Source organism: Rousettus aegyptiacus, unplaced genomic scaffold (genome assembly GCF_014176215.1).
Source record: "Rousettus aegyptiacus isolate mRouAeg1 unplaced genomic scaffold, mRouAeg1.p scaffold_m13_p_4, whole genome shotgun sequence".
Lineage (NCBI taxonomy): Eukaryota > Metazoa > Chordata > Mammalia > Chiroptera > Pteropodidae > Rousettus > Rousettus aegyptiacus.
Genome location: NW_023416307.1, coordinates 99,421,320 through 99,493,408, shown reverse-complemented (window position 1 = coordinate 99,493,408; position 72,089 = coordinate 99,421,320).

Genomic DNA, 72,089 nt, shown 5'->3' with positions numbered 1-72,089 from the left:
ATAGTTGCTCACATTGTATAGATCAAAGCAAGCTACAAGGCCAAGCCTCATGACAATGAAACACGGAAGTTATTTTCATCCCTAAAGGGGCAAAGAAGAGAGTGAATATTTTGTTAACCTATGACACAATCTATCACACTACCCCTCCAGCCACATCTCAAGTCCTCTACCCCTGATTTCCTGTTCAGCCATACTAAATGTATCATGTTATCTCCAGCCTCAAGGCCTTTGCACATGATGCTCTTTCTGCCAGGAAGGCTCTTTCTATTTCCAATTCTCTATTATTCTTTCTGACCCTTCAGATTTCTATTTCTCTCCTACTTCCTCAGAGAAGCTGGCCCTAATCCCCAGACTAGGCTGGCTTCTCTGGTTAGGCCTGTACTCTGTACCATGTAGTCACTGCCCTGCTTACAGGAAACCACTTTGTTATTAACACTAACATAGTTTAATATCTCTGTGCTCTTGCTCTTGTCTCTCCCTGCAACACACACATACCTGTGATCTCTCTGTCCTTATCTATCTGGATCCTTCTTGTAACTCATAGCTCAGCCTAAACATCACTCTCCCTGAACACCCAGTTTAAAGCAGTGCATTACACCCAACATAACACTTAAAACTGACAGGTTTTCTTAGTCATTCAATTGTTACACTAACATGTATGTCCCATGGCAGGAACTCAAATACTTTTTTAATGAATTAGCAAATCTGATAATAGTGCTTCAGTGACTCTTGTATCTGTTAGGCTATAACCTCTGTGAGTCTAGGATCAGGCCTGTTTGCTGTCATACCTCCATTTGTAAGACAGAGCCAAACAGGTGCTAGATATTCCATAAATGTGTGTTAATCATCTGAAAGTCCTTCCTAGGTCGGGGTCCCACTGACAAGAATGCCAGTGCAAGTAGTTAATTTGGGTGGTAGCCTAATAGAGAGGGACAGTGATATGGAAAGGAAGGAGTACCATGCAAGAGTACCACGAGATTATCTAATTCTGATTATCTAATTCTTGCAGGGTACCATGCCAGACCCAGTTACATGGTATAGAACATATTTGAGGATTACTCCAATGAAGTGTCAAGGGAGCTGGAGCATTTATCTACTAACTCTCCCCACGTATTTGATGAGGGCTGCTGAGGTCTGCTGGGGGCATTCACACCCTGGAATTTCTCTGTCCTCTATCAGGGGTTGAGCTAGTCTGAGAAGCCCTCAGGCAAGGATAGCAGTAGGAAACCATTTAGTCAGATAAGTTTACCCAGGAATGAGGGGGCGGGGGAGAGACATTGGTAGGAAATTATCAGTATCTATGACAGATTAACTGAATGGATAGATCTGAGATCCAAGTAGAGGACCCGATAGAAGATAGCAGAATGAGAAATAGGATGGTTAGAGCAAGGGGAAAAAAGACAAGAGAAATGCCTATGTAAGCTTTTATGACTATGTCTGAAGTAGTTTAGGGGTCTTAGGAGGGAGAGCCCTTCCTGCTAATGATGACTCATTCTAGGGTAGGCCCAGGGTCCTGGCTCAGAGCCATCAGCAGTTGCTTGGCAATTTGCTTCTGGTTTCTCAGAGGTAATAGACAAAGCTGAAACAGAGTGTTGCTGCTTTTAAAAAGGCTTAGAACATTTGGGAATGAGACCTAAATTTAATAGCAGGAGAGAAGGAAGAGGAGAAGTGGTTGGAAAGTCTGGAGATAATCCAAGAATCCTGCATCTTCTTCCAAGCCTCTGATGATGAGCAGACATATCGGGCAAATATCTTCTGACCAGCAGTAGTCCCCTGTACAATTTTAGGGCGGGGATAAGCCAGGCCCTTTCCTCATCTCAGGGTCTTCTTTGGAGCTATTCCAATACCTCTTAACACCTACAACCAAGAAGGAAAAGAAAAGAAACAAACAGAAAAAGCTCAAAGCCAATCTTTCTGATTCATAAGCAGTTTAGACCAAGGACTGGAGGTTGAGACAATTTCTAATCTAGGCTGACCCACCCTAGTCCTTTTTGCGGGGACCAGTGACAATTAGGAGCTGGGCTCAGGCCTCACAACTCTCATCACTTTTATTTCTGTGATCATCTCTGCTGTGTCCACACCTCCCCTCTCTCTGTCTACAATCAACTTGTGTGCTGAATCCAGACTGATGTTTCTAACAATACTTTATACCTAGACACTATCCTATAAATGGAGGATGCTGGAGGTACTCTTTCCCTAGGGGCCATGTAGAAGAGTGCTTAAGGACCCAGCATCTGGTTCCAGATGGCCGGGGTTAAAATCCTGGCTGTGCCAATGATTAAGTGTTTGTCAGCCCCAGTTGCTCCATGTTTAGTTTCTCTATTTACTTTCATGCACGTTCTCTTTCTCTCTCAGATAGAAAGACTCTCACTGTACTGAGGGTGAGCCTTCTGTCCACCTCCTTCATCTGGGGCTCAGTGAAGACACATGAATCCATCCCAATCATGGAGACATAGCTGTCCTCTCCAATGAGGTCCCTTCGCAAAGAATTTTCAAAAGCAATTTGACTATTAGCAATTTGTTTTAAGCACAACTTTAGACTATTCTCCTCTGTGTATCAAGTGAATAGGACCAGTGTCATTTTTTTCAAAGGGTGGTCCAAGGGACACCTGTTAAGAAATACTGAGAGAAGGGCTTTAAAATGTAGATCTCACCCCCACATAAATACTCTCATTTGTTTCTCTCAAAAAACCTGTGTGGTAGCTGTATGATTGAACCTTTTTCATAATAGATGAAACTGGGGCTCAGATGTTAAAGGATATGCCTAAGAAAACTTAGTTAAATGATTAATAACGAAGTATGTCTTCAAATGCTGCAGCCCATGCCTTTGTCACAGGTTCTCTCTGAGTATCCCAGCTCCTGAAAACACAACAAGCCCCTTTGTAGCATCCCACAACTCAAGCTCCTGGATCCTTTGGGGAGAGTGATTTTTGTCTCTCATCCGGTCAAGCACAGGTGAGAGTTTCATAAACAGTTCTAACAAAGCTTCCCTTCACAGCAGCTAGCCATTCTCCCTGCGAGACCCTCTGATTTCAGAAACCATGTCCCTACGCCTCATCATTTCCCTCATTTCTCAATTCTTTGACATTTTATTTGCAAGGAAACCTTGCTCAATAACTTCATGCATTCATTCAATCATATTTATTGAGCACCTTCTATATGTCAGGTTCTGTTCAAGGCACCAGAATAAACTTCCATGAATAAGACAAAGTCTTTGCCTTTATGAGGACGCTACTCAAAAATCAAAACAGAATAATGTCAGAGGGAGACAAGTGTTAGCAAATGCCTTAGGCAGGTAAGAAGGGTAGAGTTTGAGATGGAGAGCTGTCATTAATTTTAACTCTAGAAGATAAAGACTTTTTACAAAACAATCCCAATGCCATTATCATATTTAAAACATGAACAAGACTTTCTTAATATGCTCTAATAGTCCATCAGTATTCACATATCCCTATTGCCTTACATATCTTGTTTGCTCGAATGGTATAAACTTTATTTAAATTTTGATTCAAACAAATCTTTTAGTCTATAAGTTCCCCACATATTTTTTCTTTGTTTTTGTTTCTTGCAGATTTTTGTTAAAACGACGAGGTGATCTATCTATAGAATTTCACATAGTCTGGATTTTGCTAATTGTATCCCTGTCATTCATTCAACCTGTTGGTAGGTGTCTTTTTAAGTAGGGCATTCCCTCTAAAGATGCGACATTTGAGCAGAGACCCAAATGAAGAAACCCAGAGTGCTAGCCCTGCAGAAATCTGAGGGTAAGAGGGTCCAGTTCAGCTTCTATTTCTCCTTAGCTTGAGACCCCATTTTTTTTTCATGTAAGTGCCCTCCCTTCTATGACAAGTAACCCAGCTGCCTTTGACAATCTGCATTGAAATATTTGAGTTAAAAGCACTTGGACCTAAAAACTGGAAATAACCCAAATGCCTATCAACAAAATGAATCAACAATGGGCCATATATTCATACAATGAGATATGACTGAGCAATAAAAAAATGAATAAACTACTGATTTAAGCAGCATACACATGGGTCAATCTTAAAAACAAGAACCTAGACACAAAATAGCACACATTACATGATGCTCAAGGATAGGCAAAACTAATCTACCATGATAGAAATCAGAATGATACATTCTTTGAGGGCATGAAGAAACCTTCCGGAATGAAGGGAATCAATGTTTTATATTTTGAATGGGTAGTGGTTACATAGTGTAGATATATGTAATAATTCATCAAGCACACTTAAGATGTATATAATTTCCTGTGTGAAAACTATACTTTAATTTTTTAAAATTAAAATTAAAAAGCAAGTGGACTTTGGATTTAAGCAGACCCAGGAACTAGTTACTGTTTAATCTTTATCAATTCTCCTAATCTTTCAGAACTTCAGTTTTTTCAGTATAAAATGGAGTAATACAACCCACATCATTGGTATTGCCTGCAAAGCATTTAGCACAGTCTTGCTCTGAAAAAAATAGCTATTATTCTTTAATATCATTCTAATATTCCCTTTCCAAATCCCTGGCAAATTCAGGGCAAAACCCCAAACCAGCAGACTCCACTTTCATCTCGATTCCATGAGACTTTTCTCTATCAGGCCCCCCAAAAACTTACATTTGTAACTTGTTCATTAATGATATGCACATTACCTCCCACTTCTATTAACATGTTGCTGTATGTGATCTAATGCAGCTATATAGCCTGTTTGATCACAACATTTTGTGGGAAGCTTGAAGATGTTGATGAGTCCCTCATATGTGCTGGGCTGTATTACTGCCAGCCCCTGCTGGGTCTCTACCGAAACTGTGGACAAGGGAGTTACTGGAAAAATATTCTATTCATCTGTCTGGGCAAAGCTGTTGTCAAACCCTCGCCACTGGTTTATTGAGAAAATGAAGCTTATTGGGAAGTATAATGTCAAAATGGACTTCTATTTTCTTTCTTTGTTTCTAATTCTTGAGGTTTTTGTTGAAGTTAAAGGTAATTTGCTGTGTCTGGATCCACAGTCTGGATTTTTTTACTCCATCTCTGCTCAGCTGAATTCCCACTTTCCTTTGGGTAATGGCTCCCTTGGTGACATGTTGGTCCAATTCCAAAAATTTCCAGCCACTTTTTGTTACTAGAAAAGCTCATTCTAAAATATAAGACTTGGTATTTTTGTTTTAAAATTTTTTAAATTTTCATAAATGCATTTAAGTATAAAAGACATATAGAAAAGTATATGAATTACAAATGTACAGTTCAATGAATGTGTATAAAATGGACAAATCTGTGCAAACTCTATTCATATCAAGAAACAAAACAAGATCAAAATCTTAGAAACCTTATTGTATTCCTGTCTTATAATTGCTACCTCTCCCAGGGTAGCCACCATCTTGACTTCTGATGCCATAGATTCATTTTGCTTCTTTTGGAATTTCATGTGATAGGAATCAAATAATGTTATTCTCATATCTGCCTTCACTCACTCAACATTTTGTTGATGAGATTTATCTATGTTGCTATATGTTATTGTAGCTTTTTTACTCTCATTGCCATATGATATTCCATTTTATGGTTATATCATGTTTTATATTTCTACTCTACTCATTCTAGGTTTTAAACAATTATCAGTCTCAAACACAACTCAAAGATTTAGTGTAGGACAGCACTGTGGCCCTCAGCTGTTTAAAGCTGAGAATAGGGAGAAAGTATGGCCTCTTTTAAGAAGACCTCAATCCCATTTACAATAACATTAAAACAATAAAAATACTTAGGAATAAATTTAAGCAAGGATGGGATGATCTCTATACTAAAAACTATAATACATAGATAAAAGAAACTGAAGATTTAAATAAATGTAATTATGTCCCTGTTTATGAATTAGAAAAATTAATATTGTTAAAAATTCATACTACCCAAAGCCATCTTATAGAGTCAATACAATCCCTATCAAAATCCCAGTGACATTTTTTTAAAGAAATAGAAAAAAAAATCTTTAAATTTATATGGAACCACAAAAGACCCCAAATAGTCAAAGCAATCCTGAGAATAAATAACAAGCCTGGAGAGATCACACTTCCTGATACCAAACCACACTATAAAGCTACAATAACCACAACAGTATGGTACTGGTATAAAAACAGACACATAGACCAATAATGGAATAGTATTGAGAGCCCAGAAAAAAGAGTGAGGCATATACAATTAACTATTATTTGACAAGGAAGCCAAGAATACCCAATGGAGGAAAGACAGTCTTTTCAATAAATGGTCCTGAGAAAATTAAATATTTTCATGCAAAAGAATGAAACTAGACCTCTATTCACACCAGTCACCATAATTAACTTGAAATGGATTAAAGATTTAAATATGAGACTGAAACCATAAAACTCCTAGAAGAAAACATAGAAATAATGCTCCTTGATGTGGATCTTGGCAATGATTTTTGAAATATGACACTTAGAGCACAAACAAAAAGATAAAAAATAAACAAGTGGGACTACATCAAACTAACAAGCTTCTGCACAGCAAAAGAAACCATCAACAAAGTGAAAAGGCATTTCCACAGAATGGGAGAAGATATTTGCAAACCACACATCTCATAAAAGGTTAAGATACAAAATACATAATAAGTTCATACAACTCAACAGCAAAATGTAAATAATCCAATTACAAAATGGCAAAAGACCTATATAGACATTTTTCCAAAGAAGATATTCAAATGACTATCAGTACATGAAAAGGTGCTCAACATCACTGATCATTAGGGCAATGAAAATCTAAATTACAATTCTACGCCTGCTAGGATGGCTATCATCAAAATGAAAAGTGATAAGTCCTGGAGAGGATGTGGAAGAAAGGGAACCTTTGTGCACTATTGATGGGGATTGTAAATTGGTGTAGCCAAAACAATACAAAGGTTCCTCAAAAAATTAAAACTAGAACTACCATTTAACTCTGCAATTCCACTTCTGGATATTTATCTGAAGGAAATAAAATCACTATCCTGAAGAGATATCTATATCTGCACTTCCATGTTTACTGTATTATTCACAATAGCTAAGGCATGGACACAGCCTGTGTCCATTTATGGATAAATAAATTTTAAAAAGTGGCATATATATACAGTCCAATAACATTCAGCTATAAAAATAAAAATAAGGAAATCCTACCATTTGCTACAACATGAATGGAACATGAGGGCGTTATGCTAAGTGAAATAAGTCAGACAGAAAAAAATAAATACTGTATGATCTCACTTATATGGAGAATGTAAAATAATTAAATTTATAGAAATAGAGATCAGATTTGTGGTTGCCAGAGTTTGGGGAGTGGAGGTGGGGGAATTGAGTGAAAGTGGTTAAACCTCGAGTTATAAGATAAATTATAAGTCCTGGAAATGTCGTATACAACATAATATCTATAAAAAGCAATAGTATTTTGTATATTTGAAAGTTGCTAAGAGAGTAGATCTCAAAAATTCTCATCAGAAGGAATAAAATTTTTTTAACTAGGTAAGGGAATGGAGGTTAAAAATTTCTGTGATGATCACTTTACAATATATACCTATATAAAATCATTATATCATACACCATAAATCTACACAACTTTATATGTCAATTATATCTTAATAAAACTGGAAAGAAAGAAAGAAAGAAAGAAAGAAAGAAAGAAAGAAAGAAAGAAAGAAAGAAAGAAAGAAAGAAAGAAAGAAAATCTTATCTCTGCCCCTTAGGTGTATGCTTCTTGAATGCTGGGGCTTGAGAGAGGGAAGGGACAGTCAGCAGTCTCCTCCACGTGTCAGCGTTTATGGAATGTCCCTGCCATGGTTGTGCTGAGTTTTTCCTGGTCACTCTCCAAAGAGAATGATTTCTCCTCATCCTGAGGGGCAGTCATGTCTCCTTTTTGGCATCAACAGTAATTTGAGCCACTTTTCCATGTTGGACATCCCATTGCATGGCCCCATGGCCTCCAAGGTAACCCATAAAGCTCCTTCCCAGATTTGGACCTCTGTACTTCTGCATGAGGAGCTGCAGGAACTGTTGGGGGTCCTTGTCTATACCCTCTAACTGTAGTGGAGAATGGGGCTTGTCCTGGGGTTGCCCTAGTTTCCTCAAACCGCAATGCACTATGGTCCCTTCAAACCTTGCTGACATGGGTCATATCTAGACCAGAGGCAGGCACAAAGTTTCTTGTTAAAGTTCACCCCGCACCTTCTGAGTTCTTCCAACAACTTTATTAGCATGCTCCTCTTTAGTGGTGACACCATTGGTGCCTTCAACAGCTCAGCAAGCAAGCCACTGGGGAACATGAGGCCAGTCTTTGCTACGAGTAGGCATTGCTAATGCTCATAAATAGAGTAGAAGCTGTGGTGCCTACGTATCTTTTCAGCTGTTAGTATTTTAGTGCTCACAAGTCCTGACTTCCAATTGCCAGCACCTGAATCTCTTTGCCTGAGGCTTTCTCTGATTGCTGGAGCCCACCCTGCCCAAGCATGCATCAGGCTAAAATTGCTAGGGAATTAACACCCTCCAGGACCAGCCCCTAGTCAATGGCTCTTCAGAGTTGGTAAATAAATTCCCCAGCCCCTTATGTGGAATATTTCTCTGAGGGCATGTTCTCACCCTATGCTCAAAGATACCCAGTGGAATTAAGCTCTTACTGCCCACAGTGATATCTCATCCTACAACACACCCTTTCGGAGGTGCCTTCCTTTCTGAGACTGACTCACTTCTCGTTCTCCTACTAGTCTTCCCTGGAGCCCCTCCCAAATAAACTACTTGCAGTAACATTCTTGTGTTAGGGCCTGCCTCTAGGGTAACTCAACCAAGATAATCCATGATTCTCTTGAAATTCCCCTTGCTTGGTTTCAGAAACCACCCCTCTTCCCAGTAAGGGTAGATAGCTTTCTTAAAAGGAGGAGGTGCAGAAAGAGGAGGAGAAAAAGCAGTAGTGGAAGACAGAAGGAGGAAGAGGAGAAAAAGGAACTACACTCCTTATAAGACTACAACATTCTTCTCTCATTTTGTTCTTGTAAACTGTTGGAGTGGGGTAAGACTGGTCCTAACCTCCAGTCTTTCAGGCTTCTCTCAGAAACCAAAGATTTACATCATTTTTCTTCATCTTCCACCAGGGACCTTTCAGTAGGGCTTAGAATATTCTAGCATGCTCCTTCCCAGTTCTGGATGGCTGCCTCCTTAAAACAGAATAGCTCTTGGCACACCTAGCAAAGCAAGGGTCTGCAAAATTTTCCACTAATGGTCTCTACTGGGATTTCAGAGACAAATTCACATTGTAAGATTTCTTAGTCAGAAACTTCTGCCAAACTCCAAGTATTACTCTTGTTGTCAAGTGGGAGAGACTACAGCTCCAAAATACTCAGCTTTCATTGGGTAGCTAGAAATGAAATTGAGGAACTGGTTACCTTTTAAACTCAAACCATGTTGCCCAAGCATGAGGCAGAGCTATTTGAATTGAAACAGAAAGAAATTTAAGATATAAGAATCAGGGAGAAGATTAGAGCGAGGGCAGCTTAAGGGACACCTGCAGGACCATGAAAGTGAGTGTTCTCTTAAGAGTGAGTTGCTTGGAATGCAAAATTTAAGGAAATGCTCACACTCAGAGTTGGACAAGTGCTGACCTGCTCTGACATGCACCTGAGAATGAGTATCTCTTTGAATTTTGCACTCTGGCTGCCTCATTTTTCTCATGCTAATCTCAGTACTGATATCATAAAGCAGAATTATTCTACATATTTGTAGTATAATCTCATATGTAAACACTATACATGTGCATTAAATAACTAGAAAATCCTAGTGGGATCATGCCAAAACTATCAAGAGTGGTTCGTCCTGGGGAGTGGGATTGGAAGGAGGTGAGAAGACCTTCCCTTGTAACTTTAGCTATTTCTGTACTATTTAAAGTTTCAAAATAACAATCTTATATGGCTTTAGTAATTTTAGACAAACCAGAAAAATAAATAGAATAATAAACCATATTACATGTCAAAGGGCCTACAAAAAATATTAAAACAAAACAGATTTTGAGGGGTTTCTTCTTGTGGTCAGATGCAAATAGTGAAAATTGAGACATGTTGAAAATTCTTTAGGGAATACTTCCAAGTTCAGTTTATGAGGCCAGCAGTTTTTGATACCCAAACCAGAAAAGTATACCACACACACACAAAAGAGAGAGAGAGAGAGAGAGAGAGAGAGAGAGAGAGAGAGAGAGAGAGAAAGAAAGAAAGAAAGAAAGAAAGAAAGAAAGAAAGAAAGAAAGAAAGAAAGAAAGAAAAGAAGAAGGGAGGGAGGGAGGGAGAGAGGGAGAGAATGAAGGAAGAGAAAAAGAAAAGAAAAGGAAAGAAAAGAAAGAAAAGAAAAGAAAAGAAAGAAAATTACAAGTCAATATCTTTGATGAATATAAAGACAAAAATCCTCAACAAAATATTAGCAAACCAATTCAACAGTACATTAAAAGGGTTATATACCATAACTGAGTAAAATTTATCCTGAGGAAACAAGGATGGTTCAACATCTGCAAATCAATCAGTCTAGTAAACCACATTAACAATATGAAGGATAAAAATCATATGATTGTCTTGGTAGGTGTATTAAAATCATATGACAAAATTTACCATCATTTATGATAAAAATTCTCAGCAAAGGGGGTATAGAGGGAACATATATGATATATATGATAAACCCATGGCTAATATCATATCAGTGGGGATGAGAAACAAGATCAGAATAAAACAAGGGTGCCCACTCTCGCCATTGTTATTCAACATATTTTTTTATTTGCCACAAATTTTTTTAATTTAACAAAGCATGTCTGATACAGTTTCTATCCCCTTAGTATTCATTCTGCAGTTGCATTTTCTTTTTTTCTTTTTTCCCTTTTTGAAATTAAGTTTACTGTGGTGATATTAGTTAATACAATTATATAGGTTTCAAATGTACAATTCAATAATAGTCATATGTATATTGCATTGTACGTTTACCACCCAAAGTTAAATTTCCTTCCATCATCATGTATTTGATGCCTTTTACTCTATCTACCTTTTTCCCTTGTCCCTCCCTCTGTTTTTTGTGTCCATGAGTCTCTGTTTGTTGCTTTCAGTTTTATATTAGAAGTCCCAGTCACAGCAATTAGGCAAGAAAAAGAAATAAAAGACATCCAAATTAGAAAGGAAGAAGTAAAACTGTCGCTATGTGCAGATGGCATTATATTATACATAGAAAATCTAAAAGATCTCACCAAAAAAAAAACTGTTAGAATGAATGAATTTAGTAAAGGTGCAGGATACAAAAATTAATATACAGGAAACTGTGGTGTTTCTATACATGCATAATAAATAATCAGAAATAGAAATTAAGAAAACAATCACATGCACGGTTATAGCAAAAAGAATTAAATACCTAGGAATAAATTTAACCAAGTAAAAGATCAGTACACTGAAAATATAAGACATTGTTGAAAGAAATTAAAGACACAGAAAATGAAAAGATATTCTATGTTCATAGATTGAAAGAATTAATGTTGCTAAAATGTCCATACTACCCAAAGCTATCTACAGATTTAGTGCTATCTTTATCAAAATTCTTATGACATTTTTCACAAAACTAGAACAAAAAATCCTAAAATTTGTGTAGAATCACAAAAGACCCCCATAGCCAAAGCAATCTTGAGAAAGAGGACAAAGCTGGAGGTATCACATTCCCTGATTTTAAACTATACTACAAAGCTATAGTAATCAAAAAATGTATGGTTTTGGCACAAAAACGGACACACAGATCAATGGAACAGATTAGGGAGCCCGGAAATACACTAATACATAGACAACTAACATGACTAAGGAGCCAAGAACATATAATGGGGAAAGGACAATCCCTTCAATAAATGGTGTAGAGAAAACTGGACAGTCGCACGCAAAAGAAAGAAGCGAGTCCCCAATTTCAAAGCACCTTCACTTGTGTTGTTTCTTTTCGAGAAGGCACTGCTGCCACCCACCTCTGATTCATCTAGTTTGAGGTTTGTTCTTGCAACAGATGTAAGTCACATTCCCCTGGGACATGCAGTAAGAAGTAGGTGATGTTTTTCTCTTTCTCCCCTTAAAACAGGGGTCAAGTGAAAATGACAATCAGTCCTGCTTTGTACATGTGGTAGGAGAATAGTGGAGGTTGCAGAAGGGGCTAGAATGACCAAACTTCAAATGTCTGGGTGGCAGATACAACTGGCAAGTCTTACAGTCATCAATGAATAAGTCCACAAATTAGGCTTGGTTTTTTTTCGGTTTCTAAACTTTCTCATCAAATTTATCCACCCATTTTAGCCAGGTTTTTAGTGAAATGTTTAAAAAGTCCACATTACTCTAGACAGGGTAGAAAAGTGTAACTTAGTTCACTCTTTTCCTTTCTGGTATCTTCTGTATTTCCCTCATACCTGGCCTAATCTGCCTGAGAGTAGGTCCCCATATTTTGCATCATTTCCATCATTCTAAGGACCAGGTATGCAGAAGGTATATCAACGCTCTTTCCCCAAGAATTGGTGATCAAGACTCCAGCAAACTGTGAGCCTGCTGGACAAACCCTTGACATCCTAGAGCAGTGGATCTCAGCTCAGGGCGATTTGTCCCCAGAGTACATTTGCTAATGTCCGGAGACATTGTTGATTGTCACAACTTAAGTGTAACTATTAACATCTTGTGAATGTAGTCCTGGGGTGATGCTAAACATCCTACAATGCACAAGACAGCCCCGCACAACCCAGAAATACCTAGCCCAAAATAGTCATAGTGCCGAGGTTGAGAAACACTGCCCTAGACCCTTGCCACTCAAAGGTATTCCATGCACCAGCAGCATTACATCCCTAGAGAGCTTATTAGTGATGCAGTCTCTCGAGTCCCACAAAAACCCCAGGTTGAGACACAGCAGAAGATGAATAACCCCCAGGTCAATCAGAATAGGCTTATGTGGGGTCGGAAAACTCTGTTGAGGGCCAGATAGTAAATAGTGCAGACTTTGAGAGCCAGATAATCTCTGACACAACTATTCAGCTGCAACTACTCAACGAGGCCTTTGTAGTATCAAAGAAGCTTTACGCAATGTGTAAAAGAATGGGCAGGGTTGTGTTCCAATTTTGTGGCATTAGTTTGCTGCCACTGGGCAAAGTCATGCTGTGGAAACAACACCCAAAATAACAGAGATTATTTCTCACACATACTGTGCATTCATTGCAGGTTGGTTGAGATTATTTCTCATACATACTCTGCATTCATCACAGGTTGGCTGAGAGTTGGTCCCAGGGTCCTAGCCTCCATCATTACAAACTTTGCTGGTCATGGTGGAGAGAGAAGGACATAGCATGCATTGCACATGCCATGCACAAAGTATGCATTGGCTCCTAAAAGTTCCGTCTGGAAGTGCTGCCCACCTCTCACATTTTATAGGTCAAAGCGAGCCATGTGGCTATGTCTAACTTCAAGCAGGTGGGGTTGTATGCTTAGAAGAATGGTAATTCCTAATGACTACCAAGGTTCCCTCTCACCAGAAATCCCAGCCCTACCCCTTTGCTTGATTTATCCTACCTATGAATTTCATCAAGTATTTGAATAGACATGGAAGAGTTGTATCCCAGGATAGGCAGGGACCATTCAGTGATAAAATCATCTCCTCTTCACATTTTCTGTAAGGAATAATGATACAAAACTACATGGATTCAATTGTCTGCTCTGTGCTAAGCACTGAGCACTTAACACAATTCATACCTTTCCATTCTCACAAGTCATAGGAGGTAGGTACCATCCTCCTTTTTCAGATAAGGAAACTGAGACAGAGAGGTGATATAGCTTATCCAAGGTCACTAGCTGGTAGATGGTAGAGTTGAGACTCAAATTCAGGTCTACTAGATCTCAAAGCCTATGTTTTAACATCATCATGATCAGATAATTTTGAACACTTAGTGGGTATCAGGCATTTTATGTATTTCTTTTGGCTTTTAATCCTCACAACAAGCCTATGAAGTAGGTATCATTAATCCCATTTTACTGATAAGGAAAGGGTGCCAACAAGTTAAGTAATATGTCCAAGGTCACACATTCAGTGATAGAATCAAGATTACAACCCAAATCTATAGTTTCTAGTATTAGGACATTCATTCTGTAACTGAGGCCTTAGAGCACTATGGATACCCTTCTCCTAGCTCTTAGGCCTTACCACAGTAGTGGACACCATCAACTTCCAGCAGTCAGGACCTGCACTTCTTTGCCTGAGGGTTTTCTCAGAAGCCACACCAAGGAGGCTGCTCTGTCTGTGATCATGGAAAGTCAGCAGAGCCAGGAAATCACCTATAAGACCAGCACCCAACTCCACCCCAAGTTCTCAAACAAAGACATCTGGAGTGGACGTACAAATATCCCAGCTCCCTTGCCTTTTGGCTAAAATAACTCTGGGGCTTTTGTTCTGTACTAGTTCCCTGAGTCCCAGGGGCGTAAAGCTCCATCACCTCCAACATAAACTGAATTGATCATGCACCTATTATTGGCTGCCATCTCAGGTTGTCAGATTTAACAAATAAAAATTAAAAGACCCATAGTTAGATTTGAATTTCAGATAAAATAATAATATCAATAATATCAATATATATATATATGTGTGTGTGTGTACACACACATATCAATATCAATATATATATGTGTGTGTGTACACACACATATCAATATCAATATATATATATGTGTGTGTGTGTATATATGTGTGTGTGTGTACACACACACACATATATATATATTGATATTATTGATAGTTTATCCGAAATTCAACTTTAATCAACATCGTGTACTTATCTGGAAACCCTACTGCCATTCTTTTCCTGTGTAATAACCCAACTTCCCTACTTCCATCTTCCATGTAAATGACTTGAACTTGAATCTTTGTCTTGAGGTCTGTACCAGGGGACCTCAAATTAAGATGCCAGGTGACATAATGAGGAGCAAAATATGTCTGCATGAAACAGAGATTTTACTGATGTTTTAAGGCATTCGTTGGGAGCCAGGACAATGGAGTCTCCAGCCAATCTCTACAAGACTATTATGAATGTAGCTTACATGGAAAAGAAAAACCTGTCTTCCCATACTGCTTCTGCAACCACAGCTTGACACATACTGTGCGAGTAGCCCTTTATTTTCTCATAAGCTTTTCCCATAAGCACTGAAAGATGCAGGTATTTCTAGACACCTTCTACTAGGGATTCCCTCCACTGTGTTCAGCATCAATAGGTCAAACAAATATTCAGGTTTCCATGGACGACTTTCTATTGTCAGTGAATAGCCATCCCACTCTTCATCTTCCTTGCTAACATATCCAGATTTCTCTTACCTTCTTCAGAGCAGCTGCATCTTTCAGTAGAAATCAAACTTTCTCCAGAGTGTTACCCTTTTTTAGTCAAAGTCAACCACAGTAACTCTATTGCCTTTACCAATAAGTGGTTTAGAAGTGGACATGGGATGCAATGCTGGCCATGGGGATACGGGGTATCATACAGGAAACATATCTTTGCTCATAAAAAGAAACATATGTAGTGGATACTGGTTGTACTACACAGATTCATTCAGAACAGAAGCATTCATTCCTATACCTCTTAGGAGAGTATTGCCCGAGGTTATGCCCCCTCCTCAGGGTCAACCAGCATCCAACGATTGGTCAACACAGAGTGCCAGTTCCAGAGCGCCCTGTGGGGTCAGCTGAGACTTCTGTTGCAACTTTGTCTCGGCTGACTGCTGCCTCTGGCCAATACTGACTCTCACTCGCCATCAGTTCTCGTTCCTGAGAGCACTTACCAACAATCCCTCTGCATGTAAATTTCTATCTCATGGAACTGTTCTAAGCCAATAGGTGAAGAATAGGTTCCATTTTTTACTAGAAGGCATTGCTTCCTATACATGAAGCTTCAAGCAGCCATAATGGCACCATAAGGGGAACAAGATAAGCCAACACTCTAAGGATTAGGAAGTAAAATTTGGAAAGAGTCTGGGTCTTTAATGATGTCATTGAACCACTTAATCAAGCAACTCCTAGAAATGTCCTGTTTCCAGGCTTCTGGTATGCCAGCTAATATATTTCTTTGTCCTAAGGCCTCTTTTAGTTGTGTTTACTTTACTTGCACCCAAAACAGTTTTAAATTATATACTATATATTATTAGAAGGAAAAAGGAAATATTCCGAGATAAAGAAGAAATGCTGCCCAGAACTCTGTGGGCTCCAAAAACCCAACATTTAGGTGACAAGCCAGGACACTGCTCCAATTCCAGATGAAGTTTCCTTTCCCAACCATGGTGTGACTTTCCCTCTTCTGTTCATGCCACCATTGTGCAGTAAAGCCAGAGACTAAGAATTGGGTAATTCTTGGGCCAACCCTGAGAGAGAAGAAATCTTTAGATAATCCCTTGACACTTTGTAATTCATAGATCATCCAGCCTTCTATTTTGCTTTCTCCTTTTTCTTGTTACTTAGACAAAAGGAGCAGAGAAATGTGTCAGGCCAGGAAAAGCTAAATCATCCCAAGCTTACCTCATAAATACTATGAAATACTATTTGATGATAAAAAAAAATATTTATACAGTTTTTTCCCCCTCTCGTGATGAAATAAACCACTCAGCTGATCCATAGATCATAAGACATCTCGTTAGCACTCTTAAAAGTCAGGGATGCCTTTGGCATACTAGCTGTTGTCAATAAGCTAAAGATCAGAGAATCTGCACATCAGGTAGCTGTTATGAACTACATCTTTGTGTTACCCCCAAATTCATATGTTAAAGCCTTAATTTTCAAGGTGATAATATTTGGAGGCTAGGCTTTTGGGAGGTAATCAGATCATAAAAATGGAGCCCTCATGATGGAATTAGTGCCCTTAGAAGAAGAGACTTGAGAGAGCTTGCTTCTCTCTCTCTCTCTCTCTCTCTCTCTCTCTTTCTCTCCCTCCCTTCCCTCAAATCCCCTCCCCTTCCTCCCTCCTTTCCTCCCTGTCATCCCTTTTGAAAACAAGCAAGAAAGCATTGTTTACAAGCCAGGAAGTGGGCCTTCACCAGACATTGAATCTCCTAGCATACTGATCTTGGACTTTCCAGTCTCCAGAACTGTAAGAAATAAATGTTTATTGTTTAAGCCACCTAGTCTATGGTATTTTTGTCATAGCAGCCCAAACCGATTAAGAATATACAACTCAAGCATGTGGCTTCTCTTGCCAGAGTCTTTATTTTCACCAGTTCTGTAGAATATTGGGAGTTAAGATCAAGGGCTCTGAAACCAAACAAGTTGAGGTTAAGTCCTAGATGTTGGACAAATTATTTGACTATTCTATACTTGTTTTAACATGTTTAAAATGGGGAAACTAATAGTACCGGTCATATTAGGTTAAGTTATGCTGCTGTAAAAAACAACTGCAAAATTTCAGTGGGCTTGCAACAATAAGCTTAGTGCTTGCTTCAGTCACATGACTGTTGCGGGGTGGCTGTGCTTGGTTCCATGTGATCATTATTCTGTGATTCAGGCTGACATGGCAGCCTATATTTGGGAAATTGCCAATCTCCTGGCAGAGGAAAAGAGATCCTGACAAAACCACATAATAATTGTGAAAGCTTCTATTTGGAAGTGGCACACATCACTTCTACTCATGCTTCATGGCCCCCAATTTGTCACGTGCCCAAGACTGAAGGCATATGGTGGGAAGCATAATCCTCCCACATAGAAGAGAGGTCATTGTTTTGAACAATAATTCAATATACTACAGTAACACATATAACTATAATAAGGATTGAAGGTAAGAGGTCCATTGTAGTATTTGAAGTGTTAGCTATTATAAATATTAGTGCTATCATTTTAAGTTCTAAGTTACTCAGCAGGATAAGGGGCTTTTAAAATAGGCCATTTTAGTCAGCAGTTATTTAGATTAAGAATTCGAAGATACTAACTTTATTTAGATAGTGTATAGATTAATAGGTACTGTAAATCAGTGATCAAGTAAATGAAGTTTATTCAACTGTGAAATGAGAATAAAAGTGATGTCTACCTCATATGGATACTGTGAGGGTTACAGGAGGCAATCCACACAGCGATAGATGAAAGATGGCTGCAAACTCCTTGTTACTTTTCCCATTAAAAGTGGAGCCTAATTCCCTCCACCTTTAATCTGGGCTGGCTTTAGTTACCTATTTGACCAATAGAGTAGGGCTAGGTTGTAAGAAGCCTTGCTTTTGCCCAGAATTCTTAGATCAACTTGTTCTTGGAACCCTGAGCTGTCACATAAGTGAGACCTAGATTGTGAGTTGGAAAATTTCAAGATTAAATAAACAAATATGTTTGGGCTAGTGCTATCCTTTTTGTTGTTGATTTGTGTCTTTGTTTTCTTAACATAGGTATGTGGCCATTTGCCATTTCAGATGGAGGTTGAGACAGTAATTTTATGAGTCTACCAATTTCCATCTCCTTTTCCTCCTGAGCACACAACTAGACCTCATATTCCAGTATCCCCTGAAGAGAAATATGACCATGTTATAGATCTTGCCAATGGAATGTGGGCAGCCATGATGGACATCTCTTTCGAGCCTGGCCCCTGGCAGATCTCTTGTGTGACATTTTATCCTTTTCTTTCTTCATCTGGTAGACAACTTAAGGGAGGACTCTGAGACCTCGAGGAATGGTAGAACAAAAGGTGGAAGGAGTCTGGGTCCCTGAAAGACTGAGTAGAACAGATCTCCACTTCCCAGCTCCACCATGGTAATGGCATTGAACTGCAAAAATTAATTCTTTGTTATATTAAGCCACCGAGATGGGGGGTGGAGTATTTGTTGCAATAGTGAACCTTTCTTAACTAACACAAAAGTATGGGGTGAAGATCAAATTGTGACATTCCCCTCTGTCCAAGAAGAGCAAATTGAAGAGTTACCGTGCCTTTGTTGGAGGATTTACTGACAGCAGTTACACTGTATATCACAACTCCCAGAAGAAAGGAAAGAGTGGCTCAGAGAGCCATCTCTGCTCTCCCCTGTCTCCTAAGGGTATGAAGCATGAATCTTCTATTCTCTCTTTCACTATGCAAGGGAACAAGCAGGGAGATATCTAGTACATCATGTTCTGCTGGCTACAGTGACAAGTAGATGAAATTCTATCACTCGTCAGACAGGAGACCTCTGAAGTGACTAATTTAATCCCTGGGGTTTCTCTAGAAAGAGAATCCTCTTTTTTTTTTTTTTTTTTTGTAAACTCCTCCCTTTTTTTCAGCTTGATTTCCATGAACAAGATAGTTACACTCAAATCAGCTCAGCAGGGAGCAGATATTTTTGGAGTAATTCTTCCCCAATTTGGCTGACTGAATTGAATTTATACTGCTGACTTCTTCAGCCTCAGATCTTTGGGTGTCCTCAGCCACCATCCCATAGAGATCCTGGAGGTTAATGCTGTGGTGAGTAACTCAGAAAGGAGAAAGCCCAGATCTGGAGATCACACGGATGTAGGTTTGACTCCCATCTCCAGCAAGTACTACCAGCTTTGTGACCTAGGAACATAACCTCTCTGAGCTTCTGTTTCTATACCTGGAAAATGAGGACTGATGGGACCTAACTCAAAGAGTCCTTTAAAAAGATTAATAAAGTAATGCGTAAATGCCTGGCATTATAGTAGCTCTTCCCCCCAATCCCCTCTTCTATATTTGGAACCACACATTTTGAAATCTTCAAAATCACTACTCTCTAAAACCTTGAAATTGACCTTACCATCTTACTGCTCCTCACTGGCCACTGTGTGAAAACATGCTAGGAAAGTGAGGTTGAGATTTCATAGTAGGAGCCACTTTGGATCTGGTAGCCAGAGCTCCATAATACCTTAGGAAAGAAAAAGAGGATAAGATCTCCATTTAATGCTTAAAAGGGCCCTTATATAACCTCCAATCCAATTACCATCCCAATCTCTGCCCTGCACTAGTGAAACAAGAGAGAAATATCAGAGGCTTGTTGACAGACCATATAACACCCTGTCATATCAGAGCGCAATGACAGATTACCTAGTAAGCCAGGATTGCAAACAGATAGCATGTACCCAACTACTCTGTAGCCCTATACCTGTGGAAGACATTGCTAATCACTCACAGAACTCTTCCCCACTGAGCCCACACAGAATCCTTCCCCATACAGCACCCTGGAAGATACCACCAGTCAGAGAGGCCATGCAAGTGGAAACTTATTAACTAAACTGCAGACATTTGACCTCTGGAGTGACATAGCCATGGAGGGTGTACAGCAAGCTAGAGAGACATAGCAAGGAGGAAACCAAGGTGGATCACTGAGATGCTGAGTGCTCAGAAGAACCCAGTACATGAGTGCTAACAAAATCTGGGTGAAACAATGCAATTAGCCATGAAATCCAGGTTCGAAGGACTATTTCCAAAGCATGATTTCTAAACTTTCTATATATTGCTTTGTTGGCCACTTTTTATGCCCTGGGGCAAGGAGATTTTTCTCAGGAGAATAAATGAAGCATATGGAGAGGGGGGCTATTTTCACACAGTTCCAAGCATCGTTAGCCAGTCCTCTAAGTAAACAGGAGTGTCAGCAAGGCCAGTTAACCAGAGCTCCTCCCACCTCCAAAACAGTTAACAAGACAATGACATATAGTGCAGGGTGTTAAATCTTCCCACAGCAGGAATCCTTGTCTTTGGTGTATGGCCATGAATCAACTAAACAGGATGTGCCAGGATGTTTAAGACAGCCATATATTTATTTATGAATGAATAACCAGCTCAGTATTTCTGCCAGATACCTTTATGGTTTTTATGGAATTTGGATAACGTTCATTTATCACCTGTACCATTTCCCATTCACAACGGAGCTTTGTTCAACATTTAGAGACATTTCTAATGTTTTCTGCTGGTCTCTGTGGCATGAATAAAGGAATCTTTTCCCTTTGGTTTCTGCAAGAAACTCATGCGAAGCTAATTTGGATGATAAAATGATACCATTTCAAACATCTTCATGCACAAATTATATTATTTGAAGATTTTCATAGAAAGAGATTAATCATGTGGTTTGCATCACCAACCTTATAATTTCAATAACAAGGCTGGTCAGATGAAGAACCAAAATATATCTTTTATGACGGAATATGCTACATCACAGAAGCACCTTCTGTTCCTACTTTCTGTTGGACTATGCTTATGTCATTGTCAATCTGAGAAGCGAATTTGTTTCCAGAATGAGCAATATAAAACCAAGACGAAGCTCTGTTATTTCTTACTGTTGTAAACTACAATATTAACAGCTCCCATTTTTCGAAAGTTCATTATGTCTCAACTGTATACACAATCTTTCAAGACAAGAAAGAAAGAGCCATGATCCTATATTCTTAAGATGAAGAAACTGAAGCTCAACATTGGTTAGTAACATCTCCCAAGTCCCCTGGCTGGTACTGATAGAGACAGGACTCACAAGTAACTTGGTCTAATGCCAAAGTCTGTCCTTCTCCAACTATGCTCTCTTGTCCTTGTAGCCAAGAAGCTCTCCTCCTACAAATTATTTAATTGGTCAAATCCATGAGAAAAAAAAAATCAAACTGGAGGCCACATGCCATGTAGACATAACAAAAACCTAATTGACTGCAATTCTTATTTTCTAGCTTACTGTTGTAGTTTAAGGAGATGTAATCTCAGCCATAGAGACTGGTTTGAAGGGGCTCCAGGGCTAGTATTGTTCAACTCAAAGAAGGCAGGCAACAGAGACTCACCTTCTCCCTTCTCTTTGCCAAGGGGTGCTAATCTCCCTATGATGTCTCTCATGTCTGGCTCTCTGCCAAATAAGTAAGTATAGCTTACCTACTAGCCTCATAGTAGACCTCATAATCATCACAGACCACATCAGCAACCTCACAACAGCTTGGTTTATGGCACATAGTATGTGCAGGTAATATAGTGATATATAATATATCACTATACCAGACGTGCATGATCTCATTCTCCCAACATATCTGGAAGTAGGAGAGTATTTGAGTCATTTTACACAGTAGGGAACTGAGGTTTAACTTGAGTCTGTCCAAAGTCACATGTGAAGGTAAAAGAGCTACAAATTAGAATCCAGACTGCTAACTCCAGAGCCCAGGCACTTAAGCTCTTATTTTTAGAGGCTGAGGACCTTTTTCCAAAGGGGCAAAGCAATACTGACCAGAACAAACCCATAGGTAGTTTCAGAGGTGGAATGATAACCAGGGTTTTTTCCTCATTCGAGAACTTCTTCTATCATGCCACACTCCCTCCCTCCATTCTTTATCTCTATTTGTTCCCCAGCAACCAGGCACAGACTGTGGCTACTGTGCCAACAGGCCTACTACATGCCAGGAACTATGCGATATGCTGACAGGAAACAACAAAAACAATAACACAAAAGAGATTAGAAAGAAGTTGTGGTTCCTGTTCTCGGCAACCCCAGACGCAGACTTCCCTGTGTTAGACTCTTGGCTTTGCTGCCAACTAGCTTTTTAAACTTGGGCAGATTATTTCAGTTTCCTTATTTGCAAAATGGGATAATGTTAGTACTTGCTTTATAAGGTTACTGTTAGGATTGAAAAAGAATGACAATTAATGCAAGTTAAAATGAGGTAAGGCATTTAAAAGGCTGTTACATTCTCTTGAATATTTTTTAAGCCCTCAGAAAATGGTGGCAGTTATTTTGTTCTTGCCAGTACATTAAAATATACATATTATTACACTCATAGGTTGGCATGCAAGTGCCAATCTAGATTTACAAAGAGGAATTCTAAAGAAGAAAGTGAGATGGAGATTGGAATAGTCTGGGATGCTCTCTCAGAGGAATATGGATAGAATTCAGATGATGAATAATAATAATAATAAAAATGTAATTCACCATTTTCTATGTATTAGGATCCTGATGTAAGGCATTCTATTTCTTGCAACCCCATATGTGTACACATCCACATTTAATAGGCATGAAGAAACTGAAGCTCAGAGAGGTAAAGTTGCTTGCCCAAGGCCACACAGCCACAAAGTAGTTGAACCAAGAATCAATTCACATCTGTCTAACTCTCTGGTCTGCTCTTCTCTTCTCTGTATAGGTCATTAGGGATAGCCCAGAGAGTAGTTGAGTGAGAAAAATGACCTGTGTGTCTAGTGGAAAATGGAGAGTTCTTACCACTGTGGATAATGCCCATGGTCTCTGGACAGAATTCAGGCCATCTGTTAACTTGGATAGGAATAAAAATTGCATCTTCTTTTTCATTAACATTTTACCCGAAATTTAGCATCACCTTTCATTTCGAATCTAGGTAATAAACAACAGTATTAACAATGCCTGTAGCTTCTTCATCAATAGATCTGTTGGCTAACATTTCATAGTGACAAGGGGCATGATCTGGCTCCAAAACCAGAATTCTCTCTACTGTGCCGTGCTGCACACTTCTATCCATAGATTTACTACAATGTGTCTTACTTGCTAGCTTACTCAATCAGCTCTTCACCTAGAATGGAACATCCCTGAAGCCAGAAACTCTCTTTTGTTTATGTTGAATGACAAATCTTAGCATTTGATCAGAGCAGGAGCTTAATAAACGTTTGTCGTCTGTGGTAGGAGCTTTCCACAATGGCTCCCAAGAGCCCTGTTTCCTGCTGTTCATGTCCTGTGTAATCTCTGCCCCTTGTATGTGATTTCTTTTAGGGATTTGCTTCTAATGAATAGAATATGATGAGATGTCACTTCCGAGAGGTTATAAAACTCTATGACTTCTGTCTGGGACACTCTGGCTCTTCTCACATGCTTGCCTTGATGGAGAGGGCCACCTGGCAAAGAACTGAGAGCAGTCTCTGGCCAAAAGCCAGTGAGGAACTGAGGCTCTCAGTCCTGTAGCCCACAGGGAATTCTATCAAATCCACTGAGTGACTTGAAGTCCAGGTGAGACAACAGACCTGAGCCAATACTTTTATTACAGTGAGAGGTTCTGAGCTAGAGGATCCAGTTAAGCCATGCCTAGGTTCCAGACCCAAAGAAACTATGATATACTAAGTGTGTATTGTTTTCAAACTGTTAAATTTAGAGGGCAGTTTGATATACAGGAATAGATAACCAATACATTTCCTATCAGAAATGAAGAAAGAGGAAAAAAAGAGGAGTACAAAGGGACAGATAATTCCCAAATAATTTCCCCCACCCCACTCCTCTCCCTCTCTGGCCATTATTTGGTGGTCATGCTTAACACCAAAACCCCATACTCTAGACTCTTGTTCCCCTAAACACTAGTAACTGTAACACAACATTGTCTATGCTGGTGCATGCCTTATGGACTAGTTGAACTTTCCTACCATGGTTAAGTCATGCTCAGCGACTCATACCAAAATTTCATTGTAACTAAATGTCTTGCTTCATTAGGACAGAGGCCAAATTGGTTAGCATCCTTTTAATGTTTGTGTAATTATTCTGAGCACAACGAGCGAATCGAACAAAGCGCATTTCATTACCACCCACTTGACTCCAAAGAAATTTCCAAAACTCTTGGCAGTGGGGATATCTGGTCCACAAAATCCCATGGATATGGTCAGTTGCCTCAGCCAGCTGTCCTTATCCAAGCTCTCAGAATCCTACCTGCTAGAAATACTCACCTGCTAGAAATATGGATTTATACTTACCCACCCTCATTCAAGCCTAGCTTTTGTATTGTTCTACTTTAAACTCATGGATGTTAAAGTCATTGTCAGAGACAACTGTTCAGCTTGCAACAGGCTTTTGAATTTAATCTGAAGTAAAAACTAAGATTCCCCCCCAAAATAACTCTCAGATCCCCCACCCCCAAGCTGTAGCATTCTCTGGCTCAGCCATGCCTTCTCTCCAATGAACATAACATCCACCCCAGAGCTGTAGTGGCTTCATTCGTGTTGCTTTATTTCCTCCATTCTAACAATCATGGCAATGTATATTGTGGATTTAATAACAGCTTTTTATTCAGGAAAAATACTATCATATTGAATGTACACATTGAGTTTTTACACAATCAAATTTATTGAGGTATAGTGTGCACACTATAAAATATACCACTCTACTTGCACATTTTGGTTTGACTAATTTATACACCTGTGTAACTATGACCACAATTAAGACATGAAACATGTCCATTATCCCAAAAAGTTCTTTGTGTCTCATCTCAAATAATTTCCTCTACTCCTGTCCCCAAGCAGACAATGATTTGATTTCTGTCCTTATAGGTTAGATTTGCATTATCTAGAGTTTCATATATGTAGAATAATATAACATGTCTGCTTGTGTGTCTGGCTTCTTTCATTCAGCATAGTGAGTCTGAGATTAATCTGGAGCATCAAATAGAAGGTATTCAGTATAACAGTACATCATTCCTTTTGATTGCTAAATAGTATCCCTATCTATTTTTTATATACTTTTTTGCATTTTAAACTTTATAAAAAATAATTGATGCAGACTAAACCCCACATAAAGCATACAATTTGACTAATTTTAACATATGCATACATCTGTGATGTACACATAGATTTCTACAAATCAAAATCGTAAAAAACAACAAACAATTGCAACTTAGAATAGTGATATAACTCCTTTTGTTTGAGTCCTCTCTAGGAACTCTAGGTGAACATTTGCCTCACAACAGAATCTGTGATGCCTTTCCCCAAAATTATCTGCTCTAAGGTGATTTGCTGCTCTGAAAAACTATTTAAAAACAGTCTTTTTGCTGAAAGCAAAACCAATGAGCATCTCACAACATTTAATATTGCTATGATAGGACCTTCAGCTGCAGTGACATGAACCCAACTTGAACGGGCTCAACAACAAAAGAGTGGTGACACGGTGGAATTTACTGGCTAACATATATGAAAAGCCTGGGGCCCTTAGACATAGCTATATGCAAGAGCTCAAACATCATAAAGACTCAGTCTTTCTTCTTCTTTTTTCTCTTTCAACCCTGCTTCCTTCTCTGCTAGCTTCATTCTCAGTCTAACTCTCCACATGGTAGCTTGCTGCAGTTTCCGATTATTTTTCTCTTATATCACTCATAAAAACAAAAACCACTTTGGCTATTTACATTGTAGAAAATTTAATGCAGGGAATTGGTTATATAGGTGATAAAATTGCTTAGAAAACAACCCAGGAATGTTAATTAAGACAGAGATTAACCACAGTAGGAAGGCACTACCTCCTTTATATCAGAGAGACAGAGAGGAAGATGATGTAACCCAGAGGCTGAAGATCAGCCTGGTGGAGGCTGGAGCCACCAAAGATCTGCAGCTGCTGCTGGAGACAGTGCCCAAGACAGGGAGGGAGAACTACCCTGGCCTCTCCCTACTTTTACACTCAGTCTTCACCATTGGCTTCTGTTGACCCAAACCAGCTCTGGAAGCTAGCAGGCAAGGGTGCTTGGGAAAATAGGCTGCAGGGGCCAGCCCTTTTGAATATATACAAGAGTAGAGGAAGAATAAAAATGTAGGAGGCAGGCTTTCAGGACAAAAGACCCAGCACAGTCCCCGTGGAAAGTGATCTTTTTAATACTTTAAATAGAAGCCCTGGAAAGGTTTCTGATTTGTTCAGATGTGGGTGTCAGGCCCATTCCTAGTGGTAAGGCTGGCAGGGGATGCACAGACAATAAGTAAAGCAGGAGGGCCCCCAAGGCAGGGGCAAGGTGCTTTCACCTGACATGGATGCAGAGTTGGCAAACCCAGATATCCACTACATGCTTGGAGGTTGTGTACTAGAAGCTGCACAATTACAAATGGTCCAACTCAGGTTATTTCCACATGGCAGAATTTCAAATTTGCTGTGATGCCAAACTATGGCCAAGGTCAGGACCTTGCTGATATGTCCCCAATCCCTGGGAAGATGGGAAAGGGAAAAAGTAGATAAAGAAGCACTATTTCTGCTCCTCCTAATGAGGCTCCTTCATTCCCAAGACGGGTTTGTAGCATGAGGCTTAGGGTCTGGGTGGGAAGAGTGGTTTAGGGATCCAACCCCAGGAAATGCAAAAACCAAATGTCTAAATGGTCTTCAGTGGCACTTTGCCTTCTGAAGGAAACATTTTGCAACCCAAATGCCAAGGCCAAAGGATTTCCTATGAGTTTTTTATGATCTCTATAAATTTCAAGAGAGAATTGGTGAGCAACTGGGCTCTGTCACTGTCAGGTCGCTGATTGAACGTGTCTTTAATGGAGTCTGCAGCAACCATAAAAATGCATGAAAACAGCCTTCTGGACACAGGCAAACCTGATAGATGGAGCGGTGACACCCAGTAAAAGCCAAATGGTCTGGGCTTGCCCTCATGTCTGTTAAAGAGAATATATCTTGGTCTCTTAGAATACAACTTGTGTTTAGTGAAACATTAAGCATTCTGCATGAAATTTCTCCCCAGGAGAACACACACACACACACACACACACACACACACACACACACACACACACACACACTAAAAAAAAAAAAGCTAAACATTGCGCATCAATGGCTTTTACATAAGACAGTATTCCCCAGAAGTTAAAAACTTGCGCACTCTAGTGGGTTGAATAGCATCCCGCCAAAATTTATGTCCATCCAAGACCTCAGAATGTGACCTTATTTGGAAATAGGGTCTTTGAATAACATATGAAAGTCTTGTTTGCTCCTCTAATATCCTTCAATTGGGGATATTAATAATGACACCTACAGATAAAATGAAGAGAGGATATAGAGCAGATATTAGTACATAATAATGCTCACTAAATGTTGACTACTGTTACTACTTATAAGAAAAATGGATGGGAGAGAAGGAGGAAGGAAGGGAGGGGAATGATTAAAAGCGAGCTAATACTCATGGTAACCCTGAAATACCAGAGCAGTGTTTTAAGGGAGCACAGGACAAAGATCTCACTTAGAGAACTTCCTTCCTTTTCCATAACCCTCCAATTATAGCACTTCAGAGGCCCCTTAACTTAAGTCTTGTAGAAGATGGGGAAATGCTTCTCTTTGAGTACAGATGCTCACAGGTTCTGCTTTGATGAAGCAGTGCACAGGCTGGCCCTGGACCTGCTGTGTCCCAGTCAGATGGTTACCTGATGGTGCAAACTGGCCAGGAAGTTTAGGAGCCCAATTCAACACTCAGATAAGAAAATGCACCGAGCTCCTTTATTCCTGACAGGGGCATATGGTACAAATCATCTGGCATGCACTAAATTATGAGTACTCATTTATTTTGGAATTTATATGAAGTAAGCAGAACAAAAGATGTACCATTTTCTAAAGCACTTATTCCCTCTGTTTGGGGAAAAATACCTCTTGTGGGAAGGTATTCATTGAAAATAAACTGTCTTTGGGAGAAAGCACACGTTTTCTAAAGGGGAATGTTGTTCTCTACAAGTTTCCTAATTAAAGGGATGCACGTACACACATATGTATTAAAAGTAAAATTGGAAAATTATTAACCATATTTATTAAAACCTGAAAAGGCATATGTACCCAAAACATGTCTAAATAAGTTAGAGGTTTTTTTTATACATAAATAAGAGAAATATAGGGCCAGATACATTAGTGATAGTATGATATCTCCATGGTATTATCAAACATACATGCACCTATCTTTCTGCTTTGCTAAACTCAAAGTGGCTGCTGGAACCCCAGCTTTCACATGTGCTAAAGTAAAAGAGAATTCTGTTTATGGCATACTCTCAATGATTTAGGAGAAAGGGAAAGTATACATGTGCATATGTGTGTATACATGTTACATAATACATATATGGAATGAGAAAGGAGAGGAGAATGAGGGAGAGAAAGAAAGAGGGAGAGAGAGACTTTAATTTAGGTCGAAAAGTCTGGATGAAGCATATTAGGTACTTCTTTGTGCTATTCTTACAGCTTTTCTGTAAGTGTGAAACTATGATAATATTAAATGTTAAAAAAAGAAAGCTCTGAGATTCAGAACTGCACCCATCTCCAAACCCCCAGACTAAGTTCTCCTTTCTGCTTCATTCCCTCTTCTATTTCTGCCATGCCAAAAATCTTCCAAATCTCCTCTCTCAAAGGGTTCTGAGCACTCACCTGTTGCTTTTGTATGAGTGACTTGTTACAAATAGATTCTGTCCCCAGAAACTCTGACTCATGACATCTAGGGCAGTAGTTATCTACAGATGCCTGGATCTCACCTCCACAGGTACTGATGTGATTGACTTGGAGTACCCTCTGGACCTCAGAATATTTTAAAGCTTTTCAGATGATTCTAAAGAGTAGCCAAGTGTGAAAGTGAATATGAATTATTTGAGGACCATATTAGAATGCAAATTCTGATTCACTAGATCTGGGGGAGCCAATGCCTGAGATTCTGCACTTCTGAGTAGCAGTGGTCTCTCTCATTTAGAGTAGATTCCAAGTGTTCTTTGCTAACAGATCTTTACTGTCTTAAGTTCTGACAATTCCCAGAGGGCAGACACACTATCTGTTTTATTCCATGTGAATATCTACATTGGGTGTTTCATAAATAGTTGTTGAATGTGTATATGAGTGAATGAATGAAAAGTTCCCTGATACTATGTTAATTTCCCCTTAGTAATTCCCAGGTGCTTAATATTTTTTTTTTAAAAAAAAGATTATATTTTGCATTAGAATCTCCTCCATCAGATTTCAAAAAATCAATGGCTTTGAAACTAAAAACCACTTTGGGGCAAGAAGAGTTGGCAAGATCTTAATCCCCTTCAGGAACTGCCTGGTGCAGGTGCAAATGACTAAAGCAGACTTGAGTCAGCTGCTCCCCTTTCTTCTACTCTTCTCAAATCATTTTCGTATTAGCATATCTCTAAGTGCATATAATTTTCACATCAAAGAGTGTAATTTTTTGCAGAAGTGGAGTAGAGAATAATTTATCCACTGAAGTATCTCAAGCAGCAGTCTAGATAGGATGACATAAAATTACACAAAAGACAGACATTTGGAAAAATATGGTGGCAGAAATTTTATTTTTTAAGTAGATGTACAGAAAATTCACCCATCGAAACTTTAAAAATGTGTTTTGTTTTGTTTTTTAGTTTAAAGTATTTTCTTAGTTTAGCGATGAGAGAGCAGTCTGATCTGACTACCCACCTCCTAACTCTCTGAACAAGGAGAGAATCCATGGTCTATATTTCTTCCTCCAGGGAAGTAGTTGACTACAGGCAGGGCCTGGTCATACCTTCCTCGCATTATATTATTTTGACACCACATGCTTAAGTTATGGGTTTGGTTACTATCATAGTCAGCTCAGCTGCTATAACAAAAATCCCATAGATTAAGGGAGTTAAACAACAGAAATTTATTTTTTCACAGTTGCGGAGGCTGGAAGTCCAAGATCAAGGTGTGAGAGGCTTGGTTTCTCCTGAGGCCTCCCTCCTTGGCTTGTAGATGGCCATTTTTTTTTTTCAGTTTCCTCACATAGACTTTTCTCTAAGTGCATCTCTGGTGTCTGTCTGTGTGTCTAAATTTTCTTTATTATTAGAATATCAGTCAGATTGGACTAGGGCTCACTCTAGGGGCTTCATTTCTAACTTAATCACCTCTTTAAAGGCCCTATCTCTAAATACAGCCATATTCTGAGGTACTGGGGGTTAGGGATTCAACATGTAAATTGGGAGATTCACAATTCAACCCATAACACTCCCTCATTGATTAGTTGTCTTAATTCTATCTGCTCATACAGGAAAAATTCCATGCTGGGGAAAAACACATTTAGGCACAAAATCAGAGCAACACAGGTCCCAGAGGTGGGAAGATGCTGGCAGGGCCAAAATTCTCCTAAGGGTGAATTCAAGGTGGACAGAGGGGAGATGGGAGGGCACCAAGAGTTTCTTCCACATTCTCCAACCATTTTGTCTAACACAGCACCTTTCTGTCACTTTCTGGTTCTTCGCCTTGCTTTATTTGTCTTATCTCTTATTACCTCTTGATATACTGTTTTTATTGAGATTAAATCATATACCATAAAATTGACCCAGTTAAAGTATGCAATTTTAGTATATACATGAGGTTGTGCAACCACTACCACTGTCTAATTCCAGAACGTTTTTATCATCCCAGAAAGAAGAATGTACCCATTAGCAGTCACTGACATACCATGTTTTAACTTATTTTCTTAATGACTAACTTCCTGCCACTAGAACACAAGCTTCTTAAAAACAGAGACTTTGATTTGTTCACTGGTATGTTTCTATCCCCTTAGAAAGGCCTACCTGGTACATGGCCATAACTCAAGTCGGTATCTGCTGATTTAATACAGGAACTAGAAGCACCTTTATGAAACTGACACGAGATTTTAGGACAAGGGCGAAGACCACGTAATGGGTATACTTCAGCCAAAATGAATCTTGTGCTTGCAATATGGCCAGATGCTGATCTTTGGTCTCCAGATGCACAAAGGAATGAGGCCCCTTTTAGGGTGCTAACTCCATAAACTGGGTTAGGAGTCTTTAAGATTTATGGACCTGCGATTGGAAATTTTTCTTTTGCTGTGGGTTACACCGGGGCTGTAATTTAATATTTTTCGGTGTCTTGGTGAATTTTAATACTTCCAGCTTTAAAGTGAGTTGATGAGGTGGTGGTTGTTCAGCCTAGATAGCCAAAGAACAGGCTGCGATCTCAGCTTGGCCATTTAGGAATGGTGTGACCTCAAAGCAAGTTAGATCATCTCTCTCTACTTCAGTATTCCCGTATATAAAATGGGGTGGGTTTAGAGAGATAACAGATTGTACCTTATAGGGTTGTTGTGAAGATAAAATGAGCAAAAGCACATGGTTCTGAATTCACATGTATTAAGTACTCCTCAACCATTAGCTATGAGCTCTGAATGAAACAATGTTTGTATTGCCCAGAATGTAACAGGATAAAGTACAAATAACAAACGCTTTGGATAAATCTGTCTCCTCTCTGTCAGATATTATCAATAGTCACTAAATTTTATTTATCTGGCTAGGAAAACTAAATGTTATGATAATACCTTATCCATCCAAAAGGGAATTCATAAATATTGGCAAATATGTTAGTTGTGTGTCCTTGAGCAAGTCACTTCTCTGAACTTGAGTTTTCTTATCTGATAAATAAGACTAATCTATAAAATGAGTGACCATGAAGATTCAAAGTGACAACACATATAAAGTGCCTGGACACTGTGAAGGTTCAATAAATGATAGTGAATATCATCTTTATTTCAAGTTCATAGTTCCTTCTCTGGGGCCCAGAGCATTTAAGGAGTCAGAGCTTTTCAGATTATAGAAAGGGGCATATGCAGTATATTATGTGATGCCCCTAGTAGGTCTAGGATAGCAGGTGATAATCGAAAACATTAATACTTCTGCAGTGGCACAGAAGCAGGATCAATCATGCGGATTAACCAATGGCACCAGCTGGTACAGGTCAGGTTTAGCCAAAATGATTAGGGCAGGACAGGTTTCTATATCAAATAAATAATTTTCAGTTTTCAGAATTTTTCAGACTTGCAGAGAAGAGATAGTGGATTTGTACTTTCATTTTAGAGACCAAAATCTTTTGTTGTTTTTACTCTCCTCTAAGAAGAAGCAATGGAAACAAACATCTTCATTTCCCAAAGCATGACATGCTTAAATATTTAAAAAGAGAAAAAATATATTACAATATTCCAGTAAGAATACTGTGCAAAAGAAGAAGGGGGAAAAGGTCCAAAAGTGAAATGAATTCTAGTAACACCAATGGATTAAAAAAATTCTCCACTCACAAATTCAAAACCAAAAACTGTCGCACTGACATATCTTCCCAAATTTGGTTGAAACATGCTTCCTGGTTTTGAAGAGGTCTTCTCTTGAGTTGCAGCCAAAAACATAATCTCACAGCCAAGGAAGACTTAAAATTGCAAATACAAATGCAAACACAGAAAGGCCCTTCCAGTAATAGCCAGAACATGACTCTGGTGGTCCAGACGGCTTCTGAGCTATGTAATTAGCTCATTCGTTAAGGTGCTCACCCTGGTGAGGCCACCTTTTATCAGGCCCAGAAAACATTTCAATTGGCAAAAGTGTGCAAATGCCATCAATTTCATTGAATTGTTCTGAGTTCCTTCTCAAAATAATTAATGTGCATCCAAAATATAAACAGAGTTTCCCTCTATTAGGAGCTGAGCATTCACAGAGAGGGAAGGACACTGAGCTGAGGACAGTAGCTGACTGACAGGCCATCTCTGCAATCCTGGGCAGATCACAGCTGTCATGGAAGATGTTGTTTCTGCTTATAGCTCCATGTAGCTGAGTTCTGTCATATAAATTATTAAAGAACGTGCAGAACATTACACAGTTCATGTACTTAATGATTACAGTTCATAGTCTAGGTCAGATATAATTAGATGTTACATTAAAATAGCTTCACAGAGCCATTTATTCTGATTTAATTACTTAACATGATAGCATAATGAACAATGCTTTCAAGAAAAAATACTCTTTTAAATGGGCTCATTTTAAGTTAATATGGAGAAAATTTATCATTTAACTAAATGTAGGAGGACAACTTCATGTCTTAAGCAACAGTATTTCCATGTCATAAAAGTTATTTCCTTTTGATGGCATATTGAAAGTGATAGGGAAATAAAGATTTTTTTTCCCTATGGGAATATAGATTCTCATTTTCACCATTCCCTCCAAATCTTACTCTCTTCCACTTGAGCCCAGCTACAGGTAACGATGACTTCAAACACCAACACTAGACACAAATGGGACCATTTCCACGAATAGTAAGGAGTTACAGATGGTCCACATCAGCTTTACGGGTGGCATTAGAAACTGGTCAGAAGCAGCAATGTGGCACAGTGTTTACATGTACACTTTCTGGAACTGGACAGGGTTCAAGCCCACCTCTGCCATTTATGCTGATGAGACTGTTTTGGAGCTGTTTTGCTTGTCTGGGCCTTCATTTCCTCATCTTGAAACTAGGGATAAAAATAGCACCTATCTCATAGGGTGGTTTTGAAAATCAAACGAGATGCAGCATGCAAAACACTTAGCACAGTACCTAGCATGTAACAGCTGATAAAAAGTCTTAGCTCTTGTTAGTATAAAAGGAGATAACCAATATTTGGCTGGCTCCTGGCTCCTATCCTGCAAGCACTCCTCAGAGTCTTTAGGCCCCTGCTACATTTTTTTAGTAAAAATTGTAAAAGTCTTAAAAAGAAAACTTGGGTTTCCCCTAACCCCAATTGCTTTCTTCTGTTCTTAATAACTATAAATGATAAGGGATCCTCATCTGAAGCTTTTAAGGCAGTATTGGTTCACTAATAATAATGAATAATAATAATAAATAATAATAATAATAATAATAATAATAATAATAATCCAACATGGTTTAAAAACACATGGCAATGTTTATCTGCTGTTTTTCTTTCCTGAGTCAGTCTTTGTTATGAAATATTCAATGCTGGACTCAGGGAAAATGGAGGAAGATATTTAAATCAGGAACCTTCCCATGAATACTTGCCTAAGACAGCTATAATACTACTCAAGGGATGCAGTATTTATTTGAATCTTGGGACCCTTAGCAAAGGTGATGACAGAAAACACTGGCTTGTGGATAGTGGGGGCTGTGGCAGCCAGAATAATGTGTCAAAATTGGCCTTGCATGAGCAAACACCACCCAAGAGAGAGCTCCAAATGTATAACATTTGGGACGAGAAAATCCAATAAGTCACAGGATTTTGAGAACATGGGCTGTCACAGGAATTGCTAGTGTTCAAAATGAGCTTTATTCCCTTGAGGTAGGGACATGCTGCACTGAGTTGAGAAAGAGAGTGGTATAAGGGATATCTTAGTTTGGGTTCTTCCAAAATCTGACTCTAAAGCAAAAATTTAGTTTATTTGGGAGATGTGATAGTCAGTTTTATGTGTTAACTTGGCTAGGCTATAGTCCCCAGTTATTCAATTAAATGTTATGTGTTTAATCTAGGTGTTGCTGCAAAAGTATTTTGTAGACGCGATTAGCATCTACAATCAGTTGACTTTAAGGTAACTAGCCTCCATAATCTGGGCCTGATGTAATCAGTTGAAAGGCCTAAAGAACAGAACTGAACTTTCTCTGAAGAATTAAAAATTCCATCTGTGGGCCATGTGTCCATTTTCTGCCCAAGAATTTCCACACTGCCCTTCCTGACCACCTGCCTTGCAGATTTCAGATTCACTACAATCTTAGCCTGCTGCCTCAACCAAATGAGTTGATTTTTTTCAATAAACTTCTTAATAAATGTAGGAAGCATTATATTTTTTAGTGATTTTTTACTCTTTTTAAAGTTGTTCCCTTAACTTTGCACTCAAGCTTACTACATACATTTTAATTTATCAGGATCAGCTTTAGATTTATGTTAATTTCAATGAGATATAGAAATGTTACTCATATATAGTTCTGTTCTCTTTTTCCCATTTGGGGGAGTTATTATTTTATAAAATTTATATTCATAAATATTACAAACCCAACGATTCAGTTTTATAATTACTTTTTATAATTTTATGCCTTTTAAAGAAGCTAAAGGAAGAAAAGAGAACAAGTATATACTTATAGTTTTGTTATATCAGCCTTCTTTGTTATCATTTGTTCCTGTGGATTTCAGTTAGCATCTAGAGTCATTTCCTTAGCCCAGGACAACTGACAAGCTGCTTCTTTCATGATATTGTTGGCAAATGTTACATTTCTACATATTATATTCCCAATTATACATTATAAGCATATTGTCTTATGCAATTGCTTTTTAAATCAGTTAGGAAAAGAATGAAGAAGAAATTTGTATGTATACTGTTGTTTTTTTTTTTTTAATAAATTACCTTTACTGGGAAATTGTTTTACTTTTTCATGTGGATTTAAATTATCTTCAGTTACTTGCTTTTATCTGGAGAAATTTCTTTAGTATTTATAAAGTGGTTCTGTTAGCAATAATTTCTCTCAATTTTTGTTTATCTAGAAATATCTTTATTTTGCCTTAATTTTTGAAAGATAGCTTTGTTGGATTCTGGTTGACATGTTTTGTTAATTTGTTTGTTTGTTTTGAGCACTTCGAATACATTTTCCCATTGCTTCTGGCCTCCATTGTTTCTGATGAAAAGTTAGCTGTTAATTTTGATTTTCTTGAAAGTGATGAGTCATTTGCCTCTTGCTACTTTCAAGTTTCTCTCCTTGTTTTTGGCTCTCGGCAATTTTACTCTAGTGTGTCTGTTCTTGGATCTCTTTGCATTTATCCTAATAGGTATTTGTTGAGTTTCTTGAATGTGTAAGAAAGTTTTCTTCACATTTGGAAAGTTTCAGCCATTATTTCTTTGAATATTTTTCCTGCCCCTTCTGTTCTTTTGGTATTACCATTCTACATGTGTTGAGGCATTTAATAGTGTCCTACACTTCTTGAGGATGTGTTTATGTTTCTCATTTTTTTCTATTATTTGGATCATGTAATCTCTATTAATCTATCTTTAAGTTTACTAATTCTTTCTTCTGTTAGTTTAAATCTAATATTGAGCTTCTCTAGTTAAAGTTTTGTTTCAGTTATTGTTCTTTTCAAATCTAGAATTTCCATTTCATTTTTTAATATTTTCTATCCCTTTATTAATAATCTCTGCTTGATGACATTTTTTGTCATACCTTCCTTTACTTATTTAATTCCTTTACTTCAATGAACATATGTATAATAAATACTTAAATCTTTGTTAAATCTGTTCACTTTCACAGGCATTTTTGGTTGCGATTTCCCCCCCAGAATATAAACTATACTTTCTTGTTTTTCTGCATGTCTTGTAATTTTTTTTAGAGGCTGGATATTTTAGATCATATTTTAAAAACTGGGTGCTGGTCCGCTTTCCACTGGGATTTGTTACTGTTATTTGCTTGTTTACTTGTTTAGTTGATGATTACATTATTTTACTTAGGTCTATTTCATCCTATAGTGAGAAATCTGATATTTCTTTTCAGGAATCACAGCATGGGGTTTGTCTACAGTCACCCTGGGATGACAGTGGTCAGACTCTTTTTCTCTTTCCCTGACCACACCCAGCTGTTAGGTATCACTAATTGCTGACTCATTGATTGCTCTACAGCATAAATTGCTTCACAACCTAATCCAATCAAATTGTTTCCTTCAAGGGACAGCTGCTAAGGTCAGTGTTTGAGATTTTTTTATCATCCCATGAGGGCTCTTCCCAGCTATCTCTTTCCCTATTTCTCTCTGGCAAACTAGTTGGCCTGTAGTTTAGTCTATATCTCCAATGAATATATCAATTTCCATATTGTCTTTCACAACAATCTCCACTGTTTTTGAGAGGCTTCTTTGGATTGAATTCCTCCACACTTTGTTTCAAATAAAGTCAGTTTCTTTGGGGGTATATTTAGAGCACTCTGTTCCATGGCCTACTTCTCTACCCAGAAAAAATCTCTGGTGGTAGACGCAGGAACAATGGTGTGCTTCTATCTGAGCTAGCATTTGGTGAAGGGAAGGACGGCAGTCCCAAGTCACATTGGCTTGTCCCTCTCAGCATGGAACCCACAACCCATGGGCCAGGTCAAGGGCCCAAGTATTCTCAGTGGTGCTGTGGCCAAGGTAGAGTCTCCATTCCATGAATGGAAGCTAGATAGAAGGGAGTCTCTACCTCTCAGCCTCACTTGCCCAAAACTTCCCCTCAACAACAGGTAGCAGGAAGCATAATGAGAAATGCTGACTTCCCGAGAACTGAAGGGAGAGGAATCCCTATATTCTCGGCTGTATGAATCTAAAATGTAGTTTCCATTTTGCTGAGCTGAGGAGTGGGTCTTGATTCAAATATCACAGACTCTTGCTGTTCTTACTGAATATTAGTAGAATTTCTTCAGTAAATGTTTTTTTTTTTTTTCCATTTGCTGTGTGCCCTCAGGATCATTTTCAGAGATGTAAACTTTTTTTATATATTTTTCACTGGTTTCACAAGGGATGGGTCAGCAAAGGTCTTCACACTGTTATGCCAGAAGTGGAAACTAGCTGAGTGTTTAAATAGTAATTTGGTTCATAATCTTCCTGGAAGAGCAATTAAAAAGGAGAGGGAAATTTATTTGGAGACTTACTTGAAAGTATATTGCATATCCTGTTTTTACTGCTTTGCTAGCTCCATGATTTCGGGCAAATTATTTTATTTTTGTATCTTTTTTTCCTTATCTATTGCAATAAGGAAATTTGATCCCTACATAGCGGAGCTGTTATAAGAAACTGAAGTAATGTATCCAAAGTGTTTGACACATAGTATTTTTTTCAGGAAGAATGAACTGGTTTTTATTATCATTAGAGAAAGCTCAGAGAGGAAATTGGCCCATAGAAGAAATGGACCTTAGGGTTAGGAATATCTAATAGTGGCTCCAACTCACAATTGTTTTTTGATCACAAATGGGTCATTCTCCCATCCTGTTATGCCTACACACACACACACACACACACACACACACACACACACCACACACAGTGTACAATTCATTCAAGCAGAAAAAGAACAACAGCTGACCAATTTTTTTCATTTTTTAAGAATCTAGTTAACATGTCCATGGGAAATCTTCCCACACTCCAAGGAAACTGTTGCAAAGGAGAGAATGGTAGTAATTGAATTATATCCATGGCTTATGAACAAATTGGGAAATTTAGAGGGGAGCAATACCCCCAACACCAGTGCTGACATGACCTTTCAGCAGTGGTTCCCCAATTGCAGGATGTAGAAGGACCACTGTGTTTTGCTGAAAATGTTGATTCCTGGTCTCTTCTCTTCTTTCCTTAGAGATTCCGATTCTAGATCTCTGGGTGGAACCCTGGAATTGGCATGATGAACAGCTCCCAGGGGATTTTGATCCAGGTGATCTTGTTACTTTGAGAAACAACTTTCCACTGAAAGCTGACCCAAGCATCTGTAACACCTTCCAGGATCTTCCTGAATATAGATATACAAAAAGATTCATACACTGGGTCCTCCTTGAGATGCCTTTAGGAACTCTTAGATAACTTCAGTTCTTAAGTCAAGCCTCTTCTCAGAAAATCTGAAAACAGCTTAGGGTTCCCGCGCACAACCAGGATCCCTTCACTTCTTTCTTCTAGCAAAAGAAGTAGGTAGACCATTCCTGGGTCTGTTGTTCTATGATCTATTTCCATTTTTCTTCAGCTTTTCTTTGTATATCATAGGAGCTAACTCTGGAAGCTGCATTTTGCAGATTCCTGGGTCATTTGACTTTTAGCCCAGATGTTTTGCCCAATTGGAGGTTCTGAGAGTATCTCTCCCTCTCCATTCTGTCCATTTTATCAGCATCATCTCCTCCATGTTCCAGTTCTCAATGGACAGGACAAGCATGGTATCCACTTCCTAGATTACCCTGACCACTAGGATCCTATAATCTCCACCTCCTCCCTTTGTCTCCAGAGCCTACAGGTAGAAGTGACTCATAACCTGTCTTCTCAGCTCCTCCAGTTTCCCACATTCAATTAAACTACTGCAAATAGTTGAAGGCATTGCCATCTTTCTGGTTAGACACTGATTGACACAGCAGGTCTGGCAAATAGGGCTAAGGTTTATGGTAGGGAGGGGAAGGTACCATTTGCAGAGAACAGGAAAGAGAAGGGAATAAGCAGAGGTCCTCACCCTGAAGAACCTTCACTGGTCAACCCCTTATCTCCTACTCATAGTAAAATCAGGAAACAATGTGATAGCAAGGAGAGGAGCAGACCCATTCCATCAGCAGCAGTACCATAGACCATAATTTCAGGAAATGTCCTCAACCTTGGCTCTTCTGACATTTTTTGTTAGGCAATCCTTTGGTGTGAGGGCTGCCCTGTATTTTAGGATGTTGAGCAGCATCCCTGCTCTCTACCTACCAGATGCCAGTAGCAGCTCCCCCTGGGTTGTAACAACCCAAAATGTCCCTGGACATTGGCCATTGTCCTATAGGGGACAAAAGGACCCCTAACCCCAATGGAGAACCACTGACCTAGATTCAATGACAGAGTTCATGAGCCCACAGCCATTCTTCTGCTGCATTACCTTGAGTGAAACCAAAGACGTCAACTTAGATGAGGAATAAGCAGTTAATGCCACATGCTCTTTAAAAGAAGCTACAAGTAAGCCGAGCACTCAGACCTGCCACCAGGAAATATGAAGCCCCGACAAATTTCTCTGCCATGCTACTCACCCTCTGCCTCTCTTCTCCCACTAATCCAGATGAAATCAGATTCAAAAACAGCCTGCTTTCAGAGATGGAGTGGGAGGGAAAGCAGGGAGGCACTTACCCTTTGCCTAAATTTCATGAGGTTTCTAGGAGTATTGGCTCTTTGTTCCCAGAGCCTCAAGTCTTTTGGGTACCATGAGGCTAAGGAGTCAAACAGACCTGGATTCCAAAGCTAGCTTCATGCTTGCCACCTAATAACATTGGTCAAGGTATGTAATTCCCCTGAGACTGTTTCCATATCTGTCAAATAGGAATCATAATTTCTCCCTCACTAATGTTCTCTGGGATTAATGAAATGCTTGTAAAGTGCAAAAATTAGGCGCTCACTAGATTAGAAGTTGGCAAACTATAGCCCACTGTCAAATTCAGCTCACATAAGGTTGCCAGATTCAGCAAATTAAATATTTTATCTGGCAACCCTACCTGCTGGCCATGTGTTTATGTAAATGGACACAGCCTTGCCTGCTCTTCGTGACATATCGTCTGTGGCTACTTTTGCTATACAAGGCAGAGCAGAGTAGGAGCAGAGTAGTTGTGACAGACCATGTGGCCTGCACAGGTCAGTGTTGTTTACACCAGCATGTGTCACTGTGCTGTCACAGGCAATAATGAGAAGCAGTAGATAGTTAGGGGACTCTGGAAGCAGTCAGGCATCCTAGATTTAAATCCAGGTTCTACTATGGGTCACTGGACAAGTTAGTGAACCTCTCAGTGCCTCAGTTTATTCCTCTCTAAAATACTGGAACATTGGAGCTATGCCAGGAAATTAGAGTACTTGGGTTGGTGGGTTGTTCTGAGTTTATTCAGAAAGCTCAGAGAACTCTCTCATAGAGTCCTTATAAAGATTCAGCAAGTTAATGCATATAAAGGCAAACAGCACAGTGCTGGGAACATGCTTAAGCACCAAAGGCATCATAATTATTACTGTGGCAGTGCAAGAGCTACAATTTCTGTTACTACTACTATAACTACTACTATAACTACTACCACTATCACTACTATTACTACCATCACTACTACTACTACTGATGCTGGTGTTACTGCCACTACTACTACTGCTACTGCTTTTACTACTACTACTACCACCAGCACCACTAGTACTATTACTGCTATTAATACCACCACTATCCCTACCACTATCACTACTCTAACCACTACCACTACCGCTGCTATTAGTTGTAGTAGTAGTACTACTACCACTACCACAGCACCACCACCGCTCTCACCGCCACAACTACTGCTGATATTTCACAATTCTGTTATGAAGAGTAAATGAGATATGGATGGGAGAGGTCTGTCCATCATAAATGCTCAATAAACACCACTTTTTCTCACTTCTCCTCTACTCATTCCCTCTACCCATTTTCCTGGGTCCCTGCCCATCTGTTCACAGTAGGGTCTTGGACTTTTGTCAGACCTGGCAGCTCCTCTTGAAGAACTATGAAGCCTGGAAGATTTTTTCTCCAAATCCAGCCTGACTCTTGGCACTAACTCCCTGGTTTTTCTCTTCCTGCAGGTCTCTTGTTGTCTTAGTCTATGCAAAATAGCACTGCTTGGTTCAGTCACTATGTTTCCATTTTCTCCCCCAACAGTATCTCAGTCCCCCAAATCACACGCTTTCACAAATTACAGAAATCAAAGGAAGAAGAGCTATTAATTTCTCCATCTTGGTCCGCTTCCTGGGATATAGCTCAGAATCTTGGGCATATGAGGGCCTGGTGGAGCCCCCATAGAATATCAGTGTGCTAATGGCCCCGTAAAAAAGGAAACATTTATGGGAAGTGTTTGACTTCATTTTACCTAAGTTCCATCCTTTTAATGAAGTTGGTTCTATTGCCGAAAGCTTCAGGAAGAGGAGGGCTGACAAACGAGTCTCAAGTTCCAGGCTGTGTTGTAAGTAGCTAGAAAGGGGTTTTGTGCTTCCTGTGGAGGCGATTGTAGGGAAATGGTTGGTTAGGGTTGAGGAGGATATTAGACAGAATGTGGGGACTCCAGAAGGACACGCGCCCCCAGAATTCAAGGAACGCTTCTCAGGGAAGGTACTGAAAAGCCTGAAGCATTGGCAAGTCTGCTAGGCTCAATATTTTCTTCACCAATATTAGGTCCTTTGACCCGCAGTGGACTAGTCTCAGCCAGTAACCAGCATGGCTCTCATCAGCTTCAGCTTCTGACCTTTGGATAAGGTGAGCTGACAGCTTGGCTAGGAAAGCTGGACTAAGTTCTAGCAACACAAGCCTCTTGATAAGGGCACTTCTGTTGAGGGCCGAATCCCTGAATTTGATTTGGGTAGACTGGGTTCAAATCCCATCTATGCCACTTCCTAGCTGCCCAGCCTTAGGTAAGTTCATCATCCTCTCTGTGCCTCATTTCCCTCATCTTTAATATGAAAATGTTGATATTAACAATACTGATGCCATAGGGTGATAAGATTAACTGAAAGAATGGAATATCTGACATCCATGGTAAGCAGTCGATAAACAGAGACTGTTTTATTAGGACGGAAGGAGATGGTTTCAGTGTTGTCTTGACTTTGGACTTAGATGCACTGAGAGCTTAACTGAAGGAGCTGAATGAAGTCCTAGTAACCAGTGGTGCGTCAAGGATATATTCACAGTTCTCTCTACTATATGCCACTTTTCCCCTCCTCTTTGTCTCTTCTTAAGAATTCCTAACAACCACAAACACTAATTGAACACATATTCTAGGAGCTAGGGATTCCAGACCAAAGGAGACTCCATGCTTGCTTCCCAGGCTCTCCCAGGCTCTGTCTCCCAAGGTTCTGAAGAAGATAGGTTATTCCCAAGGACCATTGGCAACAGGGACTTGTTGGTTAAAGCAGGCAAGAGTTCTACCCCTTAAAGCAGAGAATGCTAGTAAGCTGTGCTGTATCTCCTGGAGAGAGGTTTCTTCCTAAGTGGTTGGGTCTAATTGTTTTCAGGGCTGTAGCAGTGCCCCACCCAGCAGTCCTCTGGAAGCAGAAGCCCTGAGGCTTCCCTCATCTCTGCCTCAGGCCTCCTCTGGTGCAAGGGAGTGGCAGGCTTCCTTGCCCCTCAGTGGCGTGTCCTATGCAGTGTCTCAGAGTCCCCCAGGGGAACTAAGACCAGGTGTTTCTAGCAATAGCCTGATCATTAATTCACCTCTATTGACTTTCCTCTCTTGCCTGGCTCACTTCCCCACTCTCTCATTGTGCCCCCTGTGATCAATTCTTAAGTAAATTCCTTGTACCCAAATCCTTGTGTCAGGTCTATGGTAGACCCAGAGATTACCCCTTAATGAAGGGACTTGTGGGAATGTGGTCAGCAATGGCCTCCACTATAGAGAGGCCAGCCTCTGCCAGGCCAGGCCATTTCATCCTAGGCACTCACAAGTGACACTCACTCTAAAGTTCTCTGCCAGACTAGCCAAACCTGAGGCTTTGTCAGGCCTGCACTGCAGCTTGCCTTCTCTCTCTGCCCAGACCTGCTCCTTCCCCATTCCTCTCCCAAAACTTGATTCCTAACAAACATCTGGCACCCCAAACTCCATCTCAGAGTATGCTTTTGGAGAATCCACCTGTAATACTCCCCAAAGGCAAACCTGCCCCTCAGTTCTCACTCCACAACTTGGATGAGAGAGGGGAAAGGGGAGGAGCGGCAGCTAATGCCATTCTTCAGCCAGTACCGGGGATGAAGTTGGCCTGGCCACACACCCTGTTTAGCTGTTAGATGAGAAGAAGGGAGGAAGTAGGATTGAGGAGAGACAGAGATGCCTGGGCCCCTTCCCGTGGGTCCACATTCCGGTCCCACAGCTCCATGGCCACACAGAATGGAGAAGCAGGAGAGATAGAGCACCACCAGCTTGCCCTGACCTTTTAAAACAATGATCCTACCATCTAAGATTCACCAGCCTAGCGCTTGCCCTGAAAGGTAGAGGCACATGGAAATTCTTCCCTCAAAGGCCACCAGTATTTCTGCCTTTCTCCCTTCATCGTGGAAACAATTTCTCTCAGCCTGTGAACAGCTCTCAGAGATCTGCCAAACCCCGCGAACCAGGGTCCGGAGAACCAAATTCTGCCCTGACCCCTGCTCGGTGGCACTCAGCCGTAAGTCAACAGAGAAACTTGCCTCACCTGAATTTGTTCATTCATTGCCTTATTAGCAGAATGACAGGTTTATGAGGGAGAGACAGAGCTCAACAGTGTGTCCTTGAGGACCTTTGGAATCTAGTTGGAGAATTGAGATGGACCCCAATGAATTTAGAGCAAAATGATGATGATATGTGACATGTCAATGGTTTTTGAAAAAGAATGCCTATGGGAAATGTCTCCTTCAGCTGAAGTGGTCGAGAAGCTTCCAGAAAGAGGAAGTCTTTGAGCCAAGTCTCTAAGAACCAGCCCTCTAAGCCAGCACTGTCCAAAGACACAATGTGAAATATAATGCAAACCACACATGTACCTTTAAATGTTTTAGTAGCCACAGTGAAAAAGTTAGAAAAGAACAAGTGGAATTGATGTTTTATTTGATCTCTATATAATTCAAAATATTACTAATTCAACAATAGATTTATTAATTTGATGTTTTATAGTCTTTTTAATACTAATCTTTGAAATTTGGTGTCTTCACTTTCAAAACATCTCGGTTTAGACAAGCCACATTCCAAGTGCTTAACACTTCCATGTGGTTTTTTGACTAACAACCTGGACAGTGGAGCTCTAAGTTCTTGCTACTCAAAGTGTGTTCAGGTGGCCCAGATACACTGGCACCACCTGACAGCTTGCAACAAGTACAGAATCTCAAGCCCTCTCCCAGGCCTAGTCAGAATCTGCATTTCAACAACATCCCTAAGTGATCTCATGTTAGAATTTAAGAAGTGGTGCTCTCAGCCTTTTCCCTCTCCTTTACACCACACAATCCTGTTGACTTCAAATTTAAAATGTCACCATTTGCTCCCTGGCATTTGCCACAGCCTTGATGCAAACAACCACTCTCTCTCACCCTGTTCTGGGTCAGACTCTGCTTCCCCAAAGAGATGCTGAAGTTCTAATTTCCAGTACCTATGAACAGAACCTTGTTTGGAAATAGGGTCTTTGTAAATAATCAAGTTAGGATTAGGTCACTGGGGTGGGTCCTAATCCAATATGAAAAGTATTTTAATAAAAAGGGGTAATTTTGACATATACAAGGAGAACATCATGTGAAGATGAAGGCAGAGATGGGGTGATGCAGCAGAAGCCAAGGAGTATCAACTATTGCCAGTAAAGCATCAGAAGCTAGGCGAGAGGCATGGAAAAAAATCTTCCTCACAGCCCTCAAAAGAAACCAACCCTGTGGACACCTCAACTTTAGATTTCTGGCCTTCAGAACTGTGACAGAATATATTTCTATTGTTTTAAGCCAGCCTGTTTGTGGTACAGTAGCCCTAGCAAACTAATGCACACTCAAATCATTATAATAGCTCCCAACACCTCTTCCCTCTTCCACTAGTCCCATCTCTCACCCTGAAATCCTGACTGTAAAGCATACTTCAGTCACAACCAGAGAGACTTTCTTACAATGAAAATGGAAACAGGTGACTCCCCTTAACCTTGCCCCTTCCATCACTCTGCATTCCATTTCTGACCAACCCCCAGTTCTCAATATCATACACGCACACACACACACACACACACACACACACACACACACACACACACGCAATCTTTCCATTCTTTAATAAACCAATTCTTCCCTTCCTCTGAGCTTTAGCACATGCCGTTCTTTTTCCAGAAACACCGATCCCTTTGTTTTCTCCCTTGGCTATCTCTTTTCATCTTTCAGGTCTCATTTCCTCGCGAGTCTTTTCTGGTCACCCAACCATTTAGGCCTGTTGGTCTTTCTACTAACAACCCCTCTTGTCCTTAATAGAGACCAGTGAAGGGCCACAAGCAGGTTGTTATGCATCCATATCAACATACAGAATTTGAGTGCTTAGAAACTTTTGCAGTTTGACATAGCTGTGACATCCAAGCAAGTGACTTGTGAACTCATTTTATTAAACAGGATTTAGGTAGGCTCAAGTATTGCCCAACTTACATGGTACAAACTATACACAAATCATGCACAGTAGGACCACATTGCTGTCTGTGATGGATGAGAAATGGAAAATAACAGATCCTTGCTCACAGACAGAAGCACTGCAGTATAGAAACCATCACTATTAACCCTATTTTAATTAGTCTGCAGACTGAGTTTCATGATAGTAGTGACTATTTGTTCTGCTCACCACTGACCCCAGGACGTCTGACACAGAGAAGTGTGAATAAATGGGTTGGATTATGACAGGCAGGAGTAAGGAGAAATTTCCAGGGGGACAGAGGGCCTGAGGCTAACAGTGAAAAACCACTGGCAAACCAAAGAGTACCTGCAATATTTTTAAAGCCCGATGACTTCACGTTAAGGAATCCCTCAAATCTTAATATGGGGCCCAGCCAGACTGATGGAGAATTCCAGAGGAATGGATAAAGTCTTTCAATCTTGGGCTGCATTCTGTTTTCAAAATTGTTTCTGGCAGAATCCTAAAGAAAAATGCAAACCAGATGTACAGAGAAATATTTCGTCAGGAAAAAAAAGAATAAGTTGTTTACTCTGCTCTCATATTGCTGCAACTCAAATGCAAGCCAGACTCCCAAACTTTACCTTGAACAGCTTGAGGAGACTCCAGAACCTTCTCCAGCCTCATGTGCTTGGGGTAACTGGGAGGCCAGTGCTGTAGTGGCTGCTCTTCTCTTCCTCAGGGCTCCCCAAGCTGGAGAAGCAGATGGAAATGTGATTTATGCTCCTCCCCATACAAAAGTGAGCACTGGGGCTGCATAATGAGCCTGCAGCTTAATTGAAATAAATAAGAAGTAAGCTCGTGCAAGCAGTTTGGGCAGGCTGCAGGGAATTCATATTTCCCTTGGATTCTCCGGAAGACATCGTTCCTTGGTAGGGCCTTGCTAGTTCTCCTCCTCCAGGATTCAGACTCCCTGCTCCAATTGCTGGTGACATTGACTCAGAAGAGCTGCCTTTTTCCAAAAACAAGAAAGCAAACCAGTGTGCCTTTAGCAGACATGACAAACCCTGAAGTGCCCCCCAGACTTCAAAGTACCTCCTGGTTTATGAGACTGTCCCTACCAGTGCTGCCACTCTCCCTCGCCAACCTTACCAAAATGCATCTGCCTTATAGGTTATAGCCAGCTCATCTGAGAATCTTGTCTGCAAGCACATGTAAAGGGGGTACTATGGGGAGAAGATGCTCCTTCAATGCTTCTCAAAGTCTGGTCCCGCAACCAGCAACATCAGCATCACCTAAGAGCTCAGAAGGATTGCAGGTTCTCAGGCCCAGCCCAGATCTTCTGACTCCCAAACTCTGCAGGTGGGCTCAATAAGCTATTTTAACGAGCCCTCTGGGTGATCCTCATGCACACTCAAGTATGTCCCCAGATTCTTATGCTCAAATCCCTAAGGGACCAGGTGGGTGATCTAAATGAGGAAACTAGAGCTCACCTGGTCATATAAGGGAGGAGCTGCCAACTAGCCCAAACTGATGGAGTCCAGGTAGAAGGCGGGCCTGATTTTGCTAAACCTTTCCATTTTATAAATGTGGCTGAAAATACGATTTTTTTTTTCAAATGTGAAATCTCCCAATTTTTAAACATTAGCTTAATTATTTTTTTTTAGAACCGTGCATACCTAGCCATCTCCATCAATGACAACTTTATTCTCCTAGTTCCATGGATCAAAATTATCTTTGATTCAACTCTCACTCCCCACCTGCTAGCTATAGGGACCTCTGTTGGCTTCTCCTTCAAAATGTATCTAGCACCCAGGTGCTGCTCATAGGCATTCATTCACCTATGGCCCTGGGCCAAGACACCAGCATCTCTTCCCAGAATTGCAGAGCCTCCTCCCAGGTCTCCTGGCTTTCGCCCTTGACCCCTGCACTCAAGTTTCAGCAAGGCAGCCAGAACGATCCTTTACAAAGGTGAGATCGTGTGCTGCTTCTGCTCTCCCCTGGCCATGGCCACTCATTCTGCTCAAGATGAAAGCTGAAGTTCCCCAACCTCTACACAACTTGGCCTCATAGTTACTTTGTCCCGCATCACCTCTTCTCTCCCTTGCTTACTCTGTCCAGCTGCACTGAACACCTTGCTGTTTCTCCAAGAGGCCAAGCATATTTTCACCATGGGGCCCTCACACTGGCATTCCTACTGCCTGGAACATTTCTCATAGCTTTTCTCTCACTTCCTTCAAGTGTCTGTTTGAATATCTCTGTCTCGATGAAGCCCGCCCTGGCAGTCCTATTTAACATCCTTTCTCTGGCACTGTAAACCCCCCTCAGCCAGCTCCATTTATTTAAGCACTTAATCACATGACATACTATCCACATATACATTCTACATCTACATTTACTTGACTGTCTTCCTCCATCTGCTAACATTTAAGCTCCATAGGGGTAAGAATTTTTATCTGATCGACTAATGGAAACTTAGCACCTAGAATAGTACCTGCACACAGCAGGTATCAGTAAATAGGTGCTGAATGAGTAAATGAATGAATGCACACTAGATATTGCTGCCAAGCAGCTCTGTATTTATATGTCAATAGGAATTTTTTGCAGATTTGCTCCAAGCCCAAATCTTACCTCTGTTCATAGGAATTTCAGTCCTGTTGCCAGCAGGTCACATGGGGGATTAAAGAACAGAAAGTATTTCTGGAGTCTTTGAATCAAGAGTGACTCTCCTTTCCTGCATATAACCCTAGTACTGTCCACATCTGGACAAGCACTCATCCTTTTCCCAGCTCTTTCATTCTGGATAGTGGCTTCTCTGAAGCCTGCACAAGTGACCTTTAATCTAACGTTTCCCAAAACATGTTCTACACAACATTGATCCCATGAGATTCTCTAAAAAAATAAGTTCTGGAAACACACACATACACACACATACTCTCCTTGGAGTTCACAATACATGTTAGCATTTAAAAGCTGCAAGAGGTCTTGTGAATTCTTTATCTCTTTATCAGTTCCCATGATTCTCAAATTTGTTGAAGCACACAACCCCTTTCCCAATAAAACACCTATTAACAACCTAGGACACTAATGTTCTAAGTAAACAGTCCCACATTTTTCAATTTTTTTTTTTTTTTTTTGTGTGTGTGGGGCAGGGGAGAGGAGCTCTAAGACAGAATCTCCTGTTTTTTTTGTTTGTTTGTTTGTTTGTTTTGGCCACATGAACCAATAAATTCCATGTGTTTGCTTAAGCCTGTTTAAGTCACTTTTTCTGTCACTTATAATTGTCAGAGTTCTAGCTGATCTAGATAAGATGAGCGTGGGAGGGTAGTGCAAGTTGGTGATAGCAGTACAAAGAGAAACACATTGTTAGCTTGAAAGCATGGGATGAGGAAGTCTCAGGATCTCAGCAAGTTCATGAACTGAAAAGTTTAAAGGTAGGGCTAGCTTTAAGCATGGCTGGATCAAAGATCAGATCATGACATTTGGACTCAATTTCTATCTTCCAGTTTAGCCTTCCACTCCAGACTCTCCCACAGTGCCAGCTTTACCCCTTCTCAGGTTCAAATCCAGCTAGATAGAGCCCAAACTTTTTCTGATAGCTCCTCAAAAGTCTCTAGCTCCACTCTAATTGGATCTGCTTAGGACATGTGCCCATCCTTGAACTGTGGCCAAAAGGTTGGGACTCACTGACTGGCTTAGGATCAGGCTCTATATTCCATTCCTGAAGCTAGCCTTAAAGTCTACCCAGACAGACAACGAAGGCAGAGAACTGGTAAATAATGGATCCCCTACAATAAGGCGTTATTGCAGGAAGCAGGAGGGATGGATGCTGAGAAGGTAGTGCTCAAATGTACATACCCAGCCCTTTGTACACACATCCAAACACTGAGCCTCCTCTGAGACATAGTCCCAGATCCCCAAGCCAGAAAAAACAAAAAAATCCCTCTTTAGGAATGATAGTTTGACATATACAAACCCATAGAACACAGTAGGAAGTTTTCAGGTTTGCAGAGTAAGCAGTAGGCAGTAAGAATACAAAAGATTTGGAGTCAGATAGATGTGAGTTCACAGACTGAGTATATGATCTTAAATGAGTTAGTTAATGTCACTTAGTTTCATTTTCCTCATCTACAAAGGACTTGAAATTTTTAATAACGCCAACTCATGGTGGAGAATATTGATAATAAAGTCTAAAAGAGTAAACTCAAGCCAGCCATTATCCAGGCTCCCTGTGGCGAGATCTTGCCTCCAGTTTCCACTGTTCAAATCAGACCCAAACAACAGGGTCTTCTCTCCCCTGACCTCTCCAGGGACAGCTGCTCCTTCACATCTTGGGGAAACAGTGTCCCTATCAACCACTCCATCAGCAGGGATCTGTTCCTTGTAGTCTAGCCTGGAGCCCTACCCATTACAATTGAAGGCAGCTCCAGTGTTCTCAGCCTATTCTTCCCACACCAAGGCAAGATGGAAGATGAGAAACAGTATTTCTAGCAGCTGTCAGAACTCACATTAAGCAGGCAAGCTCTGGGGATAAAACCAAAGTAAATACTAGTATTCAGCATCATGCCATACAAAAGCCCTACTGACTTAAGATTAAAATGAAAGAAGGATGCCCGGGCACCAAGCATGCTTTACAACTGCCCCCTCCCTGCAACCAGAAGATGACCAATCACACTGAGAGGGCAGCAGCAAAGCTCACTTCCCTTGTGGCAGAGATAAACCATGGAAATAAAGAGGAGAGATGAAAAGGGGAAAGGAAATGTGAAGGAAAATAGGGACCAATGGTTGTCCTGGCCAGGTCTTTTTTTTACAGAGGGATTCAGGGATCAGTGCTCTAGAAGATGATGAAAAACCCTGCATCAGAGCCTCAGAGTACTGAGGGAAATGGACATACTCCTGATTCTCCTTATAGGAGCTTAGATGTACATTCATTCATTCATTCCCTGGTCAATGAATATTTATTAATCACACAACAAGCACTGATTATGCTGGGCTAGTAAGCACAAATCGCCCTGGCCCTGCCCTTGTTGAACTCAATCTAGAAGGAAAGACAGGTGGTAAACAAGCAAATATTTTAAATAAGTATGTAGCTAAAAACTGTAATAAAATAGTTTGTAATAAAAAGGAAATGTAACTGGAGCAATAGTAAAGAGTACCATGTCAACCCATACCAGGGCAGTCAGGGAATGACCCCCGAGAAGGCCATTGTTCCAACATAAGTAGGGAGAATGAAGAGGATGCCCCCCAGTTGCCGAGGCAGAACAGACTCATGTTCAAGGGCAGAAAGAAGTCAGTGGGAACATGCTTATATAACATGCGATGAGGAGAAAAGGGCAAGGTGAAGCTGGAGGAGGAAGGGGGGGCCAGATCAGATAGGGACATGGGTCCTGATAGAGTTTAGAGTTTAGCTAAGGGGAAAAGCCTCATTTCTAAACCACCACCCTCTACTAGTATCCTATTAATGGCACTTGCATACATTTTAAAAATACAATTTGCATGAGGCCTCAATTATTTGGGTAACAGTCAGCACCCACAAGCATACAGGGGCCTCTATAATAAGTTTGTCAGCTCTTTCAGGAGACTATAGCCCACAGACCAGGAAACCCCTTGACTTGGAATATATCAAGAGACACTCAAGAGACCACAAGTATTCTATGCATAGGGAGGAGCAAAGGGACAGAGATAAAATAGGGTAATGAGAAGATGGATGTGACTGAACAGCTTTCTTCCACCTCTGAGTTCTCACCCAGCCCAGATATAAGCCCCACACTTGGGAGACTTTCAGCTTTGCTACTCGACCTGTGGTCTGGGCACCAACAGCATCAGCACCACTTGGGAACTTATCAGATAAGTAGACTGTATTGGTTTTCTCTTGCTGCTGTAACAAATTACTACAAACTACAAACTTAAAGCTACACAAAAGTATTACCTTCCAGTGCTATAGTTCACCGGGCTAAAATCAAGGTGTCAGCAGGGCTGTGTTCCTTCTGGAGGCTTGGCAGGGAGGATCTATCTCCTTCCTTTCTTTAGCTTCTAGAGGCCACCCACATTCCTAGGCTCATGGCTCTTTCCTCTATTTTCAAGGTCTTACCAACAGCAGATTGAGTCCTTCTCACAGTGCATCACCTGCTTTCTCTTCTACCTCCCTCTTTCATATTTAAAGACACTTGTGATTCCACTGAACCCACATGGATAATCCAAGATAATCTTTCTGTTTTAAGGTCAACCTTAATTTCATTTACAAACTTAAGTCTCCTCTGCCGTGTAACCTGTCATATTCAGGATGTGTCTATTTTAGAAAGGATGTTATTCTGCCTACCTCATAGACTCCAGGGGCCTTCTCCAGACTGAATCAGAATCTGCATTTAACAAGATCCACAGATGGTTCAAGTGCACATTCAAATTTGAGAAGCCCTGGCCTCACAGTCCAGCCAGGCAGATGTCTGTCAGCTAGCTTGCTCAGTCAGACCACAAGGACCATTTCTGACATGTGGTTTTCTCGGCTCAGTTGTCACAGCTGCAAACATTTCTTCTCTCTTTATATGAACCCCAGTCCTTCATGAAGAAGAAAGTCTTTTGTCCAAAAAACTTGTTCTTGGAGGCAGCCTCTTGTAGGTGGTTTGAGCATTCTGAAATACTTCCCAAGGGTAAGAAAATGGGATCCACATACGTGTGTGGGAATTGCACACATCAGTGTGGGAGAATAGTTCATTCATTCTCACTGCAGGTCTGAGAATGGCTGGTCCAGGGTAAAGGTTAGCAAAGCCTGGTAAAACTGTAGCAATTCCCTAAGGTTAACTGGAATCACAGGTTTCCTAGTCTTGAGGGAGAGGTCTTGGAGGTTTCATGGATGAAGTGCTGAGGCTCAGAGAGGTTGTGACTTGCTCAAGGTCACAGGTGAGGGGTGGAGAAATATGGAGATCAGGGAGCCAGGACCAGCAGGGTTGGACTACACACACTCTTATTTCTAATTGGTTGTTATTTGGGGGCCATATTTCAGCTGAGGGTCACCCCTCACAGGAATATGAGAGCAGAGATTAAGACTGTCCAACCTCTGGCTCCATCTGTCCTGAAGGAAAGCTGATCCTGACAACTGCCTGAAGTAAGCCTGATACGGCCAGCTCCTCAGGCAGCCAGCCAAACCTGGAATTTTCCAAGCAGCCAGTTCAGCAGTGGAAGAGAAGGCCCCCAGCAGGAGGATGAAGTACATGCCCTCTTGGGAATGCTGACCTGGGCATTTCCACCTTGGAGCAGACCCATCATAGCCCCAGTATGTGCCCATAACCCGCCAGAGCCCAGACAGGTGCTAAAAACTGGAAATTTCTTGGGGGTATTCATTTCCAGGGAGAGCCTTGCCTTTACTTGTCCCGGATCCCCACAAGGAGCTGACATTTGGAAGGTTCCCACCATACCTTAGCAATGCTCAGCTTCCCTACACTGCTGAAAAACATCTGGCTGGCTTGGCACCTAAGCTGGGTAAAAATAGCATGCCATCTTGTGAGCGGGCACCACGCCATCTCAGCAGATGGAGACCAGTGCTGTCAGCCAAGAGACTGCTGAACGATATGAAAGGCATTTGCAAAGGGCAGGATTCGCAGCTGGAGGGGACACAGGGCTGAGTGCCAGGACCTAGATGAGAGGGCCAGGAGGTAAAACAAGAAGGGCAGAGTGGGGGGTGGGACCCCTCTGATCTTACCCGGTGGGACAGGGCAGAGGAAGAGAGAACACATACTTGGACACTGAGAAGCAGCAGGGCACAATGGTGAGGGCCTGGTCTTAAAGCCACATGGACCAGTGATTGAATCCTACCTTCACCTTTACTAGCTCTGTGGCCCCGAGCCAACATTTAACCTCACTGAGCTTCATGTAAAATCTACCTTGCAGGGCTCTAGTAAGGCTATTCAATCACTTTCATTCAATAGGCACTTTACTCAGTGTCTACTATGTGCCAGACTCTGTGCTAGGTGTGGGATATGGTGGTGAGAATGTGATGAGTTCTCTTTCCAGTGTGGGAGATAGACATTAATCAAAAAAAATTACACAAATAAAAGTGTCAGCTGAGATAAGTGCTGCAAAGGGAAGGTTTGTGGTGCAATTAGAAAATATTATGGAGGGGTCGGAGAGCAAAGGAAAATCTAGGAAGATGTCCCTGAGGAAGGAACAATTAAGATCTGAAGGATGAATAGATAATTAAATAGGGAAAAATGAGAGAAGGTATGTTAAGCTCTTAGCACAGTGCCTGGGACCTGATAAATATCAGCAAGTGACACTGATCATTGATGAATATCTACCGAAAATAAGCTGTAACAATAGCGATTTCTTCCATACAGGGCTTCAGCCTGAGTGGACATGCCATAAGAGAGAGGCTGACCTCTTGTCTTCACTTGGAGGAGAGCCAGAGGCCAGTGGACTTTAAAAAAAAAAAAAAAACACCCATAAAAATATCTCAAGCCTCTGATGAGGCCCATTTGGAGTCCCCAGACACTGCAGAGTTTCAGCAACAAAGCTCCCAGGACTCTCCTCTCCTATGAGCTTTGGACAGCTTGGCTGGAATCCAAACTAGGCTCAAACCTAAGCTTTCCTAACTTTCTCTAGGCAGCCTGAGCAAAAGCCAGGAGGCCTACCCACTCAAGCCTCCTCTAACCTGGGTCAGCTTAGCACAGACTCCCTCATTGTCCCCGTGAACTTCAGGCCCTGGCTAGATAGCACTGAACCTCACCCTTGGGGCAGAGCCTGCTTATAGGGTGAACAGCAAGCGAATTTCTTTCTCTGAGTATAATTCTGCAAAAGTGGTACATTTTGAAGAATATAAAGATAAAGGCTCTGAAGAAATGATGTTGGGAAGGCAGTGAGAGATCCCCAGTGTAGCATCGGTTGTCAAACTGTGAGGTATGCTGTGCAGCTAGTCAAAGGTGGCACCTCTCTCACAGTCTTGAGGCCACACCTACCAGTGTGCAAACTCCACTGTGCCTCAAGCTACCCTGATATCAGGCGTGTCATGTGCATGTCTGTCTAAGAGGGATGGGGCAGGAAGGAGTGGCAAAAGAGTTGTTGTATGAGACCCCTCTGGCGCCCTGCCCTCTGTCCTGTGGATATTACAACCGTGATATGTGCCAAGGTGGATCTAACAGTACCTGGCCTCAGCTGCACCTCACATTTCTCATTTTCCACACTGGGGATTCTCAGCTGCCATTTTATGGAGAAAATGCTCAGCCATTCTGCTGCACACCTAGTCCTGGAAGTACAAGTATGCTAACACACCATGGGCAGTCTTGACCAATAGGAGGCAGCAGCTAGTAGATAACTACTTTCCTCCTCTGTCCTGCAGTTAGATGATTCTAGGGACTAGTATAAATGGCTCCACAGAGGATCCTCAGTAGCCCCTGACCCCAGTGGTGATGTCCTCAATAATGCATCCCTGTATTGCTTTCTTTCCTTCCCTGCCCATCTCTCAATGGGGTCATTCTCCAAATTAAATTATCTGCATATGGACCTTCATTATACAGCCCTGCTTTCTTGGAGGACCCAACCAAAGACAGTTGTCTTCCTGCCATATCTCCACCAGCTGTCAGGAGAAGAGGACTTTTAAAGACACGTGTGGCAGTTCTAAGGTCAAAAACCAGAAAGCAGCTGCTTTTTCCTCTCCCAGCTGGATCTAAACAGATAGATAAAATGAATGTCTCTGACTGTCATGCAGGAAGAATCCTCAGCCCAATGCCTTTCAAATGGGTAACAGTGGAACTGTTTTGTAATCAAAATTACATGCATAATTTGGCATTTGAGATTTGTGGTTGTTGAACACCCACTCCATCTTCCTAATTTGCTTTACCTCTTGGAAAACATCTTGTCCCAATTTGACCGGTCTTGGTTGGAAGTACTTTTTAGAGACCACTACTCATTTCAGAATTCTAAGAGACCATGTCTTCTCTTCCTGGTCTAGAGGCAATCTCAGCTAACTGAATGCCTTCTTCCTGGACTCAATCTTGAACAAAAATCCAAAGCCTAAGGGATCGGTTGGAAGGTGGTCTTTGTGATGGATGAATGCCCATCAATGCACTTTTTCAGAACTCTCAGTGTTGTTCCCCTGACCTGAAGCCTGGTCCTCTAGCCTCTTTTTGAATTTTTGAATAATTTTCCTTGGTCCTAGTATCCTTTTAATAAATTTTCTTTCTCTCTGGCCAGGAGAGTCGGTTTCTGTAGCTTGAAACCAATAATGCTTACAGATCCTCACAAAATGCCAATCTTGAAAATGGAATAAAAGTGGAGATGCTCTGTTGAAATAGAGAAGGCTAGGCAGAGCTCCTCCCTCTCAGACCTTCTAACAATGGCTTCATGTGCTATTAGGGCCTAAAAGAGTTCAATCTGAAAACACTTGATCTCATTTCATCTTTTTGTACAAATAAGGAAAGCGAGGCAAGAGAAGTTAACTGATTTTCCAGGATCCCAGCACTGCTTAGTTATGGTCTGAAACTCAGGCCCCCTACCTCTCAGGCCAGTGGCCTTTCTACCACACCATGGTGGTGGCTCACTGGCATTTGAGAGACAAATTTTAGACAACAAAACTGAGATAAGAGGCCAAGTAGAGATCAAGTGCATGACATGGTCTTTACTACACTTCTGCAAGACCACAATCAACAGCAATAGCAGAATAGTCTTATAGGGCTGCAGGCCCATTCCTCATCTCTGCTCTTCCTGTCCTTTGATGAGAGCTGGTCCATGAAGGCACACTTATACCACGACACCTTCAAGTCATAATGACAGGTATACATTGCAAAGCACTCTGCTAGTATTTCCCAAGACACAGCTCCCTTAATTCTAATTCTATAAGATGACCACAAATAGTGAGTTCCATGATTAAATACCTTGTTTTTTAGATCTTATACTGCACTTCCTTATTTTTTTTCACATATTAATATTAAATAAGAGATTATGTAGGGAAGTGGTTACTAGCATGTACTCTGAAGTCTACCTGGGTTTAATAACCATCTCTGCCTGTTCTTAGCAGTGTGACCTTGGGTAAGTTACTTAACCATTCTGGGACTTAATTTTTCCATTTATGAATTAGGAATGAAGTAAAGGATCCAACTGTGTTAGTTCATATTCTGTAAGAAAAAGATGCCAGGATGAGATGATATGTGTAAGACATGTATTGGTGCAAACACCTATGAGAGAGGATGAGGAGAAGCCAGAGGAGGCTAGAAACATTGTAAAAGCTCAATGCAGACCTAATTTCTGCAAACAAAGGAGAGAAAGGGGGAAAAAATGCCTTAGATTGCAATGCAGTTCTAAGAAACTTTTGGTAAAGTGTTGAATAGAGGTAGTTTGTAAGTCACTCAACCATCAGAGGAGTTCTACATCTCCCAGGAAGGTGCCTGTCTCAGTACCCCTGACACACTTCATAATGGGCTGGGAGCAGCCTGTGGGAAGCAAGGCCTCTGCCCAAGGCTGAGATGGATTCAGAACCCAGTAGCTAGGGATCTTGGTCAACCACACTCCTAGCAGTAGATCTTAGAAGCACATTCTGAGTCCCCTCCAGGTCCCACAGGTAGAATTAAGTAAGCCAATTTACAAAAAAACTCTTAAAATTCTGTCTGCCACATGGTAAGTGCTATACATGTGTTGCCTTACAACAAAATATAAAATCAGGATACTTCTTTAAAATCAGTTTGTGCACCTGATTATGATAGTTTTTCTTTTCTTTCTGAATCCTGTAACATTGTTATTAAACTACTGGCACATCTTGGAATTGAAGAAATACCTTCATAAAACTTTGTGAGTTGTATACCCCTCTTGGCATACTAAAGACTTTGATCAATTGTCCAATAGACAGACCTATTTCACTTTGTTCAAATTCTTGTTTCCCAAACTTCTTTGCCCACAGATCTCTGGTTTGCACACACTTCTAATAAAATTTTCTCTTTCATTAGAGAACTTGGTTTATGTTGCTTGCACCCAAATTCCAACCGATACACATACAATCTCATACCAAAGAGATAAAAGCAGAACTATTCTCATGGAAGATGAGGTGGAGACAAGACTAGAATTCTGTGGATTACATTTTGACAAATACCATGCTTTGCAAATGCTTGTTGCTGCTGTTTCAGATGATTCTTAGAAATTAGGTTCAGAATAAGTGGAGCACAGTGATCAACAGAAGGAAAGAAGAAAAAATAATGTTTCCTGATACTTCCAGACCACCCCACCCCTCTCTGCAACTTTTTCACAAGGTCTCGTGGACACAATTGGAAAACTGTTCTCTAACCCATCCCCTTCACTAAGGTTAGCTCAACCCACCTCACTCAGTGAGTAGAATGCCTTCTCAATGCAGGCTCCAGAGAAGCATAAAAGTACACAGAAGAAGAACCTCAGTCCACTGTGACCAGAGGGTGGAAGGGCATGAACAAATTCAACAGGAAAAATTTTCTCCACTCCTCATTTACCATTGGTTTTATGACTGATCTGTGCCAAGCACTGTGCTAGAAAAACGATTCATAGATGACAGAATAGCCTTCGCAACTTTTATGTGCCATCTCAGACTCTTACTATCCACCTTTTTTTGGTCCTGTCCAGAGCTGTGTCAACCAAGGGCGCCTTGCTTCAGCTTCGCTAGATGTCTTCTTTCTACAGGGCTTCTCTGCTGTGGTGTAGGTGTCCCCAGAAGTTCACTCATGTGGTCCTTGGAAAACATCAAAGTGAAAACCCCAGGAGCATCCTTAACCAACACGGGAACAAATACTCCACTCTTTAAGTCTTGAGTAGACCATGTTGAGGTGCGCTCTGCTGCTCCTGACACATGCCTGTGTCCACAGCAGTGTCCTGTCATTGATGCACTCTGGATTGGCCCACCTGCCTTCCCTATTGGTCTCCTCAGTCCCCCCACACCCTTTTCCCAGAATCACTTCCTCAGAATGAACTCTGCATACATCCTCTGCTTTTCGTTTAGAGAAACCCAAACTAAGACTTTTCCAAATAACAATATTGCTTTTCATTTGTAGCAATTAAAACAGAATGCACTTCTATTAATTCATTTAACCATCAGATCAACTGGAAATGACATATAAGCCTGACACTAACCTCATTTTAGAGAAGAGAAAAACTAGGGCTTGGAGAGGTCAGCTGACTTACTAAATGTCACATAGCTATGGAACAGCAAGAACCAGGGCTTACTTCCATATCTGGCCCCAAGCTACTGAACTGATACTAGAGGTATCAGTTCAGGGCCTGAGAGTTTCAACTCAGCTTCAAAGGTAAACCTTCAGAATTCCTTTAGGCATGATTTTGAAGAATGTTTATGAACTAGCTAGATAAGAACAGGCTGGACAGAGGGTGGGGACAGGATTTTTGATAGAGAGAACAACAGAAGCAGAAGCCCAGAAGTGGGAGACATTCATCAGGGTTTCTTCTGGAAATTGCAGGGTTTGGCAGAATGAGGTTTGGCAGAAACATAGGATCAAGGAGGCATGTGGGGCATTGGTAAGAAGTACAGCAAAAAGTCACCTAGGGCCTCGTGGACTAAGCAGTTTGACTGTTGACTGATGAACACTAGGAGGCTATGGGGTGGCATGGTGGGGAGAGGAGGTATGGCTTGCAGGTAATGACTTTGGATTTGTGAATTTTGCTCAAAGTCAACTGGTCCATATTCAGAGCCTCACCACCTGACAACTGAGGGTGGCTTGTTTCCCCACCGTGGAAAACTCCATTCTTGAGTGAGCTGCCCATTCCACTGTTCCTGACTATCTAACAAATACTCATTCTTTTTCTCTTGGGAAGAGGTGCATCTTGAATCTCTAATGAGTAAGTAATTAAGGTCAGTGAGGGACTAGACAGAAAAGCAGTACACTTAGCTAAACTCAGAATCAGCAGCCTGTGAACAGGCTACCATACCCCTCCTTGACATTGCTCTTCAGACTGTGGTCACTTCTGTGGACAGAGGCAGAGAGTAGATCTCTACTCAGACTAGTAATTACTAACAACCACAAGCTTTATCTTTACTAGGCATAAAGACAGATCTCAAGTGATCTGACACACCCATGTACACACAGAGACACCCTAGCAGAAATCAGTGTCTCAACCAACAAGCCCCTCCTTCCTTGCTAGAGAAAGCATAAACTAGTGTGAACTCCCTGCAGAGAAATTTGGCAATATGTATCAGGAACCTCAACAGTGCTCGTACCTTTTATTGATGCAATTTCCCTTCCAGGAATTTGTACTAAGAAAAGATTCAGACATAGGCAGAAAGATGTTCATTCCAGCCTCACATATATAGAGAAAGGTTCCAGCCACAAGAAAATTAAAACCAACCTCAACGTCCAGCAACAGGAGCTGAAGTATATCATAGCACGTCTATTCAATAGAAAACAATGCAGCCATTAAACAAATACAAAGTATGTGATAGATTGAAAAATGGCCAAAATTATTCTTCTCTAAGCATGCCTTTTGCAATACAACAAGGGGTAGGATCTGTTTTTCACCCCATGGCCAAGTGACTCACTTAAGTCAACAGACTTTTATAAGGAAAGTGATAGTGTGCTTGTTCCGAGTTTAGGCCTCAAGAGAACTTGAGTTCTTCTGCTTGTTCTCTCTCTCATTCTCAGTCTTCTCTCTGTCTCTCTCTGTTTCTGTCTCTGTCTCTGTCTCTCTCTCTTTCTCTTCCCCCCTTCCTTCCTCCCTCCCTTCCTCTCTCTCTCTCCTCTCTCTCTCTCTTACTCAGAATCAACCGTCACGTGAACTGCTGAAGCATGTGGGTCCTATGGCACCTGGCAAGCCCATCATTGAGGGGTACATGCAGTCCATCACTCTACATTGCCTTTTTGGAGGGCCTGTGGCCATGGGAGACCAGCTTAACACAGACATGGATTTGGCTGTGTCTTTTCTGTCTGTGAGTAAAGCGTTCTTCTAATAAGCACCTTGTGTGATGAGTCCTTCTTGGTGACTTTGAGCCTCTAGAAGACATGGTGGCCAGGTCTTTGGGCCCTCCTCCCAGTAGCTGGCATTAGAGTCTCTGCCATCCTCCCTGCTGTGGATCCTCCCTTGGGATTGGTAGCTTCATCTCCCTGCTGACCTCTCTCTCAGACTTCTGCCACTGCCATGGACGTAAGACCAAGCTAGCCCATTAGAAGATGAAAGCCCACAGTGGGGAGCACCCAGCTGTCTGAGTTGAGGCCACCCTAGACTAGCATCTAACCAGCTGTGTCTCAAACACATAGAGAGGCTGACCAAAATCAACAGAGACCACAGCTGATTGTGGACACATCGGTGAACCCAGTCAAGCCTTTGGAGAAACAGCCAGCCAACCTGAGGACTTCTAAGCAATAGTAAGTACTAATTTGTAAATTCAGCAGTTCTCAGAGGTTATCTGGGGATGCCAGGGGGGTCCCGGAGATCCTATTAGAAGATCTACGAGGTCAAAACTCTTTTTGTGATACTATGTATTCACCTTCATTCTCTCATAGACGTGCACTTGAACTTTTCGGAGACTACATGACATGTGATGACACCATTGCTTTGATTGCTAGTGGAATATATGCTGATATAATCTTGATTTAAAAATGTTCTCACTTTTAATTTTCAACACAGTAAATATTCGTAGAAAAAGCTAACATAAACAAAAACTCTTTAATAGTTTTAAAAGTGTAAAAAAGTTCTGAAACCAAAAAAGCTTGGGAACCACTGTGTTAAACCGTTGATTTTGGGGTAAGTTGTTTTTTTTTTTTTTTTTTTTTTTTTTTTGCATCAGTACAGATCTGATACAATGTGGATATGTGTGATTGACATAGAAAGAGGTTTATACTATACTGCCTTTCAAAGCAATTTCAGAACAGTGCATGAGTTCCACTTTTGTTTAAAAACTTTTATATATGTGTGTATAACAAAAACCGTTATTAGTGATCACCTCTGGCTGATGAAATTATGAGTAATTTGGGTAGGGTTTTCCCCTCTTCTTTATACTTATCTACATTTTCCAGTTTCTTGTTTATATAAGAAAAAGGACGACATTAAAGTAAAGTTGGCTTGTCTCTACAACAAAAATATTAAATATTTTCTCCTTGATAAAAAGATAAAAATTAGTTAAAAAAAAAGATAAAGTTGGCTTATCCAGATAGTCTTTTTAAATTTTTGTTATTTATTAAAGTGTAGTTAACATACAGTATTATATTAGTTTCAGGTGTACACCATAGTGATTTGACATTTATATACTTGACGATGTTATCACCACGATAAGTCCAATAACCATCTGTCACTATATAGAGTTATTATGGTATTATTGACTATTTTCTCTATGCTGTACATTACATCCCCATGTATTTCATTATTATTTATTTTATAACTGGAAGTTTGTAGAGTCTTTAGAAAGAGAAGAGAACACCCTCTCTTGCTGTGTTGCCACAGTCCCTTCTGTGGGAAGGTTGCGGTGGAAGGGCATCAGCAAATTAGAGTGGCCGTTCTCTGTAGCCCATCTCATACTTACCCAGAGAGGATTGGCAAAGGGACCCTGTTTATGTCTTCCCAAATTTTGGAGGCAGTTGGGTCAATTTTTCTCACTGCCCTCTTTAAAAAAAAAAAAAAAAAGAATAAGTGGGAATGCTAATTCCCAGTTGAAGGACCCTTCTTCGAGACACCCCCAAATAAGACGTGAGCAAGAGCCATTTCACATTCCTGTGTGTGCACGTCCTCAAAAAGTTGACTGCATGCCAGCAGCAGTTGCCTAGGGAACACCAGTGACATCAAGGAGATGTGAGGACACACTAAATAACTTTAGCAACTATTTGCATTTGGCAGATGTAACCAGGGGCAGGTCCCTTCATGCCTCCTTGTGGAAAAGTCCCAGGAGCCTCAGAAGGAATAGGAGCCAACTGAAACAATAATGGGCAGGTGGTACATAAAGAAGGGAAGAGAGTTCTTAACTCTTTAATGGCTTCTCCCCAAAGCTTGCTGGAGCCAACAATCTATAGCAGTGAGTCCCAGAAGCTATCCCAAGGCTTTATGCACTCTGGGTGATTTGACCACAGGCCAGGAAACCCCAGAGGGGGTAGCTTCTTCTGGGACTGGCTCCTTCCACACACCCTCTGTAGCTCCCCAGAGTCTTGCTCCTGTTTCCACCACCCTGGAAGGCAGGTGACAAAATGGGCTGTGAGGCTGTTGGGCTCACATTGCTGAGGCAGTTAATTGGGATCTTTTACATTTGATATGTGAGAAGTCTGAGCTTCTGGAAAAGTCAGCTTTTTATCGAACCTGCTCCCTCTCTCATCTGTCTCCTTTCACTAGGGCTAAGGCAGTCCCACAGAGCCCTAAGAGAAGAGGCCAATGAGCCAAGCCATGCCCCTGTGGCCTGGAAATTGCAGCTGCTGTGACCAAGTTCTACAGGTCATTGCAGGGCTCCTTAGGTGAGCTCCACCAGGGCTCTCAAGAGCCCAGAGTTTCTCACTCTGTAGATGAGATGGAGACACAGACCTAGAAGAGAGGCCAGCAGGAGTCTAGACTGAGCCTGTCTTTTTTCACTGCCCCCTTCGAAAAGTCAGATGGGATCACATCAAAAATGATTGGCTCCTTTATCTGCTTTTGCTTCCAAACCCTACCTCCCCCACCCTCCAGCCCCAGTTTGACCACATCTATAGGTTCTACTGAAATAGAGCCAGCATAAACAAAAACAAAGCAAACCCAGTAGCCAGAGATGGCGTGGACATGCCACCTATCTGGACAGGTTACATGCAGGCACTGGATTGTCAAGGCACATCTCCTGCTGGTAAAGGTAATATGTGGGTTGATTAACGAGTCCGGAGCTAGACAGGCCTTGGTGAGTGAAAAGCGCTATGTACGTACCTGTGGAAGGTAATTGGGGAGAAAGAGAGTAGGACTTTCCCAAGTAAGCATTAAAAATACAGTTGTATAACCCTCTTGAGCAGGATGGCAAGCAACTGACAATGTCCCACAATGTGGCTGCCATCATTTGTCTTCCAGATTGTTTCCCAGTCTGAATGGCTTCTGGACACCTCAGCTACTATGCATGTATGTGTGAATAAAGAAAGTTCACTTAAAACAACGCAAGATTTTTTTTTTTTTAATGAAAATGTTCAGAGCTGGCAAAAGCAGAAGAGAAATAGACTTCTCGTGAGGATGACAACTGGTTGACATTTTTTTTGAGTTCTGGCTCCAAGACTGCTTGCACGTGTTCGTGTGTGAGACACAGGTACCATGGTGCTAGGAAGTCTGGGATTTTGCAGCTTCAGGTGTGTACTTTGCACTAAAACTGTGCTTTCATTGCTGGCACTGGTGGAACTGAAAATATACCATCATCCAGATCTCTAAATCTCTATTGGCACCAGCTCCTAGTGGCAATTCCCACTTGCCACCTGGGAGAAATGAGTGGAATGCCCTCTGTGCTACATTCACTTGGAAGGATCACACAGCAAAGTGGCTTAACCCCCTAAAGTGTTAGATAGCTCTTTTTCAGATGACAACTATGACTTCTTTCTTCCCACAAACATGTATTCCTCCATGAGCTGGGGCAGGTGCTGGTATTAATTATCCAGTATCCAGAACTCCTTCTCCCTTTGATGTTTCTGTTCTGTGAGACATCTGGGATGTTATGCTACTCCATTCCAATGATGAAGGTCCCTGAAACTGGGCAACCAACCAACCTATTGAAACTCATTGGTCCTATCAGTAAATGTCCAAGCCTAAAGGTAAACAAGTCAAGGGGCCTAGATTTTTCAGAGTTTGCAATGAGACAACATGAAAAAGGATTTTCATTTCTCCTGTTCATCTGGTTATTCAAATTCTGGCTCCTACTTAGCCCAAAATACTCTTACATGAGCCTAGAAAATTACTGGATTATGCAGACAGATATACCAATAATGCATCCCTCTGGAAGGTGGAATTAAACTGATTTTTCTGCCCTTTGCCTCCTTCTTTGCACTATGAAGGACTTTCTGCTTTTCCAAGTGACTTTGAATCTGTTCTTTCATGAATGTAGCAAATTGTTGGCCAAAATGGCTCTAACTGTTCCCCTCCCTGTATCTATGTGCTTTTGCAATGTTACTTTGCAGCCTCTCCTCCCATCAAAAGGTGAAATCTATTTCTCCACCTTTGAATCTGGGCTAGCTTTGTCACTTGCTTTGACAAAAAGAATTCTGGAGTGGTGACAATATGACCAGTTTAAGCCTACATCCCAAGAGGCTTTGTGTACTTTGACTTTCTATCTTGGACTCCAGATGCCACCTGGGCTAGCCTGTTTGAGAATGGCAGATCAGTGGGGAGAGACAAACTGTCTCAGCTGGCCAGCCCAGACCAGCCAGCCCCCAGTTGGCCTAGCAGCTAACCACAGGCACATAAGTAATCCTAACCAAAAGTGAAGAACCACCTAGCTAAACCCAGCCCAAACTACTGATTCATAGAATCATGAGCTAAATAAATTGTTGTTGTTATAAGCCACTAAGTTTCGGGCCTTCTTTTTTATGCAGCAAGAGCTAATACCATGAGTTTCCAAACCAAGTTGAATGAGTGTCCTTATAGCCAATTGAGGAATCAGAAAATGATGGCACAAACTTGTTTTATCCAAAGCCCCATGACCAGGTAGTAACAGATTAAGAACTTGAACTCAAATGTCCTGCTGGCCTGTTTTCTCATTTGCATTCTCTCCAGAATGTAAGGCACAGGAGAAGTTTCTGAGCAGCAGCCCCTAGAAATCCCTCCCAAGAGAGCCCAATGTATTTTCTTGATGATCTGTGATATTTCACCTGCTGCCACCCTGCCTCAACCCCCTGCTTTTTCTCCAACGCTCAGTAGGCAGCAAAGCCACATACCAACTATCAGCTCCCTAATAACAACCAGCTATCACTGCCAGCTCTTTTAATTTGCAGGGCTCAAGCGGCTCCCATGCCAGCTAGCATCTCTCCCTTCTGCAGGCAGCAAGGGCAACAGCCCCAGGAATATGAAAATACTTTTCAACCACAGTAAATGGGATCAGTGGGTGGGCTTGTTCACTTGTTGGCATTAGTTGGAGATCAAAGCAAACACAAGAAGGAACAGCCCCAAAGGGAAGGAAAAGGGAAATGCTTCCTCAACAGCCTAACCCAGCCTGGGCTTCTAAGGGGGTAGACATGGGAATGATCCTGACCAAAACACCAGCCCTCCCCAAGGAACCCAAAGAAGAAATAATGACAAGGAAATGAAAAGGGTAGGAGGTGGGAGTCGGAAGAGGAAGAAACAGATAATACAAAGGAAGGAAGGAGGGCAATTGGAGGGAGCAACTCCACCCTCTAGAAGCTTCAAAGAGGGCCTTTCTCTGACTCAGGGCCTTTAGGGAAACAGAAGGGCAGAGGGCCCAAGGAAGAGACAGCCACACAGGGGTCCTGGCTGTGCACACTGGTACCAGTTGCCAGCTGGAGAGAAAACAGGCTGTTCTGGCTGCAGAAGGGAGAGCGCTGATGCTCTTTTCTTTTCTCCGAATAGAAAACAGAGCCTGGCCCTGTGAACCTGGCCAGGCCCAGTTTCCTCCCACAAGGCAAATTCTTTCCTGTGCTTGGGAAGCACACCTGGCTAGAATTCTCATGCCACGGGCCAGGAGCTCAGAGCTTTCCGCCCAGTGGATGATCCCTAGGGGAAATAAAATGCCTGGCTGAAAAAAAGCACTTTGATGTCAAAAATCGTCTGGAGGGACACAAATAAGCACTGAATAGCTGCTCAGTGTGCTTCGAAGTAGTAGTAGTAGTAGTAGTAGTACCAGTAGTAGTAGTAGTAGTAGTAGTAGTAGTAGTCGTCGTCATCACAGTAGTCACAGTAATGGTGATGGTAGTTACGATGGTGATGATAATGGCCACCATTTAATGAGCACTTACTAAATGCTAGATGTAATTTTATTGCCTACTCACAACATGTCAATGGGGTAGGCAGGGCAGGGGCTGGCAGTGTCCCCAATTTCACCTTTACCGATGAGGTGCTCTGTCCAATCTGACATCATCTGCTAACTGCTGCAACTCTTTGCCAAAAGCTCTCTCCTACTGCAGCTGGCTTTGCCCACTCACCAGCAGTTGGAAGTGCTAAGGAATGAACAATCTCACCCCAGAGCAACCTCAGCCAAGGAGGAATGGAAGTTGGTGGATAACACCTCAGATACTCTGCCCTGTGAATGGGGTAACTGTGTGTGGTCTTCACTGGCTCCCATTGGGATTAAGCTCTAGTTTCTCAGCATTGTTATTTGCTTGATAATTTACCTGGTATGGGCTGCCTTCCCTTCCCTGTCTCACCTCCCCATCTCCTCCTACTATTTCCCCAGGTCACCTTCTAAATAAACTACTTGAGCTGAAATCCTTTTCCTGAGGTCGTCTTCTGAAGGAGTCCAACATGAGAGTTATATAGCTCCATTTTATAGTTGAGAAAACTGGGGCTCAAAGGGTTTAAATAACTTACCTGGATTTGCGTGACTCAGGGAGTGCTCTTAATGACTATTCTCTAGTGAGTTTTGCTGAATCCTTTGAGAACCAAGTAAACGTCAGGCCAGAAAAAGCCCAGAGGATGCACCCCCATTGAGAGCTGCCTCTGGCATGAGTCTGGGGTCTCTTGAGGACCTGGACCTAGGCCCAACGGATTAAGAAGATATGTTTTGGCATAAGAAGACTTGGGTGTTCCTTCTGAAAGAGCCATGTACAAGTTCTAAGGCCTTGATGAAAGTCCTTTAACTTTTCTGAGCCTCTTTGGTAAAGGAGTGCCCACACAGTGAGAAATGGCCTCTATGATAGAGGGAGAATAATGTGTGAGGGGCAGGGACAGCCACCGAAACCTGTGTCATTCTGCCACTCACTAGTAGAAGCCTGGGGAATGTCTCTTTCCTGCACCGTTTTTCCAACTTGAGTAGTCAAGATGTGTTGTGCCTTGTGAATAAAATGAAACCATGAAGGGGTGACACTAAGTAGGGCCCCTGATTCAGGGACAGCAGTTCTCTGTTCTTTCTTATCTTCTTGTTTGTGTTTAACTAGGTTGATCTGAGCTCCAGGGACATTTAAATAGTGTTAGAATTTTACAAAGCAATCTGATTCCAGAACACTCCATGTAGATACCAGGTGCCCCATTAACACTCTGTCTCGAGGCAGCCCAGCAGTGGCACTGCAGGACAGCTTTTATGAAGGGCCTCTCGAGTAAAGAGAATAGTCATAGCTTGAGGTATAGCTATGGGTACTGCCCAGAAACCCAGAGACCACTTCTTCTTGGAGAGAAGACACAGATCAAAGAGCCCTCAAAGTTTGAGGGAAGTTTTTAATCCCTGAGCAGTGGTTCTCCATGGGTGGAGCATAGCTCCCTGGTATGTCCCAGACCTTTCATCAGAGGGCCACTGAGCTGGAGACTTTCTGTTTGTCCCTCCAGATCCACTATCTGTCTTTTGCCACCCTGCTCTGTGTCCTAGGAGGCTGCCCCATAGAGAATGTTTTCACAGGCTCCTTTGCCCTCCATCTTCTTGTGAGTACAGGCAGGACACTGGAGGGTGCAAGGAAAGAGGCCCAGAAATGTATTTCCATGCCGAATCACCACAAGTTAGCAACAGCCCCTGCCCCAGGATTACACTCCTGTCAGACAGCTTTTTCCATCTGACAGCTCTCCCTACCTTTAGACAATTGCTTGTCCTTGCAGGCTAAGGGTGTGATGGCTCCCAACTGGTAGTCCTGGGCACTGATCAGTCTCTCGTGGTTTCCCTAAGCTCTCTGGACACCTTTGCAAATGGTCCCTCTATTAAACTCTCCTCAATTACCCTGTTTGAGTGTATCATTGGTTCCCTGCTGAGATCTAAGCAGCCACCAAATTTGTAACACTGTGTAAAGTTTATTTTTGTCACAACAAAGCTCATACACTATTGCCTTGATGTGTGTCTGCCTCAATGCCATGCTGTGCAGGTCATGTGGTACATCGGCTAAAGGCTATTTGGCTGCAAATAACAGAAAACTGGACTCACACTAGCTTAAACAAACGGGGGGGGAGGGGGTGTATTTTCTTACATAGCAGAAAGTCTAGAAATGGCAGTCACTGACATGGATTTTGATGATTTCAGGGCCAACCTCTGTTATTCTCTTGGCTTTTCTCTTGTGACACAAGATGGATACTTCATCTCCAGACGACTCATCCATGCTCCGGTCATAAATAAGTTTGCCATAGGAAAAAAGTGATAGCATCAGTCGCTTCTGAATAGTAAACAAACCCTCACTTACAAGCTAGGCTTGAATAGCTGACCCCCTAGCTGCAAGAGATGCAAGGAAAGAAATGATCTGGAATTCTATACTCTGCATGGGGAGGGAGCAAAGAAAAAGAATGCTGAAAATTGTTTGAGGATAACTATTCAGCATGGTCTTCCAGGTGCACCAAAAAATAACAGAGGCACGAAAACGAGTGGCACAACTTGGGACTGAGTCAGCTTCTGCCAGCTTCCCATTTTTTGTGTTTCCTGGATAAAGCAAGACTTGTTGACCAAGGTAATAAATGAATCTATTCAGCCAGCAACCTTGCCCCTCTAAGTATGCTGCCAAAACACTAGTATTTTGAAAGTCTAATACACCCACAAAAAAAGTTAAAGTAATTCATGTTTTCCTAGTACTCAGGGCCAAATTCCTGGTTTTCCCCATAGTTGCATGGCACAGAGGTTTGAGGCGAAGGACAAAATCTTTTAGATTACCAATTTTAGGGACTGAAAACAGGTTTCCAATCAGGATCTCACCCTTCTAGCTTAGCACCCTACCCCAAGAATGCTCTCGTGTTTTATCGACCTCCAAATGCATCTTGCATTGTAAACAAAAATCTTTCTTCATTCCCAGTTTTGACCTAACTCTGGCTTCCATTCCAACTCTGTTCAAATATCTGAGCATAGGGACCACTTGGCTGTCCCACCACTGAAAAATGACTCCAAATTAGTAGTTATTTTCTTCTTTGTGCTTCTCTGTCTCTACTCATTTTCTTGACAATGAACATTTATGGTATGTAATCATTTTTTTCAGTGAAAGTTTTTTTTTTTTTTAACAACACCAGGCTTGCATCATAAAGGAAATGAAAATACTGCCCTAGCAAATTATACCTTTGCCTCCATTTTGTTTCTCCAAGGGGAACTGAAAAAATGTACTCCAAAATGGGCATAAGCAGCTGCCAATCATTTGTGAAGTCAGACTTAAGAAGCCTTTAATGAACAGTTCAATTTGGTGAACCTCAGCCCTCTCCTTCTGAGCTTTCCACCTAGTCTAGGGAGAGAAAAGCTAATTCTATACTGTGTTTGAGGTTTATCAAACATAGCAAACTTTCCTTAAACAGCTTTGGAGACAGCTAAGCAGTGGAGTGACCCTGCAAAGCACTTTCCCAGTTAATTTCTGAGCCTATGTGTATTTTGGTGAAAATATAATCCATATGTTTGCTTCATTTATACATCTTTGTCCGCACAGTGCTAAGAGCTAGCTGACTGATGTCCAAAAGCCCTCAGAAATTTTTTGAAGAATTTTTTCCTCAAAAAAGAGGAAGTTGCCTTTTCTGGCAGAAGCAGGAGCTTGCCTGCCAAATGTCTGAGAGTGAGTCATGATACAGAAGCAAAGGTTGGGAGAAGCAGATGAAAGATCAGGTATTGTTCTTCCCCAGGAAGGAGACTCATGGCTATTTTCCATATCCAGTATTAAGTACCCACGATTCACAGGCTGCGTTGGAAATGTAGAGCAGGGAAGCTACAAAAATGACTCATCCATGGATCTCTAGGAAGCACCCCTTACACTAGCGTCAGCAACTTTTCCTGAAAAAGGCCAAATGATAAATACTCCGGCTTTACAGGCCACAAGACCTGTGTGACAACACCACAACTCTGCCACTGCAGCATGAAAGCAATCATAGCCAACAACGTGGACCAATGAGGATGGCTGCATCCCAGTAAAACTTGAGTCGCAAAAACAGGGGTGGGGTCAATTTGTCCCACAGGCTGAATTTTGCCCCTGTGTAGGTAGAACCATGTGAAATTGTTAATATTTGGCAATTTCGATCTCCACAAACAGAAGTTTCATGTGGTTGGGAAGTGAAATGAACACAGACAACTAAAAAACAAAGCAAAGCAGAAAATATAAAGTAGAGTTGACTTGATTATTCTGATGGTTCTTCTCAAACTAACTCCTGAGAGAGCTAATGATGCTAGTCAGGTGACCTCAAACTCATCTCTCTTTCCTGCCCCACCTAGCGTCCCAAATTCACCAAGTCAACCTCCATTTCCAACATGAAATGTGCAACCCTAGGTTTCTGGTAAAATTGTGTTGGCACTTTACAGGTCTATGATCATTCATAAAAGGAGCAGGATTGATTTGTTTGAGGAGTTGTTCAGCAGGTTCCCTGCAGGTCTCATCAAAGCTTTTGACATACTAATGGACTTCTTGAAGTCTCTGGAAGGGGATGTAACATGAAGCATTTCCCAACTGACTTGTTCTGGAAGATCTGTGTTTGTGCAAAGCATCCCTCAGCATTGTGGCTCTGGAAAACCACCCCGTGAGAAATGCTGCACTTCGTGTTTCTAAGACCAATTTCCCTTTAAGATAGATCTTATTCTTAGTGCCCATGTGACTCTCTTATGACACTGAAAACATGGTGAGTGAAAGAGGGGTAAGACAAAGATTCTGCTGTCAGCCTGACATATATCTTGGCCCAGGGGAGAGGTTTTACAGGGGCTGGTACTCTAAAGCAGCACCGATTAGATAACTGCCACTTTCCATTTCTTGATTTAAGGGATGTAATTTGACACCCAGACTTCAACCTTTTGGGGAGAATTAATGTAATGACATCATGACATCTTGTGGCCACTTACAGGAACCCACTGTTCCCTTTGAGTTTTGGTCCTAAAGGAGAAAAGCCCCATTTAAAGACCACCATCCCCAGGAGGCCCTG